The sequence below is a fragment of the Enhydra lutris genome, unplaced genomic scaffold, assembly GCF_002288905.1.
Source record: "Enhydra lutris kenyoni isolate GAN:26980312 unplaced genomic scaffold, ASM228890v2 scaffoldscaffold37, whole genome shotgun sequence".
Lineage (NCBI taxonomy): Eukaryota > Metazoa > Chordata > Mammalia > Carnivora > Mustelidae > Enhydra > Enhydra lutris.
Genome location: NW_019154121.1, coordinates 12341627 through 12413715, shown reverse-complemented (window position 1 = coordinate 12413715; position 72089 = coordinate 12341627). Strand labels below are relative to the sequence as shown.

General features: G+C 41.3%; 1 protein-coding gene across 3 annotated transcripts; it reads right to left on the bottom strand.

Moving 5' to 3' along the window:
* Positions 1 to 16329: 16329 nt before the first annotated feature.
* LOC111154405 (cathepsin C) lies at positions 16330 to 52107 on the bottom strand. Of its 3 annotated transcripts, XM_022513965.1 has the most exons (8): positions 51867 to 52107; positions 49861 to 50006; positions 32562 to 32728; positions 28868 to 28870; positions 27814 to 27969; positions 22758 to 22873; positions 18321 to 18452; positions 16330 to 16988 (listed from the first exon to the last, which is right to left on the bottom strand). In XM_022513965.1, the coding sequence occupies exons 1-8, from the start codon at positions 52036 to 52038 to the stop codon at positions 16486 to 16488; spliced, it is 1395 nt and encodes a 464-aa protein (XP_022369673.1). In that variant the 5' UTR covers positions 52039 to 52107; the 3' UTR covers positions 16330 to 16485. The 3 variants fall into 3 exon arrangements, with proteins under 3 accessions (XP_022369673.1, XP_022369672.1, XP_022369675.1); XM_022513964.1 differs by lacking the exon at positions 28868 to 28870; XM_022513967.1 differs by lacking the exons at positions 16330 to 16988; positions 18321 to 18452; positions 22758 to 22873; ... (1 more) ...; positions 28868 to 28870; positions 32562 to 32728 and adding exons at positions 40451 to 42806; positions 44480 to 44564.
* Positions 52108 to 72089: the final 19982 nt, after the last annotated feature.

Sequence of the window (72089 nt, the reverse complement as noted above, 5' to 3'; positions counted from 1 at the left end):
CACTCAAGACCCAGAAATAAAGTCTGATGAAGTAAGACATGTTATGTGTGTGCACGAGGTAAAGATCTGTCTGGAAAAGGCAGAGAGGGTTATAAACCCGCAGCGTATCTCTGGTGATCATAAAGGCCTGCCTTGCAGGTTTCTTCCTTCTTTGCCCTGATTTGCTAGTATCTAGCACAACGGAAATAACATTTTTCCTCTTCATTGATGTACCTACGTACATGATATGCTACAGTGATTTTTTTTAGAGTTTATGTTATTGCTTCTCTCCAAAACAATCTCTGAATGTAAACACAGATTAAATTGAATGGTAATTTAAAGGTGTATGAATAGTAGATGGGACTATTCATATCATGAAACTAACAAACATGTTTTTGAGCAGCAGTTAGGGGTCAGCAATTGTGCGAAGTATGGAGCATGTATCATCTGAGATCTACATTTCCTTAGGACATAGAAAGTTGAGGATGATGCTGTTTCCACTCTAATAATGAGAACAAGCTGGATACTATACAAAACCATCGAAGATTTTAAATGTATTAGAGAACAGAGGCCATGAGGTAGCCTGGGGAATTGAAGTACACAAGGTGACGAGCCTTTCTCGGATGAGAGAGCAGATCCGCCTTCTGCAGAGTGCTAAGAGGAAGAGGGGGCTGCCATATATGTGCGTGAAAAGAAACTAGATGGAATTTAATTAATTTTTAAATGCTGAGGCATGGAGATCTCTGCATCCCCTCACTGACTCTTTCCTTGGGCCTTCACTGAGTGCTCACAAGAAAGACTGGGGACAGAGAAGAAGAAATTAAAGAGATACTCTCTGTGGTGCAAGGTATGTGGCCATCTAAGTGAGGGTGAAGAGAGGGAGCTGAGAGGAGTCTGCTTGTGGAAGGAGGGATTCATGGCTGCAGGAGGAAGGGTGGGACAGAGTGCTGTAAGAGATCACTCCTCCTGAGAGGCAGGCAGGGGGTCACCTAGTGTGTAGGAGGACTTCAAGGCCCCTGCCAGTACTTTTGGCCTCTCACCAATTAGGACAAAGCTTCACTGTCATGGGGAATTTGAGGACAGCCATGCACGGAAGATAACTAAACTGGGGGGTACAGAGCAAATGGGACAAACAGATGGTAAACACCAAGATGGCAGACTCAAATCCAGCTGTTTCAGTAACTACACTAAATATAAATGGATTCAACACTGTAGCAAAATTCAAGGATTGCCAGACAGGATTTAAAAAAAAAAAAAAAAAGACCCACCTATATACTGTTTACAAGTAACACATAAAAACACAAACAAGTTGAATAACAAAGAAATAAAATAATATACCTTTGAACCTTAAATGTAAGGAAGATGGTGTAACTTGTTATTCAAGGAGTTGCCCATATAATAACACCCTGCTCTTGGAATCAATCAACCTTTCTCTTTTGACTCATGTATACTCTTAAGGACAACATACCTTCATTTCTCTGTTCATGCCATACTTTTTCATGCTTTGTCTTTTTCACTGCAAAGCACCCATGTATTTTTTATTGTTTATCATTAACCTAATGCTATAAGCAAGCAAAATTAAGTGCATCAAATTCATCAAAGTTTACAATCACATCAGGGAAGCATGAAACAGAAACAGATACTGAGTGTTCAACGATTTGGTAGGAGGTACTGTTAAAGATTTCTGGAAAGGGGCGCCTGGGTGGCTCAGTGGGTTAAAGCCTCTGCCTTCGGCTCAGGTCATGATCTTGGGGTCCTGGGATCGAGCCCCAAGTTGGGCTCTCTGCTCAGCGGGGGGCCTGCTTCCCTTCCTCTCTCTCTGTCTGCCTCTCTGCCTACTTGTGACCTCTGTCTCTGTCAAATAGATAAATAAAATCTTAAAAAAATATATTTCTGGAAAAAGGAGTCTGACAAGGGGGAAGGTGAGACAGACAATGCTTTGAAGAAACCAACAGCCTCCTAATCGATTTCATGGTTTCCAGTCAACCCTTCCTTTCAACTTTTCCTTAACAACAAATAAAAATGTTCCCAAAATAACAATTGGATTATATTACTTCCTGCACAAATTGTTCTCCCCACTGATCCTATCTTCACCAGTAGGGGTGTCTGTTTACTATGGTTAAAATCCAAAGTATGTGGGCTGAAATCCCAGCCCAAAGCTGGAGTCTTCCTTTTTCCCCAGAACCTTGAACATTCACTCTCCAGGACTGTGTTAACCCCCCAGAGCCCTAGCCCAATTTCTTGGGTCCAGATACCATGCTTAGCCATTATGTTGCTGGGTACTGATGATATGCCTACCTACTGCATCTAGGCACTAGCTAGGAATCATTTGCCAAAACTGAGAACCATGTCATGGCCTCCATTTGTGCCCATACCCATCTTTCATCAACTGAAATTTCCCCGTAGATGTATCAATGCTGCCTGGATCCCATCACCTTGTTTCCTTGAAGTCCATATATTGGACTGATGCTTCTCTTTATCTCTCGCCAACCCACCTCTGAGGTCCTAGATTGCTTCCTAAGCTCAGGTCTATATAACATGGTTCCATTTGCCTCTCCCCTTGCTGACTTGTAATCTCCGTTCTCTAAGGAAAAGAGCCTGGATGATGGGAAGCAAATGCACACAGGACTGAACTCAGCCAGAATTATCATCAGATTGAAAGACAGTGAGTTAATGCTATCGCCTTTAACACAGAGGACAAGCTATGCCCTCATCTAGATGGAGAGAACCCATTTAGAGGTCTCAAACCACTAAATGCTATGAGGTCATGGGTTAGAGGATAGTGACGTTTCAGAGACAGGAGATCCTGGTTGAAATAAATTTTCTAAGAAAAAGGAATGTGGGCATCAACACATAAGTAAGACATCAAGACATATTTACTTGTGAGCACATTTGTAGACACTCGAGCCCACACCTGTTTTATAATAACAGATCAGCCATGAGTAGGATAATTACCTTCAGAAATACTATAAAAGTACTAATGCTAAGGAAGGTATAAATAATTCTCCAAGTCATTATTGCTAAGGATAGTGTAGAATTTTCTGTGAGGCACAGTTAAGGGAAGAATTACTAACACACTGTCTACTGCATTGCATTTCAGATAAAAAAACGTTGAAAATAATGTAGCAAAGTGGAAAGAAAAGAGGCTCAAGTCTAGAGTTGTAGGTTCGAGGACTGATTCTTCTAAATACCCTGAGGCAGGCTTTTGGTCTCACTGGATCTCAGTTTTTATATCTATAAAATGGGCTATTAAAACCTGTTCTATCCCATAGGTTGTTTGGAAGAATAATACAAATATTATATTACCATGCAAAAGGTAATTAATGTGTTTATTATTATGGCCATTTAGACAGGCACAGTGTCTCATAATCAGGTTAATATAATGGCTTATTTTTGACATGCAAATGACCACTAAATGTTTTAAATCCTTCTTTAACACAGGAGATTTGAAGATCAGCTTTTGAAGCCAGGGTTTTGGGCAGAAACCAAGATAATTCAGCTGCCAGCTACAAAGTACTACAGCAAGTGCCAGAAACACGACTCATTTTTGAATTGGGAAAATATCTTTGCCAAACCATGTCTTAAGGGTTTTTATAGTTCTTTCCCACATGTCACCATGAAAATGTTATTTTTCATATCTCATTTTCGAATGGGGCCGTCAGGATAACAAGTATCGACTCTTGTCCAGCTCCAGGAAATTGATCCAGTTAAACTGAATCTAAGGAGGAGGAGTATTTTAGGGAATCCAGTGACTGATGTCTTGAAGGCATGGGCAGCACCGACCAAAATAAGCACGGGGGTCTGGTCTCCAGTTGCTGGCTGGTATTCCCAAGTCTGCTTCTGCACAGACAAGCTCCCAGATGAATATTCCAAAATCGGTATCAACACCTGGGAGGACATGGCAGTTGAGGAAATATTTGAAATATGTGACAACTAATCATGTTATAACTAAAGAGAAAATGCCCCTTCCACTCTCAACCGTCCCTATCTTGTGGTCACATTAGAAAAAGGAGATCTGTCCAGAGCAGATCACAACATCTACATTCCCGGCAGCTAGAACCTTCATGAAAATGGTTTGGGGAGGGATGAGGGCTCCGCTGATGTGTGTAGGCATCCAGGACGTGCTCGGGAATGTCCTCTCCCTCTTACACTGCCACCCTGTGCATCAGGAGGGATCCGGAGAGGCTGAAGTGATAGCATAAATAGGTCTGAGTTTCTTAGGATGGGTGTGAAACTTCAATAAATGAAGCCATTTATTATTAATAAATTATTAATTATTATAAATGATTAATTAATTCCTTTCATAAACAAAACTTTAATAACTGAAACACTTTCAAGGGACTCAGCCCTCCAAGAAGATCATTTTTTTAAAAGGTTTTATTTATTTATTTGAGAGAGAGAGAGAGCATGAGAGGGGAGAAGGTCAGAGGGAGAAGCAGACTCCCCATGGAGCTGGGAGCCCGATGTGGGACTCGATCCCGGGACTCCAGGATCATGAACTGAGCTGAAGGCAGTCACTTAACCAACTGAGCCACCCAGGTGCCCAAGAAGATCATTTTTTAAAGAACACCTAATAGAAGTTACTGCAAATAAACAACTCTTACAAGTTTACATCCCACATAGTTGCAATACCACAATAAACCACTTACATCCTACTAAGAAGTTTTGATATTAGTCAGATACAAAGCTATTCCCCTCACAATATTTGTTGTTCAACTTGGTGTATCTCTACTGGCCAAGAAGATTTTGCTGACTTTGAACTCCTGTAGCCTGGCCTTCTGAAAACCACAAGTTTCCTGAAGGTGCATTTTCAGACTCCTTACCTTTTCCACCTTTAAGTATTCCTGAGCTACGGGGAGCCAGCTAGAGACCAAGCAGGGGTGTGACACCGTACCCATGGCCTCGGTGAGGACGGGAAGAGGGTGAGGCTGGGAGTAGGAGGGGGAGACAGGAGGCTGGGGCGGTAACACATGTTACAACTCCTGAGAGCTTCAGACCAACCCATGGGCACAGACAGACAGGATACGTCTTCAGAAGTGAGCACGAGTAGGAGGTCATGACTAATTGAACACTGGGGGAGGGGAAGAAGAGGGAATCAATGACAACGCCTTTCGTTTCTGATTTGGGGAATGTGGTGAATGGCAGCGCCCTTAAATGGTGAAGACGAGCTTACTTTGGGGATGGGTAAAGGATGATGTACGCAGATCTGTGCATTTTACTATTGGTAATGGGATTCATACATCGATGTACGAGTGGGAAGTGAGAGATCTGGTTTCGAGTCACAGCAGGCATTTTTCCGCTGGCCCCAGAGAGCCCCACCTCCTGGCATTCCGGCTCGCTGTACACTTCTCACCTTGATGAACTGGCTTCCGACCAGCAAAATGTGGGAACACTGAGGAGACATCTCTCAAGATTAGGTTACGAAGACTGTGACTCCCATCTCGCTAGGGTGCCCTCTCCATTGCCTTCACAGCTGGCACACTTAGATGAAGCCAGCTGCTATGCTGGAGAGGTCCACGTGGCAAGGTTCTCGGGGTGCTCTCTGGCCAACTGCCAGCAGGCAACTGAAGCCTTTAATCCAAAAATATGCAAGGAACTGAATACTGCCTCCAGTGGCTGCGTGAGCCTTCACGGGCTGAGTCTTCAGATCACAATGTAGACCATCTGATGACACCCTGAGTCCCTTCTTTGTGAGAAGCCAGGAAGCAGAAAACCCAGTGAAACTTAACCCAGATTCCTGACCCACAGCAATTGTAAGACGATAAATGTGTGTCGGTTTAGGCCATTAAGCTTCTAGGTAATGGGTCTTGCCCCTACAGATAACCAATACATGAAGCGCTGGCGGTGGGACCTAGATTGGAGACTCACCAGCAAATGGATGGTTTATGCTAACATTTATGCTAAATGGATGGTTTATGCTGAAAAACTCAACAAAAGATAATGTGTAGTGATGGGGGAAAGGAGATTGGTATAGAAGCTGGAGGAATAGTAAACTTTTTTTTTTCTTAAAGATTTTATTTATTTATTTATTTGACAGAGATCACAAGGAGGCAGAGAGGCAGGCAGAGAGAGAGGAGGAAGCAGGCTCCCCGCTGAGCAGAGAGCCTGATGCGGGGCTCGATCCCAGGACCCTGAGATCATGACCCGAGCTGGAAGGCAGAGGCTTGAACCCACTGAGCCACCCAGGTCTCCCAGGAATAGTAAACTTTTTAAAAAAAGATTTTATTTATCTATTTGAGAGCTCGAGCTCAAGCTCCTGAGTGAGAAAGCACAAGCAGGGGGAACGGCAGAGGGAGCGACAGAGGAAGAGGGAGAAGCAGACTCCCTGCTGACAGGGACCCTGATCTGGGACTCGGTTCCAGGACCCTGGGATCACGACCTGAGCCAAAGGCAGCCGCTTAAGCGACTGAGCCACCCAGGTACCCCTGGAGGAAGAGCAAAATTAAGGGAGCGAGGGGGGACCACAAGCCTGAGGAGAACTATAAAGAAGGAGAGATCTGAAAGGTGCGAATTGGAAGGTTAAGGAAAGCGTGACCCAGTATCAAATGCTGAGATCAAGACTGAAAACTGCTTTTAGCAACATGGTGTTTTCTGCTTACTTTGATGTGAACAGTTTCAAAGAAGTGACCTGGCAGAAGGCAGATTTCAACAGACTGAGGAGAAAACACAAAGTGAGAAGGGAAAAGAAACTTCTTTGAAGAAGCAAAGCTGTTGAGAGAAGGAAAGAATAATGTGCTATTTGCAGTAAGATGAAAAGCCAGTAGCTTTTTTATGAGGGGAGAGAGACTTGAGCGTGTAAGGCCTTCTTGGTCATGCAAATTTTGATTACATTTTCTGGTATTTATAACTAAGCTGTTATAACAAAAACAATAAAGAAATAATGTTCATTCACAATCTTCCTGCCCTTTCGAAGGTGCTTATGTGTCCATTTGCATTTTACAGAACAACAAAGCATCACCTTTGTATATATTGTAAACATTTGCTAATGTTGTATATCAGCAGCAGAGTTGTTTTTAATATTGCATAATATTGTCAAGCTTGCATACTATAAATGATCTGTTTCCTATTTATTGGATCTCTAGGTTGTTTCCAACTTTTCATAAATGTAAATAACGCTGTGATTAATTGTGCAATGTTGCTCCCAAACAAAAACAGAGCAGCTCATCCTAAAAGATGTTTTCTGGATGCTTGCCAAAAGGAGCACTCTTCCAGCTACCCAGGGCTCTGAGCCGAATTCAATAAAAATTCATGCAAAAACTGCAAGGGCTCTTTCTTTTTGCTTTTTTCATTATCCCAGACTTCAAAAGCCCAACAGGTGGGTAGTTGAAATATACAGAAAGAGATCCCTGAGTGCTCAGATTGATGTTAAACTTTGAGTGAGCCCAAATGCTTTCCGTGAACCCACCCTAGGTTGATGTCTTTCTATCAACATCTAGAGGCATAAGAAATAGAGCAGAGGGTCTCAATCACCTTTCTTTTTTTACTTATCTAGTTTTCATATTTTTTTTTAAAGATTTTTTTCTTTCCTTCTTTGAGAGAGAGAGAAAGCATGAGCAGGGGGAGGAGCAGAGGGACAGGGAAAAGCAGACTCCCCACCCAGCAGGGAGCCAGATACCTGGCTGTATCCCAGAACCCTGGGAGCATGACCTGGATGGAGAAGACAGACTCTTAACCTACTGAGCCACCCAGGTGCCCCCTATTTTTCATATTTGAAGAAACGTGGCTGTCCTTAATAACTTACTTGCCATTGCACTCCAAGTAAAATAATCTACTCTCCCTTGGAGCACCAAGGGTGCCACCGGAAGATATCTTCCGTTTGAGCCTGTAGCAATTGTTGCAAATCTGCTAAACATTAGGTTTGCCAAATCCTTAAAAAGAATCGCTATCACATTTCTGGTGAGATGCTTTTTGAAAGGAAAAGCTTTTATTGCTTTTGCAGTGGTCAGCTGCAAGTTCACCACGTTTAAAATAGAAAATGTCATGCCTTTTTCCTTTTTCAGCTCCTGATTAACCTCTCTGTCTCTGAGATCACCCTTCTTTTGTTCATCCTGGTTTAAGATGATGAAGGAGTCTTATTTCTCAGGGCTAGCGCAAGTATGATAGTTACCTACAAAAGGACAAGGAGGTAAGTAAGCCCCTTACATACAATGTCTCATTCAATTCCTTGTAAAGATTGTTTTACAGATAAGGAATCAGAGTGGTTAAGTAGTTTGCCTTAAATCACAGAGCTCACCCATTGACTTGGGATTAGAAGCCAGGTCTCCGCGTTTTCGAAGTACAGCTTTGTTCTTCCTCCCTCAAAATGTTCTTTCTCTACCTTCCCCAGTTCTGTTGGGGAACTGCCCCATTGTTCCATTGATCAAAATTTTTGGATCAATAAGTGATAGTGTTGACTTGACTTTTTCAGGAAATGGTCCCTATTACTCTCCCTTGTCTTTTTGTTAAAGGGCTTACCACACCATCTGGCACAAAGTAAGACTTTGATAAATGGTAGCTATCATCGTCAATAAAAACAACTAACTGGGTGCAAAAATCTAGGACATCTGGCAGAGTTAAGTTGGAAGAGATAATGGCGAGGAGGTGACCACGGGGTGACCCCCAAGCCGGACCTGAGCAATTAGAATTTCCTTACCTCCTCGCCTTGCTTGGAATGTGTGATCTGCCCTTTCCCACAGTGGGAGTTCTTCTAATGCCATTGCCTTGAGGAAGGTGTCCTCGAGGCCATCCAGATGGTACACATGCCTGAAACCAGGTAAGGCCTCTTATGATGCTGGCAGGCATGTGCAGAGATCTACCCATCTTGTGGCTGCTTCAGATGAGCCTTGTAAGTTCTCTTGCTTATTAAACCTGCCACAGATCAGTCCGGAGTGACCTCCCTCTTAGTCTCTCCTTGCCCTCTGTGTATGGCAGTGGGGGGGCGGGGCAGTCTGTGAACCACCAAGGAATGTCCTAGCTGAAGCTACCACAGTGGGCAGGGGGCAGCCGTGGGTTCAGGGGAAGAGGCCGTCGTGATGCTGCTGGTGTGGATGGCAGAGATGAAGTTCTAGAATATAGGTGACGTTTGGTGGGGTGAGGTCCGGAGCCGATGACCAAGAAAGAATTCTTGAGACATCTTTGGTGCAAATGGTGCTTTATTAAAGTGCAGGGACAGGACCCGTGGGCAGGAAGAGCTGCTGCCCCCGGGTTGTGAGGGGTGGCAGGTTATGTACCATGGAGTTGAGGAGAGGTAAGGAAAAGGGAGGTTTCAGTAGAACTTTCATATGCTAAAGAGGACCTACAAGATACCGGATACCAGAGGCTTTGCCATTTCCAAGGTTGTTTTGCCCTCTTGCAAGGTATTAACATTAAGATGGGTGGGAATTCCTAAAGAAAAACAATCTGAGGGTTTTGAGGGGACGGGGAGGTTGGGGGAACCAGGTGGTGGGTATTAAGGAGGGCACGTATTGCATGGAGCACTGGGTGCGGTGCAAAAACAATGAATTCTGTTATGTTGAAAAGAAAAAAAAAATGGGAAAAAAAAAAAAAAGAATGTCACAGATGTCCCACCCAGGAGTGGGGGTGGGGGAAGGTTGGAGGGTGTCAGCTTTTGCTTTGATCTCAGCCAGCCTTCTGTTCCTTTATCAGTGGCAGCACAGTCGTGGGGCTCCAGTACTGCACAAAATGAAGAATTCTTGAAAGCAAGCAACAGAAGAGGCTCTCCACTAGTGGAAGCACTATTCTTGCCAGGTGGGGTTTTGCAGTCAGAGCCCTGCTCTGAAGACACCAACAGGGGGAGTAAGACTAGGTCTCGACCCCAGAGAGACCAAGACAAGGGGCTGGAACCAAAAGAGCCACTAGGGCTCAGAGAACAAATGGGGAGCTCAGTGTCCAAACAGGGTCTGACCGAGGGTGGGATTATAACAGCAAACTGAGTTACCCACTGGACACAGGCTCCTGAGCCCCACCTGCCGAGCCCTTTAAAATTGTTCCTCCCAGTCTATAGCTGAAAGAAAATGGGTAATATCTCCACCGTGAAATGACTACTCACTGGGAGAAAAAGTGACTGTAGGCACAGAAGTATGCTTCACTATGCTGGGGCTTGTACATCTCCAAGGGGTTACTGAAATTTTATGCAGAATTTAGGATTAGTGTGTGCTGTTTTGATGGGGAACAAATCCATCATTTTCTCAGTCTCAGAGCTTTTATCTGTCTCAGCATCGATGGTCCATGACCTCGCAAGGACAAAGGAACAATGTTTTAAAGAAATGTTCTTTTTAAGCACAAATACTACAGTCTAGTTTTTTCCTCAGTCAAAAGTCTGGTGAGTTGAGATGGGGTGTTCACCTTCTATGGGAGATTTTTCTCATACACCTGGGCCTCCAATTACCATTCTATCTTCCCATTTGCTCCTCTCTATTTTCAAAATACAGATTCAACAATTTCTGGTCCACTAATGAGCTCCATTCTTACTACATGGCTAAGCGTTTAATAAGTATAACATCTTTTTCAGATCATATTGTGGGTTCTTATGGGGTGAAGGCTACCATAAAATGGGCCCAGTCTGTTGTCCTGACACAGAGAAGAAGTGCCCTGTCTTCTCTCATTTCTTCCATCTTCCCCAACCGCTCGGGCCTTGCACATCTTTTACTCCCCGTCTTCATTCTTCAAAGCCCAGCTCAAATTTCATGTACTCTTTGGAAGCTTCTGGGATAACGTTAGCCCCCTGGAATTCTCTGCCTTCTCTGAAGTCTATACTACACTTAGGTGCTGGGAAAAATGCGTCAGGCAGTGAGCGTGTTGTAGGCAGGCTTTCTCCACCATGGCTCCACTCACAATAATTCTTCATTGTGGACTGCCTCTCCTCGCCCGGCGTGACAACACAATGTCTGCTAACATTGGCAAACAGCCCCCCCTGAGACAAATCACCTCTGGTTCAGAACCACTGTTGAAGCGTGATCTTTATGTATCAGGCGATGTGATGTGTCAGACTCTGTACAGACCTTATTCAGGGTCATAGCCCACTCTCCTACCTTTATCTTCCTTTACTGCCGTTCACCCCTGGCTTCTGAGCTCACCTTGGACTGTGCTTTACCTTTACAAAGCACTTCAAACTCTTTACAGGGCAGGTAATATATAAACACTTACTGCTTCTTTTACCCTTTGCCACACATAGCCCAGAGAGGTAAATGTTACCACTGCCTTCTAACAGACAGACACCGAAGGCTAAAAATCTATGTTCAATAACTGAACTCTAAATAACGAACACGAGAGCAGCGAAGACTCAAAGTCAGGATTGTCTGCTTCCAAAGTTCACGGTATTTTCAGAGCACAACGCTGCTTTGGTTACTTTCTCTCCAGAGACTCCTTGTTACTGCTCAACTGTATTTCAGCCTGCAGACCGGGGATCATGTCTATTGCCTCTTGGGAATACTGAGCATTTCTTAAGATGCCACAGGAATAGTTAATTCAAGGGAAAATTAATTTATTTAATTTTTTTTTTTTTAAGCTCTCCAGAACCCCACAAAAGAGAATGCTGGTATTAAGACCATTCATTTTCTACCACTTAAAACTACACTGCAACTGTTCAATACTTTTGAAGGGTCAGAAAATACATTCCAGGAAAAAAAAATAAGTCATCTCCATGATTTCTTTAAAGCACAACCCTAGCTTCATGGCATTTCCCTCATTTCCACAGGGTAAGCCTACTTGTCCAGTTTAATTCTTTTCCATTGATTGCTAGGATTTCAATCTCTTTAGGCCTTCTGCATTAGAGGCAGGAACAAGTCTGTTTTTCATTTTTCCCAACTTGAAAGGCTTGGAGTTTATCATATTCTTTCCCCTTTTAATGACCTGTAGAACTGAATTTCAAAAAACAAATATGCCTTTTAGGACAGAAAGCTCCAACTCAATGTTTGGATCTATATCACGTCCTCAAATTTGGAAAAGTAGAGGTTAAATTTTTCACTTCTGCTAACTCTTAGAAAGCATTTAAGGAAAAGTAGTCTTGATAAGCAGACTTCTGAAAGGAAAAAGGAGGAAACTAGCAAAGGCGTTGTGTTTTCTGTACAAAGGCTAGTTTCTCTCCTGAGATTGTGGTCAGCTGTCATCACGAGGACATTCTGTAGCACAAGCAGATCTGCTGAGGTTTCAATTATTTTACCGTCCAGGCGATTTCACACTTCCAATCACAACTACGGTTCAATGAGGCCAATGTTTTACAGCTGATGAAACGAAGACCCAGTGGCTAACTGACCCACTACCAATATTCAATTTCAAGTTCACCCAATTCCTGTCAGAGCAGAAGACTTTGATACATTTAAAGCTTTCCAGTTATGGTCAGGAAGTTTCCACTTAACCTTCGTCCAAAAATAAATCTTTATTACAGTTAAGAAATAGAAATATTAATATCGCTGTATTTAGAGGACAACTGTTAAATTAAGCCTTCCAAACCACCGCATGTAGGCTGAAGCTTAAGAGTACTACTAGCTCCTGAGAGATAATAGGATTTCTGAAAGTTGGAAAATAACTTAGAAATGATTTCACAGAACAAGGTGAGTTTATGTGTCTCACAACATACAGATTTCCTCCTTTTATAATTGGGAGGCAGAATTGGGAGGAATAGTAAAAGTTGTGGATACAGTGGAATCTAGATTTAGCTTTATGAACTAGTAGTTATCTATAGCTTTACTAACTAGTAGCATGCTACTAGTTAGTAAAGGTATGCTACTTCACCTCTGTAAGCCCATTTTTATTTTAATGGGAGGTGAACCAGATGACCTTCCAGCACTAATGTTTTGTGACCCCATTATGCTTACCTTATCCTTACAGGAAAATCCCAAATAGGAAGATAAACATATTATGACTTTAGATTAGCGTTTTTTGTTTCAAAGTTGCCGTGACTTTTCTCTCAGCCGTAGCCTTCCACACTTGATGGCCTCTCACTGTTTTTCTCTCTAGAGGTAGCCACAGAAGCAATCACGTTGTGAAGGATGTAAAAACCTCTGTACCAAGGGGCACCTGGGTGGCTCAGTCAGTGAAGCGTCCACCTCTTGGTCTTCGCTCAGGTCATGATCTCAGATTGAGCACTCACTGAGCATGGAGTCGGCTTGGGACTCTCTCCCTCTCCCTCTGCTCCTCCTGCTTGTGCTCTTTTTCAAATAAATAAAAACAGACAACCACATCTGTACCAAAAAATCAAAATGATCTCCCTCAAGTTTTTGAAAGTTTTTGTTTCTTTGAGTTAGTGTTCCTCTGTAGATTCTTTTCTTCCTGAAAAGAAAAAAATCTCCCAAGCCCCTCCTCTACTCTCATAGAGCTTGTTTATTAATAGAATATGTCTCAACTGCCTCCTCATAGCAAACAGTTATCTTACGATTTGAATTTAGAAAAGGAAGACTTGAGTAATAACTAATATTTACATACTCCTTTCTATGTTCCAAGCACTGTTTACATGCTCTACGTAATAGGAAGGCCTTTACGCCTCAGAGAACTCAATGAAGTAGCTACGTATATCCCTTACTATTCAAGTCTATCCAGTCCCTGGCTTTCATGCTTGGAGGTCAAACAGAGGTCAGTGAGCAAGTCTGCTTGGCTGGGAAACTGAGTTATCTGAATCTACTTCAGTATCCCCACTTGGGACGGTGAAAGACTTGAGCTTAAGGAAAGCAAACAATGGTGCCCCAAAGTGCAAATCTATTTGGTTCCTCGGTTGCAACAGCAGGGTTTAGAGGGAGAGGTCACACAGGGAGGGTTGTCTATCCAGTTATCTCTGGTTCACAGCTCAGGTACCTGAAGAACAGGTGGGTTAAGGAAAACTGCCTCAGGCCTTATGCTAATATGAGGCAGAGCCAGAAAGGTGATCCAGGCACTTAGGCACCCAAGTCACCTAAGTCAACGCCATGCTGGTGGCTTGATCGCCCAGCTAAAACTTCACTTTCCTTTGTGAATGGTGGTGTCTCCATATGTACAACGCCGTTCTCCTGGATAGGTCCTTGGGGAGCTTAGCCAGAGTTCCCATTCCATTTTTTTTTTTTTTTTTTTTTTTTTAGATTTTATTTATTTATTTGACAGACAGAGATCACAAGTAGGCAGAGAAGCCGGCAGAGAGAGAGGAGGAAGCAGGCTCCCTGCTGAGCAGAGAGCCCGATGCGGGGCTCGATCCCAGGACCCTGGGATCATGACCTGAGCTGAAGGCAGAGGCTTTAACCCACTGAGCCACCCAGGTGCCCCCCCATTCCATTTTTTTGCAGAGCTCAATCCGTCAACAGTGATTAAATGTTCTATTAGCACCACTATAAACAAGTTTGAGATTATGAAATTTGTTTTTTCTACAGTTTAAGAGTTGAATCACAGGTCTTTAGGAACAGTGATGTTCCATTTAGTCGCCATCTTTAATGAATTCTGACACAGGGGATGAAGCAGTGATCTCTGTCATCTAGAAACAGGAAAAGCAGACTCCCATAGCAGATAAATGCAGGTTGAAGTGCAGTGGATTCTCGGTCTGGGTAATCCCTCTCATAATGTCAGCAAAGTTAGGGTCCCCGAGAACCACGGCTTGTCAACTAATCACACTTGGGAGAATTGCTCCCCATCACCAGTTGAGTTCCCACCTCTATGTAGTTTTTCAATATTTGCTGAAGTATTTTATGAATGATACCAGCAATGATTTCCTTAAGAGTTCACTCCAGGTTCTCATGAAATTATGCAAAACATGGGTTCCCTGTATCTTCATGACTTACTCTCTTTGGGGTCAGCAGATAGCTGTGCAGGTAGAAATCCAGAGGATAGCTCCTGTTTTCCTGTTAAATAATACCTTATCGGTTAACCTGACAGGTAATATCTCTAGAAGTTCTAGTGAAAAATAAATCCATGCTTGGTTTCAAAGTCAATTTACACTTTCACAATAGCAACAAGGAAGGCGAGGAATAAAGCAAGACTAAGAGAGTATTCATAGCTCCTTGGAGGCCTTCCACATGACAAGCGTCCTGGCTCTGCCCAGCATTCAGTGTCTGCTTTTGAGTCACCATGAGGGAGAGAGTCAAAGGTATGGGGCCGGGGCCAGGACACCCCAGAAGCCACACCTTACACACGGGGCATACTCCTGCAAGGAGAGAAAAGACGTCATTGTAGTGAATTGCAATACAAAAAGCCCATGAGGTTCCAAAACTCTGATGCTTAACAACATAAAAGTGAAATTTCCAAGTGTACACCTAGTATCTCTAGTCATTTTAGATTTTCTGGTGGAAAGCGCTGAGACTCGGTGTGTAGAGCACTCAGGGAGAACTGGCCTTAGATCTTGGTTCTAACCAGACCCAGTCATTACCACTTAGTGACTTGACTGAATCACTTGCCTTTTTCTAAGCTAGTCATTCTTTCCATGCAGAGAGAGGAGCAGATCTCATGAGCTCTATGGCCCCTACTGGATCCAAGAGGCTTGTGGGTTTTGCTTATGTTTTTGAACTCTGACCACCCAATCTGCCTGATTGTCACATCATTTCTAATAGATACCATCTGTTTAACTCAGCGAAGAGGTTTCATATCACTGTAAAATATCCCTTGGAGATCTCAAAGTTCTGTCCCAATCTAAACTGTTAACTTTCACTAATGAGGCTGTAAATCTCACCCAGTGAGGGCTGACCAATACTTCCAGAGGCAAGATACGCCAAAAGAAAGTTTAACCAACCCAGTTTCATCAAAACTCATTTCTCTCTTTGGCCTCTGGCTTATCAAATATCCAGGGGATAATTTTAGGTTAACTAGTCATTATTTGAGTATACTCCTTAGCATAAAGGTCCATAGTTGTTGTTGTTATAAAGGTCCATAGTTGTTGCTGTTGTTACTGTTTCAGTTGAAATACACTCACATTCTTTGTGTTTTTAAAGTACTTACATACGTAATAACCATGAATCTAACTGGTCAGTGGTGAAAACTGTGAAGCATGTATATAAATTCTGTAATCTGTATCACCTGAACACTTACCAAAAAAAACTTTTTAAAAATGTAATAATCATTGCCATATTTTCTTGCGATTTTTATTTTAAAGATTTTATTCGAGAGAGAGCGCGCATGTACTCCTGAGCAGGAAGGTGGGTGTGGGTCATGGGGGCTGGGGAGGAAAGCAGAGGGGAAGCAGACTCCTTGCTGAGTGTGGAGCCCAACCTGGGACTCAATTCCAGGACCCTGAGATCATGACCTGAACCGAAGGCAGACGCTCAACCGAGGGACCCAGGTGCCCTGCTCTTGTGATTTTTACAATTTAAAAGTAAGTCTGTGTTCTCACAAAGGCTTGGAAAAAATGTAACACGTTTGACTTACAAATGATTAACAAAATCCTGCGTTTTGTTACTGCAGAGCTGTCAAGTAGGCCAGAGGTCAGTTCAAATCAAAGGCAGTTTTAATTTTAAAGGCAACAATCTTCATAGGCATCTACCTGGAATCCCTGAGAGTGCTGCTCTAAGGGGCTCCCGTCCGGGAACGAACCCCTCCCCCCACCGCCAGTGGTGAGCAGGGAGGGCCGGGAGCGCCCCCCTACAGCTGAGGAACCGGTGTGGCGGCCATGGCGATGCTCTCAATGGCGCACTCATCCGTTCCTCTGCGGATCCGGAAGTACCCGTTTTCCCCCCAGCTGGCGCCCCAGCTGTTCTTTACAATCCAGTAATCCATGCCAGAGGCTGCGTCGGTGCCGTAGCCCACCAGCAAAACGGCATGATTCGTCAGCTCGAAGGGGTTGAAAGGGTCCCGCAGGCCCGTGTGGTAATAGATCCCCGAGCGGTAGTGGAAGAAGTCATTGTAGACTTGAAAAGCGACGGCCATGGGCCCGTGATGGACCAGCTCGAGCTTCATCAGGGCCTCATTGCAGGCCCCGTAGAAACCGCCCACGTAGTGGTACTCGGAGGAGTAGTAGCGGGGGCAGTCCTTCTTGGGATTGCACGGCGAATCCGCGGCTGTGTAGGGGAAGCAGGCCTCTTCCACCAGCCCGAAGTCTTGGGCGTATTTTCCTGCGATGAGGTACGGGAAGCCACCTTCACAGCCTGAGGAGGAATACCACACACACTTATCACCCCTCCGTGGAGAGCGGCACGGAAGAAATGGTCCCCTCCCCCACCCCTTTCTTTTTCTACTCCATTAATTCTCTGCTACACTGAGGAGCTGTTCTTAGCTTAAATGCTACTTGGTCCACTGGCCCACAGCCCTCTGAGTACCTGTCCTCTCATCTCCATCGCATGAACACACAGTTATCTGGCACCTGGGGTGGAAGTAACTATAGCCTAGTGCTTAGGTGGGGAGGCTCTGAAGCCTGACCATGCAGGTTCAAATCCTAAACTGTGGGAAGAATTTCACTTCTCTGTCCCTCTGTTGACTTGTCTGTAAAATACAGATAGGAAGAGAACTTTCCTTGTGGGAGTAAATTAGTTACTTCATGTAAAATCAGGACAAGTTGGCCACTCTTGTCATTATTAAATAGCCAGACACCACAACATGGCTCTTCCTGAAGGAAGTCTGCTCTGACCACCTCCTGCAAAGAAGGTCTAAATCAGGTTCCCATCACCCTCCTCCAGTCCTGGCCATATTATGCACATCCACAAGCCTGTATTTTTTCTTCAACGTTCCCTTGATTCTTTAATTTCTACTTTCCTCATTTCAGTCTAAGCTTCATGAGGGTAAGGACTGTCTTTGATACTCAGTCCCCAAGGCCTAGAAGTCACCTTGGTGGTGTTTTATAAATATTTCAGAAAGACTAAAAGGTCCAATGACAAAGAATCATTCCTAAGCAGTTTCACTTTCTAGTGGCCAAATCTGGGGATGACAGCAGAAAACTTTACGATGAGAATGTTTTGCTCTAAATCAATGGAAGCTGGGCTTTCTACATCGTCACCCAAGGCCTGTTCTGGAAGCCAAGTACACATCTGTCACTCTCCCCTAGAGAGAAACCAGTGTTAGCGTGGCTGTAGTATGAATTCGGATTCAGAGTGAAAGTTTAGTTGGAACTGAAACTTTAATATTTAGAATCTATGTGGCCTTCAAAATGTTATAGAACAACTGCACATCTGTCCTGGCTCTGTAAATAGGGCTATAAATAGGGCTGTCTACCTCTCAGGGTTTTGAGCGTTGTTGGATAACGTACATAAACAGCCCCGAAGAGCTGGTGCTCACTCAGTACAGAGTAAATACTGCCATTTTGCTGAATGGTGCAGTGAATTCCATGAGAAGCACTTGTTAGTAAGTGAGAAGGCTTGAACTCCAGAACTTGCACCCAGGCGCTCTGACTGTAGACACTGTGCTTTGTGCCACACCATCTTTTTACCTTTGTCGACCATGGCCAGCTACACCCAGGTAAACAGCGCCTGAAATACGACACTCACCTTGAGCATACTGGCTGCAAGAGACCACCTCCTGAGGGCTCAAGATCGGGGTCTGCGTGTTGTTGGTTAGTATACGGATTCGTGCTTCCAGCATTCCCATCGAAGCAAATGCGTAGCAGCTTCCACACGATGCTGGTGATCAAAAGCAAAGACATGTAACCTAAGGGAACTCTGAAACACAAAGCAACATGGACACATCTACAAATCCGAGGGAAGAGATGCAGTTAATATATTTATACCGAGTGCTGCTGCTGTTGTTCATAAGGATCAGTCCAATACAGACGATTCAATCGACAAATCCTATTAACCGCATAGGCAAACATAAAGATCTCAGCTTTTTCACCAAAAGGCAAATGTTATGACATGGGGCTTTCCTTGAGACTATTTTAGGAGGCAAAACAAAACAAAATGAAACCCAAAACATTCCCCTTGTCTCTGCAAAGCATTTGACAGTATTCTTGACAATGAAGAAATGATATAGGTCTATAGCACATGGAGCCTCTCAGTTGAGAGATCCCTTTGGAGGGATATATGTGAGCTGAGCTTTTCAGTATCTCAAGAGCAGCATTTTCTTTTTCTTTTTTAAAGATTTATTTGTTTATTTGAGAGAAAGCACGACCAGCACGCACACAGGGCAGAGAGGGCCAGAGGTGGAGGGAAAAGCAGACTCTCTGCTGAGCACAGAGCCCGATGCAGGGCTCGATCCCAGGAGCCTGGGATCATGACCTGAGCCAAAGGCAGACAATCAATGAGCCACCCAGGTGCCCCTAGTGATGCCTTTTTAGATACAATACAATCTCCTAATGCAGCCTTTGTTCTTTTCAGTTTATAGGTCTGCATCTACTTTAAAGAATCTTCACATTTTCTTCCCCATCATCTTGTCACTAAATAGGCCAAAGTTAACTGGCACATTTTGTTTTTAGAACCATCCAAGTAACACTATCCTTGGGACCCTGCTTTCAAATATAGAGTGTCAAAGAACTAGATTAGCGAGAATAAACTGACAAAGCCAGTGTTCCTTTCATGAGTCTTCTAATAAATAACATCCCAGGAATCTGGAAATGGCCCCATTTTGATCATCCGGCATTCCTGGGCCATAGCGGCCACAGAAATAATCACTCTTGCTACTAAACACAGAACTCTTCTCATCTGACCATCCAGCACTGTGAGAGGGCTAGGCCATGTGTCCATCCAAGAACTGAGTATGCTGTTAACAGAAGACACCATGGGAATGAGGTAAGGAGATGACTTTCCTCAAGCCAGTGACGTTCCCAGAAGAATGTGTCAGCTGCCAAGAAAATTAATGCCTCTCTTCAGTCAAGGCTAGAATGCAGATTTTAAAAGGTCTATTATCCCTTAAGAATACTACAGCTTAAAAAAGAATAAGGGGGATCTGGGGCACCTGGGTGGCTCAGTGGATTAAAGCCTCTGCCTTCTGCTCAGGTCATGATCCCAGGGTCCTGGGATCAAGCCCCACATCGGGCCCTCTGATCCGTGGGGATTCCTCCTCTCTCTCTCTCTCTCTCTCTGCCTGCCTCTCTGCCTACTTGTGATCTCTGTCTGTAAAAATAAATAAATAAAATCTTAAAAAGAAAAAAAAAAAGAGTAAGGGGATCTGACCCATTCAGAGGTCTGTAGTGAATACATTTCCACCACCTCAAATAGGTAATGTTATTTTTACATGGTTTAAGTGTATTCAGCTATAGCTTCCCACAGCAGAGAACACACTGAGCTAAGAAGAGGGATTTGGGAGTCTTCTCCATCCTCAGCCTGTCACTCAGCCGTGTGGCCCTGGGCAAGTCACTGGACCTTCCTGGCATTTCTTTTTATCTTGTGTGTAAAATGAACAGCGTGGAACAGACAGGGTTAAGGTCTCTGCATTCCAGTGCTAATGGTACAGATGGTATTTATTTATTTATTTATTTAAAGATTTTATTTATTTACTTGTCGGAGAGAGAGCGAGAGAAAGCACAAGTAGGCCGAGTGGGAGGCAGAGAGAGAGAGGAGGAAGCAGGCTTCCCGCTGAGCAGAGAGCCCGATGTGGGGCTCCATCCCAGGACCCTGGGATCATGACCCGGGCCGAAGGCAGCGGCTTAACCCACTGAGCCACCCAGGTGCCCCTACAGATGGTATTTAGAACAAGGCTTAAATGAACTAGAGTTTGGACAGTAGGAAAACACTGCATTTCCTAACTAACGTGATCTGAGAGACATTCCCCCTCTCTCTTGAAGATACAATAGTAAATAAAGACAGCATAGCGCAGAGAAGAACCCAGAAAGTCCAAGCCTTCCAATTTCCTAGCTTCTCCTCCCTCTCAAACTTGGAAGAAATCCAGCTACATGGCTAATGCTTAAAGCTGCTTTCAAGTGTAAAGGTGAGACCTCATTTGTCCTGCCAATATTTCTTCTTTTCATTAATCTTAATTTACTCTCTGAATACAGAAAAGCTGTGAATTCCCTTAACTTGGGTAATTCTGAATTCTGAGTGTTCTAGAATGCTGGTGTTCCTGAAGTCAGTGGAAATTTCCAAGTAGCCCTGTTTTTAAGAAGAGAAAATAACTAATATTTTCCCCAACCTTAAGTAAAGAAAACCAAAAGGAAGTCAAAAGGGGAACCTTAAAAATTGCCCATGTCTATACAAACTATATTTACAGCACTCAAACAATATGGGACATCAGAGATAATAGCTTTTGCCAAGCTACAAGAAAACCAGTGTCAAAGAATTTGGCTTTAAAGAGTCTAATTTCTGCCCCCTTGCAACACCCCCCCACAAGATTATTGTCTTGTCACCAGTCAGCTGCATCTTTTAGGAAGTAAGTGGAACTAAACTTCTATTTTGGCCATCTCCCAACCCCCCGATGAATTTTAAAAACTCTCTGTGAAGTAGTTACCCTTTGGTATTTTAGTATTTTGCTTGCAGATCTTGCTAAACGGCAAGTCCCTAGGCCAAGAGCCATGCCACAGTAGTCTTTATATCCCCAGCCATTAAAAAAAACATCTTAACAGATGTTAGATGCTCTATAAATACTCTGTAATACAGCAAAAGCAACCATGCATCAGGCCGTCAACACTTGACATACATTATATACTTAATCCTGTCAGAGAGGTATAGGGAATGCTTGATGACAGTAAATTTTAATCCTTCCTTAATATCCCTTTAATTTCACTTTCCATTCATTCCTCAATTTACCTTCAAAGTTCTCTCATTTCCTAACCCCCTTTTCCAAAAAAGCCCTCCCCAGGAAAGGAAAGGTAGGGGAGAATTTTCAGGATCCATATGTTCTCTAGAGCGGAAGAGTCCCAGAAGAATGTGTAGAAGCAAAAGCAAAGAGAGGAGATCTCTGATGTCATCTGTAGGACAGGATCGTGGCTGGCTGGTGGCTCTAAGATCTGCTCGAAGCTCTGCCCGCTCAGAACACTTGGCAAGAACTCACTGAGCATGGAACTGAAGGGCTGGTGGTGACTGCTGAGAAGTGAGAGGGGCTGATTATCTCTGAGTTTCTAGGGAAGGGGAAGGACAATTTATCTTTGGGTGTTATTAATTTATAATCCTCTCAGGAGACGCTAATCAGAATGTTTCTAGACAACAAATACTACATCTATTTTACAGTAACAAATCAGTCATGCATACTATAATTATCTTCAAAATGAACTGAGAAGCAATAAACCTGAGTATGGCATAAATGATCTTCCATGTCATTGTTGGCTAAAATTTAGGATAATAGGATAATTTGCTACCGAGTACTATTAGAGGAAGAGTTATTAACTATTCGTATTGGATCAAATTTCCAGAAATAATGGGTAAAATGCAATAAGAGTGATACTTTTCGTAAATCTGGGCTGTGCAAAGCCTCCATTCAGGAAGCGGGGTTAATACTTACCATCATGTGTCATGTTCTGACAGAAAGTGAATTAAAAATGTCCTTACACAGTTCAAAAAATCTACTTTACCAGAAAAAAAAATTTAAAGGATGCATTTTTCTGGGCTCTTACAATAATTAAAACTAAATGATGGGGGGCAAGGAGAGGTGGAGAGTGGGTGGACAAGTAGCAAAGAAGGATTCCACCAAACCACTTGTAGGAGGAAGACCAATTTTAACTCCAGGTGATCCTTTGTTTCTACAGGAGTCTCTCCTGCGAGAGAGGGCAGGAGTTTGTCTTACCTATTACTGATTAATTTCATTAGCTAGCTAGAACGTATTTTGAAAAGTATGCCCAAGAATGCTGGGCTCTGCTGGAGAGCTTATCTATTATCCAGGTCTGTCATGGATACAAAAGGAAGAGGTGGCCATTGGCCATGTATGTTCCATTTCTTTACTATAAAGTGGATCATGACTGTTGCATCTCTGTATGCCCTGAATCTACCCAAGAGCGTGGCACATAGTAAATGTTCAATAAACATTTCCAAATGAATAAATGAAAAATCAGGCTTTTTTACCTTGGTTTCGAACAAGACTAACAAAATTGGTACCATGAACATTTCTCCAATCCCATGATGCTGGCAAACGTAACATCTTCTCATTTATGTCAGCAGTCAGTGGTGCAGGTTTGGGCCTAGGATGGAAATACACATGAGACTTCAATATAGAGTCTTTCCTTTGCGGATGACTTCCTAACCTTTAATTCCATGACTTTAGCTACCTGGCTGCCTAGAATCTAGATTCTGGCCTAAAGAGCACTTGTCCCATCAGAGTTTCCATTATACGACATGTCCATTATGCAATGTATCAATTACACCACTAAGTTGTGTCAATGGCTTTTATTATCTGTGTCTTTTCCAGGATCTATTTCTTCTATGAAATGACACTGGTTCTATACATCACGGAGATGCTACTGCTAGTATGCTTAAATAACTGCATTTTCTTAAACAGATTTTGACCAAGAAAGTAGACACATGGGAAGTTAAAGATGGCCTTTGAAGGATACAGAGAAAAGAGAGGAACTACCAAGGTTTGACTCAGGAGATGGTTGGCAGTGAATAGTGAGGCAGGTGGAAAAGAAGGGAAGGAGGCGCAGAAATTAGAGGTCTGAGGATAAAGTAGACTGACCAGCTCCATCAACAACAGACAAAAATGCTTCATCAGTATCGAACTGCAGCCTATACAACGTAGTTGGAAAGTAAGACATGAAAAGCAGAGTTGCCTGGAACAATAGATAGACACATTGTTTGGAAATGAGAAAATCATCCTACAAGCTTCTCCATATTAGCAATTTAAGACAAACAGCATTCCGGCTCTCCAAGTCTGCTAAATGACTTCAGTGTTCCATGTCTTTGTGCTGCTACTCCTTTTATCTAAAATGCCTGTTGCCCACTACTTAGAAGAAATCCCTTTAGGGGTTTTTCCCTGATTTCTAATTTAAGAACTGCTCCCAGAGCAGCCCCTGGTCACCAGACCCCAAGTAAAACTCATTGCTCTTCTCTTTCAACTCTTTGGTTAGGACACTACTATTATACCCTGATAATATGCATCTTTTCTGATACTGTAACTACTTGAATTTCTCATTCAACTTGGCATTGCCAGACTGCACTATTCCAACTTTTCAGTGGTTATCCTGTACTTTAGACCAGATTCCAATTTAGTCACTGGTAAAGATTATTTCTGGACTTCTTTGTGTCCTCTGTAAGTACTCCCAAGGAGCTCCCTTCTGCACATGCTCCTTTTAGAGAGGATGTTGAGTCAAGGCTAGGACACAATGGAAGGGAGATGAAATAAAGGGAGAGAAAAAAAAATCGCATGTTAATAGCCATCATAACCTTGAGAATTATTAAAAATAGACAGCACATTCCATACAGAAATGTCAACTTTTCACTAAAATATTAACTAAGCTGGGACACTGCTGGAAGCTGTATGTGACACAGAGATGAACACGAGATGGTCTTTGACTGTATGAAGGTCAGCATTAAGAGACATGAAACAGAGCAATTACCATCACAAATACAAAGAAGTTATAATGTCATAAAATATACAACTTAGATAGTACCCATGGAATAACCAAGGTACATAAAAAAAGCTATGCACCATGAAAACTGTTTATATAGGGCAGGGGAAAAATCAAACCAAGAAACAAATCTTGGATACTTCCTTTAAGATTTGTAAGTAAAAATTTGTAACTAAAAATTAGGGTATGAACAACTTTTGGATGGAAATAAATAGTTTCTGTGATTTCACACTGAGAGGCCAAAAGATTTGATCAATCAACAGATATTAACTAATTGTCTTGTATATACTTAGGAATACACTATGTAATTTGAAAGATAAAGAAGGAATAGAAGTTTGGCAGCAAAATGTAATTTCAGAGCAGGTATCTTAGGGTTATACTGACCTCCTACAAGTGATTTCACCACTTACTAGCTGTGTGACATTTGTCAAAGAGTTTAACATCACAAAACTCCAACTGACTCCTACTAAAATGGGTATAATCACCTGTACCTCAAAAGATTATTATAAAAGCTCAACGTAGTAATGATTAACAAGTGCTTAGAACACTTCCTGTCTCTGCAAATCCTTAATAGAGTAAGCTCTTATGATGGTAACTACCACCATCATCATCCACGTCAGTAACAGGACTAAACATGATGCAGATACATTTATTTAAGCAACCATCTGGCCCAAAGCAGGCATTCAAATGTTAACTTGCTTCTTCCTGGCATTCTATAAGGCTGGGTGTTTGCCTATCAAGGTACAGACAGACAAAACCAACAATGTGACAATCGATCTCAATGATGTGAAAATGAAGAGTGAAAGAGGAACTGGTGAGACAGGAAGACTGCCAACATTACTGGTGCACTACCCATTACAGGCTCTTCCTTTGGCTCTAGATTCCGTAAGAATCTGGTGAAAGCTTGGAACTCAGGGAGATGACCATACCCAATACATTATTCTACACTTCTGGCAGTCTCAATGACTCTGTAAACCTCAAGTTAAGAATCTCTGAAAGATTCTATTATGTCACAGGATTCTTCTAAAAGAACTAATTCATGTTCAAAAATGCTACCGAAAACCAAGTAGCCAGACCACAATGTCTGCTTTGGTATTTTCCATTTCACTCAGTTCTACCTCCTACCTTTAAACTTCTGAATGGAGCCTTAGCCTTAAAAGCAGCCCTGCAGAAAGCTAGCCTTTCTCTAAAACAAAGATGGTCGGGTGGAGGGACAGAATCATCAAACATAAAAGCAGCATGGCCCATGAGGCATGGCCACGCAATCGTGTCTGAGGCTCAGATCTTTCACATGGGAGCTCTGAGACCTGTAGGCTCAAACGCTGACACCTCATCCTCTCACGCTCCTTTGGATTTTCACTGAACAGTTCTCGACTTCCTGTCTCACACGTACAGTAGAACTCTGTCACTTTAGCAAACCTGAGAAGGGACACAGCGTGCTCCCTTCCCTAATTCCCATTAACCAGAGTGTCTCATGGACTAGAAATTCCTCAGAACACACTTTAATACTGTATGAGATTCTTTTGAGAAAGGGGCAGAATAATGAGAGAATGCTATCAGTTGCGATAGGAAAATTCTCCATATAGCCTCGTAGTTGAAAAACGTCAGAGTGTTAGGATTATTAGTCTGCGAATGAAAAAGTTAGAAATGCATTTCAGTTAATTAACCAATTAGTGGCCTGTTCAAGTAAAATCTGAACCAAAAACTCTATAGATGTTAAGGAAATAATCATTGTATTCTCTGAAAACTGGAGAATGTTTCAACATACTAAGAGAGAAAATAACCTACCTACACAATTTACTGAGTCCCACTGACTCCCTATTGGTTTCCAGTTCTCTGCCCCACAGTTATACCAATTTCTCCTGGAACAAAGTATGGCATCACAGGAATATCCTTGGCCATTTAACCCATGTTAAAGGACCATATATTCTGGTATATATAGTTTGGAGGAAATTTTTAAAAAGTCTGCCAAATTCCTGACTCTATAAATTCAAAGTCTATCTCCTCTCCCTCTTTATCCATTCGTCTGTTGATGGACATCTAGGTTCTTTCCATAGTTTGGCTATTGTAGACATTGCTGCTATAAACATTCGGGTGCACGTGCACCTTCGGATCACTACGTTTGTATCTTTAGGGTAAATACCCAGCAGTGCAATTGCTGGGTCATAGGGTAGTTCTATTTTCAACATTTTGAGGAATCTCCATGCTGTTTTCCAGAGTGGTTGCACCAGCTTGCATTCCCACCAACAGTGTAGGAGGGTTCCCCTTTCTCCACATCCTCGCCAGCATCTGTCATTTCCTGACTTGTTCATTTTAGCCATTCTGACTGGTGTGAGGTGATATCTCATTGTGGTTTTGATTTGTATTTCCCTGATGCCGAGTGATATGGAGCACTTTTTCATGTGTCTGTTGGCCATCTGGATGTCTTCTTTGCAGAAATGTCTGTTCGTATCTTCTGCCCATTTCTTGATTGGAGATGCAACATCGGGGGTTAAGGGGGCAGGAGAAGAGTAAATGAAACAAGATGGGATTGGGAGGGAGACAAACCATAAGTGACTCTCAATCTCACAAAATAAACTGAGGGTTGATGGGGGGAGGGCGGTTGGGGGGGGTGGGGTTATGGACATTGGGGAGGGTATGTGCTATGGTGAGTGCTGTGAAGTGTGTAAACCTGGTGATTCACAGACCTGTACCCCTGGGGATAAAAATATATTATATGTTTATAAAATATAAAATTAAAAAAAAATAAAAACAAAGCAAACAAACAAAAAACCAAAATTCGAAGTCTATTTGACCCAATCTCCTTAAGTAAGAAGTAAGCTATGGGGTGTGTAAGCTAAAGATGGGAAGTGTCGCTTCTGGCTGAGGGTAGTTAGTAGAGATAAATTGATATAGAGGAAGCAATTTTTTTGCTGGACCTTCTAACAAAGAGGTTTTGAGATTTTTATAGGTGACAAATCTGGGTTATCGTAGGCTAGGTGAGGGATAATTGAAGCAAAGGGAGCAACATGAATGGAGGTACCTTGAAAGCAAAGATTTCGGTAATTGTGTGTCATATTGTTTGAAAACGGGCCATGGTACTAAATACAGGCATGGTCACATTTAGATGGCTTTGGTTACCAGTAAATGTATTAAGAGATAACAGGGAGTGACACAACCATAGCTGGATACAGGAAGATGAAACTGGCATTTCAGAGAATGGCAGAGTGGGGCCCGGGAGGGAAAGAGACCCAAGAGATAGCACTAGAGAGACAGGAGGTGGGAGGCTGATCATAATGCGGCAGAGAAATGATCAAACCCTACACCAGCATCTAGACAACGGCCAGGGAATGATGGAAGTGGCAGATGTTGTGAAAGCAAGACCCATCAGTAGGACTCGGAGAGCACCAGAAGACCAATGGAAAGGAGAGGGAGACAGAACAAAGATAACCTAAAAAGTTTAGGCTCCCATGGCCAATAGAATGGTGGGCAAACCAGGGAGAGCAGGCTCAAAGGGAGGGTGGTCTTCAACACAAATACCTTCACTAGTGATACAGGGATATATGCTTTATTACCTGGGCATTCTCCAGCCACTCCGGCCACCGCCTCTCCTCATCATGTCTCTCAGGGTCAGTGTCTCATATTCCATGTATCTGGTTGCAGTCCAAGACTTCTGCATGGTATTGATCGCTTTCACAAACTCATCGTTATACTTGTAGAGCCTATGAGAGCTGCCAACAAAAATAAGGTAGCCTCAGTTATCCTCTTTATTGATGTAATTAGCCTCCATTAAAAGAGGTACCCTTATGCTCTGGACCTAAGTGGAAAGTGTAATCATCTTTCAGGAAGGCATTTTTTTTTTTTAAATGTACCTGAACCACTTTATTCAAATCTATAAAATAATCTTTATTTTATGTTTTTAGTATAAAAATCCATAAGCTAAGTGCACCTCACTGCAGAGAGAGACATATGATACTGAATTTCCATAGCAATGGTATAGTCAAACATCACATGTTCAGAACACAAAATTTAGATAAACTGAAATGATCAGATAAAATAATCAAACTTCAGAAAACAAAAACTGAACTATTAAGGATCCCTGAAATATTCTTTAAAAAACATATTTTATTTATTTATTTGACAGAGAGAGACAGTGAGAGAGGGAACACAAACAAGGGCAGAGGGGCAGGGAGAATCATGGGGAGCCTGAATTGGGGCTCAATCCCAGGACCCCAGGATCATGACCTGAGCTAAAGGCAGACACTTAACAACTGAGACACCCAGGTGCCCCGGATCCCTGAAATACTCCTAACCCTCAAGAAACTTCACTGGTCTCAAGTCATTTTGTAGTGAGGCATTCAGAGTATGACCCCATTAACCCAGCTCAAGAATCCTTGGGAGCCATGAAACTGCATCAGACTCTCTAGCAATAAATTTTACCAATTTTTTAAATCTGAAAAATCCCCTTAATCTGGCTCTAAAGTTATCAGGCTTCTGAAATGCATCCCGCTCCTCATATTTTAAACAAACTGTTGTTTATAGTAGTTTCTGTTGATATCTTTTGTTCAAACAAAAATCGGTTTTTCTGGTACCAAAGCAAACTTGGGTTTGGTTCATACATGAAGAGACAACCTATGAGGAGGGTCCAAAAAGCACCCTTTACTTTTGCCTGAGGAGGTGCACATGTATACCAACAGCCTGGGATTGGAATGTCTCCTATAAAAATAAAAATTCAAGATGTATGTATAAGGATGGTCAATGAAACACTTTAATAATAGCAATACATTATAAATAACCTAGGGGTGCCTGAGTGGCTTAGTGGGTTAAGTGTCACACTTCAGGTCAGGTCATGATCCCAGGATCCTGGGATCGAGCCCAGCATTGGTCTCCCTGCTCAGCAGGGAATCTGCTTCTCCCTCTGCCTCTGCCCCTGCTCACTACTCGTTCCTTTTCTCTCTTTCTCTCTCTCTAAAATAAATAAATAAAATCTTTTTAAAAAATTATAATAACCTAATAAGCATTTGAAGATAAGGAATGATTAAAGAAATAATGGTACTTCATATACTACATAGTTTATTCAGTGAAACTGTATAGAAATCATTTAGTGTGTGAATATTAAGGGAAACCACACTAAAACGGGAGTAGGGAGGTTGGCAGGGAGCTTTCATGCCCTACTATGGGTCACCAACTGCGAATCTAACAGGAAGATAGGGACCTTGCATGTGAACACCATCTACTACCAGTAAGAGGAAGAGCCCAGCCAACAGAGATTGCCACATCGCAGCCAATGAGAAGCCACGATACTTCCACTTCCTAGTTTACTCCAGTGGACTTTTTGTTCATAGAGCCTTCCCAACCCTTCCTTTCTCCTATAAAAGAGCCTGCTTCTCCTTTGTTCTGCCGCCTTGCCTACAGTTTTTGCTGTAGCTTGCCTGTCCCAGTTGAGGTTCCCTGCTATTCCCGAATAAAACCATCTTTTGCTGGTAAAATAATTGGTAGTTTTAATGTTAACAACTGATATGGAAGAGTGTTCAAACTATATTAAATAATAAGGCAAGCTATCAAAGAAGTTTAGATAGAATTAATCCCTTTTTGTGAAAATACATTTATATACTAAATACATTTTTGCAAATGCCAAAAATGGTACGTCTGAGTGACAATGTAGGATCACCACCTTTCCTCACCTTCTGTAATTTCTACAATTTACCTTTCTAACATTGTAATAATAATAATAAAAGGAGATAATGGCAGAAACTGTGTATCATGTACATATAACATGGCAAACATTATTACCATATGGTGCAAAAAAATATATTATTACATGGGACCTGGGCTTATAACCTTGTTACTCAAACTTGGTTCTTGAGTTCCATATTAGCAGCTGTACCTGGAAGCCCTCTAAGTATCCAGTCCAAACCACCTAAGTCAGAATCTACGTTGTAACAAGATTCCCAGCTGATTCACAGTACCATTAAAATTTGAGAAGCACTGGTTATCAAATGCCTGGATACAGATATAAATAAATCTAGCACAAAAAGCATATTTACAAAGCAAAAAGATTGGGGGAGTTGATTAGTCACACAATTCAAACCCGCATCAAACCTATGTGCCAGGTGCCAGGAATGACAGAATATACCACATTATTTCTACTAAAGAAGGGTCTGTTACTTAAGAATAACTCATTATCCAAGACTTCCCAATTATCCATAGCAAGACACACCTAATCTGAGTAAATCTAGCCATACTGTGAACTTTTCTTTCTCTTTTTATTTAGATGTTCACCAAGGAAGTATTCTGATACAGTCAAAAAACCTGGGAGCACTGAAGACAGTAAGAAAGATGTGGAACTACATGCAGAATGTTTGTGTGTTTTTTTTTTTTTAAAGATTTTATTTATTTATTTGACAGACAGAGATCACAAGTAGGCAGAGAGGCAGGCAGAGAGAGAGAGGAGGAGGCAGGTTCCCTGCTGAGCAGAGAGCCCGATGTGGGGCTCGATCCCAGGACACTGGGACCATGACCTGAGCTGAAGGCAGAGGCTTCAACCCACTGAGCCACCCAGGCGCCCCTGTTTGTGTGTTTTTATCAAAGTTCTTCCTTTCTTGGTGCAAAGTGTGGAACCAGAGAGGCACCTTCACTGAAGAGATTTTAAAACTGCTCTAATCATATTTCTGACAACACTCCTACAACAACAAAAACAAGTTATAGTTGTTTGTCTCTTTAGAAGTGGGGGTAAAATTTTAAATTGTAAATGTGTATTTTTAAGTATTTTCTACTGATGAGTCACTACTGATTTTGACGTATTCAAGAAGCAGAACTCAGCCCTACTTCCCTTGCTGTATCACTGATGGCTGGCAACCATCAAACACAGACATGTGCATTGTAATAATGACAAGCTAGGTCCCAAACACTGATTTTCAATGTTTAAGATCCAAGGATACTGAAAATAATGTACTTTATTATGGGATGACAGATCATTGAGAGCTGAAAGGGACCTTGAAGGTAATTTAGTCCCCAGTGTTCATTTTATAGATGAATTAACAACACAGGTTCTGAGCACTCCAGCTGGTAGTTTCTTCATTAAATGAGGCAACGTTTGAAATAATCAAGAAGAGCACCTTAGTACATAAAGTCTCCTAAATGGTGGGGTGAAAAGTGAACAGTTTAATAAGAAATGCATTGTTCAAGGATCAAGCCAAGCCAAGCAATTAAAAAGATAAACTCAAAATGGAGGGGATGTATTAGTTTAGATCTCAGTGAGTACTTTTCCAGACAAGTACGATATGTCGTCTTTAAACTCATGCCCCCAACCTCTCTACAACAGAATCATTCATTACCAATATGACCTGGCTTGGGGGCATTTATTCATGTGTACTCTCAGTGGATTTCATAAACTAAATGAAACAGAAAAAGTTGCTACCATTAATATCCATTTGTCTTCTCCTTCCAAGTGATAAAATCTGAAATCTCTTGTTTGTATGGTTCAGTTAATTAAACTGGACCTTACTTAACAAGAATATTAGCTACATGTTTTAAGTTGAATTGTGTCCTTCCAGAATTCACAGCTTTAAGTCCTAACCTCCAGTATCTCTGAAAGTGACTGTATGTGGAGATACGACCTTTACTAGGGAAATTATGGTAAAATGAGGTTGTATGGGCAGTCCCAACCCTGATTAAGATTGGGTGTGCTTAAGAGAAAAAGAGAGGACAGAGAGAGGAGGGTGGCAGTGTAAGGACACTGGAAGAAAGTGGCAGTGTCAAGCTAGGGACAGCAGCTTCCCAAGAAACCAAACCTGCTGACACTGATCTTGGAATTGTAGCCTCCAGAACTGTGAGAAAATAAATTTCTGTTGCTTAAGCCACTCAGTCTGGGGTCCTTAGTTAAGGTAGCCCTAGCAAACTACTACACTCCATGAATACTAAGAATTTTTATTTCACTTATTCACTGTCTTGTGTAAAATTTATTTCAATTAGTATCATTTACATTTGTTGCAACATAAACATATGTATCTATGAGAGTTCTACAACATGTTATCACATGGCAATAATAAAATGATTTTTCTTTATTAGTCACTGCAATTCTATGGTCTCTCATACAAATTTCCTTTAAAGCCACCAGTAGTCCATCACTTTGGGAGTGCTGTGGAGAAAAACACTTTCTCCTCTCAGTTCCATTACTCAACACCAGGAAGGTTTTACAGAATATAGCTTCTGTTTCTAAGTCAAATATACTTTATGTAATCAAAATAAAATTTTCCAAGAACTAACCTAGACACATACTCTACAGCAAAATTAAATGTATCTCCCATTGGTGACAACTCACTTTTCCTGGAGCCTCCCCAAATCGGCTGTGTTCACCTTCACCTTCTCAGGGGTACTTCCCACCTTGGTCCCAGTGAAACAAGCCCAGTTCCGGCCCAGCACGTCATGCACCCATCCGGGCAGGGTCTCGTTGCAGTAACTGGTTACAGTGTGACCCTCTTCTTTATACTGCAATTAAATCAGGGGAGGAAACGTCAAGTGAATCAATGATCATCTCGCAGGTCCATTTCCCTGGCTCCCGTTCAGTCAAGATGCTCCTTTTTCCATCTTGGGAGCCAGACTCTGCCAACCAAAATAAAAACTTCACCCTGAGAGGTTACATTCTGCGAATTAGCCTAGAAAAGGATGAGAAATAAACTTTTCTATGATTATCATCGCTGAGTGCCAAATAAAATTTACATAAGAAAACATTTCTGGGAATCAAAAGCAGGGGAAGAAACATTTTTAGAGCATCTGCCACATTCCAGGCATTTTACAAAAGTTCCCTCCTTCAATCTTCACAGGAAGCCTATGAGGAAGGAGGCTTTGATAACCCCATTTTACCAGCCAGCAAGTAGAAGCCCAGCTCAGAGAGGCTACGGAGCTCCTAAGGAAACAGAGCCGTGAAGAGGCAGAAACAAAATTCTGCTCAGGCCCTCAGACTATGATCTCTTCTACTCACAAAATGTGGACTCCAGCAAACTACAAAACAAAGAGCGAAACATTTCCACACATAAAATCTTTTCTTCTGTCAACCTCACAATTGAATAGGACATTCTGATTATGGGGGAGCTAATAGAAACCTGATTATTAAATATTCTCTCCATTTAATGTCACGAATATGACCCTTTGTCTCATCACAAAGTTCATACTGAAAAACACCTACAAAGGAGAGATCTGGGATTTTGAACTCATAGTTAGGCTCCAGAGCTTACAACCCCTCAAATGATAATATCTCCTCAAGGAAGAGGGACATATATGCAGAATGAGAGAACAGAGTGTGGGAGGAAGGAAACAAATCAGGCTCCACTTCAATGAGGAGGAACTTGGGCCCATGGCAGGCATTGACTTAATCTAAAAGAACAAAAGCCCAAAAGCAGTCAGACAACACAAACAAACTGGCATGGCAGTCAGCTGTGTTTAATACTTTCCAAAAGTACACAGTAGGTTATTTTTGGTTCACGGGATATCATTTGCGAACTCCTAATAAATATGACGGATATTACTTTACCTGTGTGCTTGGGTTGGCAAGCTTCTTTTTTAAAAGCCAGAAAATCAATATTTTAAGGCTTGCAAACTATAAGGCCTCTGTCAAAAACCACTCTACTCTGCCACTGCCATATAAAAGATGTATAGGGAATACAGACGTGCATGAAGTAGGATGCGTAGCAATACAATTCTATTCACAAAAACAGGCCTGTGAGGGGCGTCTAAGTGGCTCAGTTGGTTAAGCGTCTGCTTTCAGCTCAGGATCGTGATCTCAGGATCCTGGAATCGAGCCCCGCATCGGGCTCTCCACTCATTGGGGAGTGTGCTTCTCCCTCTCTCCCTCTGCCTGTCTCCCCTGCTTATGCTCTCTCTCTCTGAAATAAATAGAAATCTTAAAAAAAAATAGGCCTGTGGTTTGCAAACCCTGAGTTTAGAGGAATGCATGGGTTAAACTCTACATAAAGTAAAATTACCGTATTACATCTGACTCTCTCTAAATTTAAAGCATATATTTAGGAACGGAGTTAAAAACATCTGGCTTTACAATCCCAAGGAGCTAGATTTGAATCTCGGCCTTCACTGTCCACTAAGCTCCCTAACACTGGATATGTTATCATGGATTATTCATACTTAGCATTGTACATCTGTGTTGGTGGTTCATGATATTGTGAGAGCTGTCGGTCTGCCCCTGGCTAAGAATATCTTGACTTGCAGGACTTCAGCTTTCCATTCCTTCTGTTGCTGCCAAAGTCCCAGCCAGGACGAGGAATACTGAGTAGAGGCCTAGGGTATGACTGAGCTGCGGCATTACAGGGTGTGTTGTATAAGAAGGTTACTAAAACTTATATGTATTATGTCAAAACTACACACAACTGCTATTTTTATAGACGAAAACCACAGAAATATGGGTAACCTCATATGATGTAACCTAAACCCCTTAGCGTTGTATTCTGTTTCTCTTTGGCACAGGCTCTCGATCACGTTCCCTCCTCTGCTATGTACTGGTTGGAGAGGCCCAGTGGGGCTAGGCCAAAGCCCCCGCACCCCTGCAGTTTTAGAAAGTGGTATGACCAGACTTTGAAGAGTTCTTGAAATATACCTTATAGAAACTGTCAGATACACATAAGTGAAAAAAAAATGCCGAACACAGGAAGGCACTCATCATAAGAGAACCGGAAACTTAAAAACAAAACCAAGAACAAGAGAGTGTCCTAAATGTTCATCTATAAAAATAATTTAGTAAATTAATAACTCAAATCGTATTATACAGCATTCTACATGATAAATGGGAGTTCTGTAGGACAGAGGTAAATAAAGTAGGGCGAGAGAAGGCTGCCTCCTTCTATGAACACAGTTTTACAGAGCACAACCAGGCCCACTCATGTCTGCACAGTCTATGGCTGTTTTCACGCTACAGCAGAAGGGCTGGGTAGCTTCCTCGGAGAACACAGGCCCAGAAAGCCTGCAACATTTACTATCTGGCCTTATAAGAGAAAGTGCATCAATCCCTCTACAGAATCATAAAAAACAAACAAACAAACAAAAAAACAAAATAAAACAAAACCTATGTTAAGAAGGGAAAAAAATTATAAGACAGTGCTTAAGTTGAATACAAATACATAAAATTTTTCTGAAATAAGGTTTTTAAAAAATGGAAACAAAAGGTGAAACGGGTCTCTGGGTGGAATTTTCTTGTTTATAAAATGAAGCTTTATAAAAAGAAAAAAAATTTGTTTATAAAATAAATTTTGTGAAATTAATCACTTAAAAAAAGACTCTTATTTCCTTAAGAATGAGACTCACAAAGTCCTAGAAGAGGACGCCCCGGAGGGATGGTCCACGCATTGTTAGAGGCTACTAATGCTCTTCTGTTTAGAATTAGGAAAGCACTTTCTGAAAAAAAGAAGATTGTTATTTATACAACTGATTTTGTATTTTGCTAGGGTCTTTCACTTATTTATCAAGTACTTATCGGTCACATTTTTCTCAGACACCGTGCATGTGCCAGGCACACATGCACACGTGTACCGAAGGCGCCCCAGCCCAGCCCTTAGGAGGCTCACAATTCAATGAAGAAAACAGATGTAAATGATTCAGATGTAAAAACAGATGTAAGTAATAATGACATCATGTGGTTCAGCAAGTTAACCATGCTGGAGAAACCTGGGAAACTTCCCCATCTAGGCAGAAATTTAGATCACAGATAAAATAACTTTCCCTCGAAACCAAAAGAGTTAGGGGCATTCAAGTTGGAAGAACTGGGCCCCATGTTTTTCATGAGTGTAGTTTTGCACACCTGCTTGACAACTCTGAGTCATAGTCCCAAGCATCACATCTAAGACCAGATGAACTTTCCCTGGGACAGGAAGACCATCTTGTTATTCTGAAAGGGGGAAAAAACTTCAGCAGAGCATGACTGCTTTCATGGCAGCCTCTCACCACATCTGTCAGAGGACTCGAGATTCCTCACTGACATTACGGCGTGATGGCACCTCCACATTTACCCGTCACCTCACACTTTATAAATACAGGTCACTCAATAATCTTAGAAGTTCAGGGGAACAGAGCGATAATAGAGTCTCAGGGGACAAAGAGCCCTAAAGAAGGTCAAATGAGAATTTATAACCAAGGGCTCCTAGACCCAAGGGTTCTTCCCCATACTGTGGACCACTTCTTCATACCCTTTATCTTCGCACAAAGAGCTAAAGAAGTAAATGTACTGGTCAGTGGCCAAACACGGAGAGGGGATACCTAGAAGCCACGCAACAAAGGTTTAAATCCCAACTGTGAGGGGCTTCTGTCTATATCATTTGAGGCTCACAGGATTCCTTGGGATAAGAGGCATTACTCTTCCCATGGGGGGAAAAATTTTGCTTTGCAAGGTAAATGGAGAACAGAGAATTCAAGTATGGGCTCACAGGTGATAGGATCATTGCTTCATCCATTGTTTCCTTAAAAAAAAAAAAAAATTGGAGAAGATTGACCAGAAGTCAGGTCCAACTTGCTGTCCAGGCCCTTTAAGGGCAACCTACATTCTCTAGCAGCCCTAACAGGTTAACGGTCCTTCCCCACAAGTCAGGTGTCTATGCTGCCTTGGCCTGTTCAGTCTTTTTACCACTTTTTGTCAAGGGTTTTTGATGGGGGGTGGGTAGAGATCAAGGACATGGCCTTCAGGCTGGACTGCTGCTACCGTATCCACCTCTCCACCGTACTGGCCATGTGATCCTAAAGCAGGTTTTTTATCCTTTCTGTGACCTCATCCATAAAATCAGGATGACAAAAGACACCACCTCATAGATTCTGTTTTATACATACTAACCCATTTAATTTTCACAGCAGCTTCTGAGGTTATTCTGGCCTTGAAAACAAGCGCCATGAGCACAGGAATTTTTGTTTATTTGGGAAGTAGGGAACTGGTATTAGGAAGCAATTACTTATGGAATGAGTAAATAAACAAATGAAGAACAGAAGAGAAAGAACAAGTGCCAAGTCCCATTTAGCAATAACACAAGGAACTCAGAAAAGATACGAAGTTTGTAACAGAAGTATGTGCTAAGATATTAGAGAGACCCTGAAATTACCTTATAAAAGGTAAGACATGGTTGTCAATATCACTGTGCAGGACTCAGTAGGAAGGAGGAATTCACCACTTCAGAAGCCAAGTGCTCAGGACCTTCCAACCTGCAAGGACCACACGCTGTGCTCTGTTATTTTCTTGACTGGAACGTTCTCATGGTATCTGTCATTTTTTTTGCTGCTATTACGAAATACTTCCTCTGTGATTTCTGACATTATTACCAATTAAGAAGTTGAAATTTTGGCCACACTACCCAGCTTGAAATGTATCCAAAAATTTTTCTGAAAGATTTATGTAAACATCAGTGTCTGAATACAGTCTTGTGCAGATGGTATAATTTATGCCAACTTCAACAAATAGATAATTTCAGAAAATGTAAAGAAATTCCACACGCCGGCCCTTAGCTTTAGGAAACTACTAGGATTCCATAGCTATCCATTTGCCTCTTCAAAATTACTGCTGGACTGCCAAACACTCCAACCTCTCATGAAGTTCCCACTTATTTTATCAACTCTCTAATTAACATTTACCTAGTAATATTCACCACATGAAAAAGAACTGACTGGGATATTTTAGAACTTAATGTTATTTACCCTGGATCTCTCCCAACTGCTTTTTTTGACACGGAGGGCTTTCAAATCAATTTGTCCCACTGTTTCCCTGACTAATAATATACCTGGCAAATATTTGAATACTTTATGTAATGCACTAGGAGGAAAAAGCAGTTTAGTAAAAGGACTTTGCTCTTTAAATCCCGTTCCTCCACTTAAAATTTACGTACACTTAAGCCACAACTGAAGAGCCCCAATTTCTTTACCTGATTCGGGGAAGGAAACCTACACTTCACTGGATTCCTATGAAGGATAAAGAGAACACTGAAGTGTGAAGAGTTTAAAAAGTTACGAAACACTCAAAAAGCAACAATATAAACACTACTAGCTGTTACCATAGGGGATACAAAGTTGTCTTAAGACTTTATCTGTGTCAGGGAAGAACTTAAACACTAAACCCAATCTGTCAACTCAACATATTCTGTCAACCAGTGGCTTTCAAAATGAGACGAAAAGATGATCCCCCGGAATATGGGGGAAACACGGAATTTCTGTTTACATTTGTAATTATATAAATAACACTAAAAACCCACTTCCATTGTTATCTAATATCCAAAACGATAGAGACAGGACCACTCAGTTTCAAGGTCTGGCGTTCACCTGCCCTGCAGCTTGCTTACCTGTGCGATGGTTGGGACACTGTGTCTTCCCTTTCACTCGTGCCTGCCTAAACTGATTTATGTACATCTCTGCTTTAATTCAGCTAATTCTCACAAAATGACAAAAGGCTTAAAATACTTGCAGAGAAACCAGAACTTGCAAATTAATATAAGCAGATGTGAGAAAAAGGCAAAGCTTACATCTGCCCTATTCCTAGTAGGAATTGTCAGCCATATAAAAATGTGAGTTTTTGAAATCAGATGTTTTGAAAGGGTTCCATTGCTGCAGTCTTCAGCTTCTCATCTTATTTATCAACAAAACAAACATTTCAGTTAAAATTTGTCCAGCTACACCTGTGAGCATAGCGGAATGCACAGAGCTGTAGAATCACTATACTGTACCTCTGACCCTAATCTAACATTGTGTGTCGACTATACTTCCATTTCAAAAATTTTCCACTAAACTGTCATTAACCCTAATACCAAAAAGCAATTCTTCCAAACTTGACTGAACTTTGACACTCCTACTTTTAACAAAATGGATTAAAACTAGTGAAATCTTTGAAAGATTTTCAGTGGAAAAACTGCTTCCAAATGTTTAAAATTTTCAGTATGAAAATTATAGGTAACAGATTCTTATGATAATGAAGCATAGTTTTCTATTATTTTCAAAGGATATCATCATGAAATATGTTTGGGCAGGACCTGTATTTGATAGCAAGTGAATCAAATATTTAATCATTTAATATTATGCCATGTGTCTGACAGCGAACATCAGTACAGTACTGCAGGTATATAATTTATTAAATGTACTTTTATACACCATAGAATACATAATAAAAGTTTTGGAGTACCAAGTCTTATCCATCAAGGTCATTCATCACTTCCAAAAAGAACACCCAGCATGAAGTTGAATGACTTAATGGCAAACCATATACATAGAGATATTACATTCCGGCAATACTGAATAACAAAAAATGTTTACTGGCATTTTGCCCTTTGTTTCTTGTATTTATCTATATAAATGTAGATTAACTGCTTTCAATTGCCGTCAGGTCTAGAATGTGGGTAAAAGCCAAACAAAAGAGAGTAAGGCACACCCTCTAAATGGATACTTGGCCAAACTTCCCCCAAGAGTACCACATTTTTCCTCAGAAAGAAAGCTACTTCCCTCTGTCAGTTTCAAGGATTAGCTCTAATTTTCTGACTTAACTATTTGTTTAAAAAGTTGAATTTCGAAGAATTTTGAACTGCTAGGAAATCATTATAGTGATTGCAACCAAAATACCTTCTAGCATTTTACTGAAGGAACTGGCAGCTAGATAGGCATGTGAAAAGGGAGGGTCATACATTTGTTTGCCTCGACTGCTTAAAAGACTTTCAGCTTAAATGAAAATATGTATCCCAGAACTAGTTAAAACCACAGCTTGTCACCCAACAAAGTAGTCAGAATCCCTTGGCTTACTCCTCACTTCCTTGCTTATAAAACTGTTAAACTGGGAGACTAGGAGATATCTGAGAGTTCACCTTCATCTAACTTTTGGCTGGTGCCTCTCACTATTGTAAAGACAGAGGAAGGCAGGGCATAACCTAGAACATTCCAGACTAGTTCCTGGTTGTTGTCTCTCCAGGCTTTGGGGAACCACTGCCATCATAAAGCTCACTATTTACCCCGACAGCTAACTTAGTTTTGAGTAATTCTGAAAGTTAGAACTTTGAGCCCTATCTTGGCCTCTACAATCGCACACAAAAATTAAAATCTAAGCAAACCAAATAAAGTCTAACCGTCTCCATTGTTTTCTACCATGTCATTCAACAAATACGGCCTGAGGGTCCACCACAACAGACTTTCAGTACATAAAGGTAACAGAACTCCCAGGAACACATCAATGAAACAACAGGACAACACAACAAATATTACTCAATTTTCTTCTACAGACATTTATTAAAGGTCGATTTATCACAGATCATGCTATACATAGAGAACAAAATGATTAGTTAATACAGAGTACATTCGTGCCCTCAGAATTTAAAGCCTAGAGAAGACAAACAGCAATTATGAGAGAGAATGCTAAGCAGTATATAATACGGGGCCTCCTAATACAAGTATCTGTAATTCTGTACCCATCAAGTTGTCTTCTCCATCATCAAAACATTTATGTGCAAAGTTGCTCAGAGAAAAAGAAAAAAAAAAGACTTCAGCAGAGGTGATTTAAAATTCCATATGAAATACATTCTTATATACATTAGCTGCTTTGTCACTATTCACATCCTGGAAGTTAGGTTGAAAATACACAACTCTTTTAGAACTCTGGAGACAGTAACCTGGTATGTTTTTTAGAACACAAGAATGAAAAATATTAACATAGCATTGTTCCTGATTTGTGCTTCTAGAATCCTATAGGATTAATTCTTTGTAAGCTGATAATACTTGTGAAAAGCCTTTGAAGAGACAAGGGAAGTGTGGTCAGTTTTCCAAACACTTAAAAATCCTGGGTAATTGGGTTCTGAAGACACACAGGGAGAGTGACAGATTTTCAATCTGGAAGAAGGTGAGAACGTGCTATCAAAAATCACTCTACGTTTACAGCACTTAGAATAGTGCTACCTGAGCAGAGGTGATTGCAAAGAACAACATGAACCAAATAATGCCATTTCTCCCACTAACGGAAAGAGCTGGGGAAGGTTTCACAGAGGCAGCATCAAGGTCCTGAGTGATGAATTACCAGGTCCAGAGGTAGGATGGAACAAACCATCTAGGTTTAAGTATTTGGGTATAGGGTGACTTTACCTTTATAAGGCATGACCTGCCCAGAATAACAGACCAGTGCCTCTCAGAGGTCATAAAAGTTATCTGAACCAATAAAATAATGAAAATCTGGTATCTAGAGCTCCCTCCATTGAAGCGAAGATACAGGAGAAAAGCCCTCCCGGAATATAGGGACTAGGTGTAACCCCACATTTTCAATTTACCATGGGTGGTATTAATTCTGAACTGAGCAGGAAACCAGTACATTGTTTAGTAGGAAAGAGCTGAAAGATAGCCATCAGTGTGAACAATAGTGTAATGAAAGAAGTCAACTTGGCAAGGGTACTTAATTTGTAATTAATTTGAAACTTACAAAACTCTCCTTCCAATCTAGAGGACTACAAAAGGAAAGAAGGTAAGTTATCCTCTTGAAAAGAACCCTGGTTTAGGAAAGAAAGGGAATAGCCAAGTTTGGTAAGGAAATAGAAGCTTTAGGCCAGTTCTCCTAAAATTTCAAAAGGAGCCATGCAATGCAATTCATTCCATTAAACCAGCATTTGTGATGCTTACGAACTGGGGTTCACCAGAAAATCTACTGAAATATTACTCCAAGTACCATTGTTTCTTTGTGAAATGGGTTTTCTTTTACTCTTTAGCCCCAAGGAGGGCCTTAGGCTTAAGAGACTAGCTCTTGTCGTTTTACAATTAGATGCAGTGTGAGCTTAAACACCGTTGAGACTAATCTTCCACATCTATAAAATAAAGTTAGTTTTTAGAACTTAGAACAAAGCTGGCATCTAATCAAAAAACAGATGAAAAAAACTACTAATCACCCCACCTTTCTGGCCAGGGTAATGCAGGACTATCATCTGCAAAATTACCTTTTAGCAGTTTGACTTATCTCAGCAAGCCCGGTCCCCCAGACCAGTCCTCCCCAGAATCATCTTTCCACCAACAACATATCTGTACGTCTCAAGATATCCTGAAGCATTTTCTCCTTACAACAGGTGCTGGGGTTTCTCAAGGTAATTAGAGAAAGAAGGTGCACAAGAAGATAATAAACTGGAAATAAAATCTGCACGATGAACAAAATTAAACACAAAATTCAAATCCTCATCAGTCTGGAAACAATCATCTCAATAGAGTAGTATTCGAAAGGGAAAAATGTGAGTTGCGTATCGTTCTTTTCATTCAAAGGCTGAATGGTGGAGCCACCTAAGACTTCCAGACTTTTCTTTCCTTTTTCCTGTGTAGTCTCTGGTTGTTCACATTTCAAAATGGCGGTTGCTGCTTTCCAAGGAAATGTTCAGGAGGGCAGCTGCCTTGGAGGTAGGTCACCAGGACTCCTCAGCATTTTACAGGCAAAGACAAGACTCCAGAAGGGAATGCAGCTGCCCCAGGCCTCTGCTAGCTGTCAGAGGAAGGCAGGTCCATGGCTGCATGTGGCTCTGCCTCTTAGCCCCAAAGTCTCTGTGTGGCTGCTGTTTTAAAAGAGGCCCTCAATAGATGCTCTATTTAACAACTAAAAGACAACAAAAACTAGAGTTACAAGCCAACAAGGATCACACTGTCTCTTAAGAATGTTTGATCATATTAATTTATGTAAACACACACACACACACACACACACACACACACACACACAGTACTAGTATTTGAAATGCTTGTAAATTTTTAGTGCTATTTAAGACATTCACGAAAAGCTGCCATTCTAAAAAGCTGAATGCTTAAGCAACATGTATCAGGCACACAGCCAACATGCTCAAGAAGCACATGCAGATGCATTTGAAATTAACTACCACTGTAGAAATCTAATTTTGAAATGTACTTAGAAGAAACAGGCTAATCTTACAATCCAGATGCATTAACACGTGTATCGTTCAAATTCTACATGGAGGCTTAAGGATGCTTTGATCTGTACTTCCATGTACCAGGCTATTTACCCATTTACAGAGCAAATACCTACTCGGGGCGGGGTGGGGGGGGCGAGGGGAGGTATCTTCTAATGGAGGTGTCCCTCTAATTAGAAGGAACACTGAGAGTTTTAAGACAGAATTTTGTAAACTGCACAAAAAATGAGAAGACCTCATTTTTTTGCGAGGAAAAAGTGATGAACTTATTTGGGGAAAGTTTCCTATTTTATCTTCCTATGCACCTGCTATCTAATATATTAAAGATCCTAATAAGTTCTGAAATAAAGGAAATGATTCAACACCATCTATACTTATTCAAGTACTAGGAATTCAGAAAAAAAAAAGCTTATTAATTTCGGCTCTAATTTCCACTTTCATCCATTCACAGCAGCTGCCTGGAACCACCTTCAAAGGTTCACAGGATGGAGTGAACAGAACTGATGAGCACTTCCTACTTAGCAGATGTGTGGGCCGCTGCTGGGCCATCAACAGTCTGGAAAACGCTGATACAGGATAAAGCTGTGGAGCTTCTAACACTTGCCCCCAGTTCCCTTTTTCATACCCCCCTTCTGTACTTAGGAGATTGTAAAAGAGGTAAGGAAAGGGGAAATAATATTGTGTTAAAATGCAAGGAATAGTTAAGTCCCTATCAACATTACTCTCTAACCACCCTTTGCCCATAAAAATGTTAAGACCTCTAAATTTATGGATCCAGTGAGAGTAATGATTTAAACAACTTTTCTAAGTATGAGGAGAATGTAAAGAGTGAAAAAGGTCCTCTTCCTCCTAGTCAGTAGTCTGTGCTCTGACCAGGAGCCAGTGTGAAAAAAATGGGGGAATCTCCCAGGGATGAGCGGCAGGTATGTGGATTTCTCTGGAAGAGCCGCCCTCTCTACCAGAAGACAGACCTAAAATGTCAGAGCCTCCCATGGTTCCCTCTTGAGCCCTTTTAGGAAAAAAATGAGCAACCCGAGGAGCACAGCTACTTCAGGGAAGTGAAACAACCTTGGGCTGACCTTTTCTTAACCGAGTCTTGATCTTTTTGGGTTCGGGTCTGCTTAGGTTAGCAGTATCAGACTCGGGAGAACCAATCTGATGTGTGCAAAGAGAATAAAGTGAAAGCTCACTCATATACAATAGTGCAGACGGGTAAGAAATGGCAAGTAAGCAGGCTCAAGCAAGGAATCTGTGCAAAATCCCTAATCTTTCCAGTCTCTCTCACCCAGAGGAGTCAACAAACACTGCTCGCTTTTAAGAAGTTAAAAATTTCAACAGAGCTCACCCAGTTTGTTCCTCAGATGTCTCAAATCATGTACCCTCACAGTTCCCAGCTGCATGAACAACTGACTGATAAAATCAGTGACATCCTATGAAGAGTTCACAACGGGAAACTCAGTCATCATGTTAAGATTAAGCATCACCATCAAAGAAAATGAAATTAAGCACGGACTGTTAAACTTCCCACCCATTCCCTAAGCGGAAACACTCTTAAGAGTAAACCACAAGTTGTTAAAATTTAAAAAAAAAAAAAAAAAAAAAAAAAGGCACCCAAATCTGGATCTCAGTATGCTGAATCTACCTTAAAATAAATTACCCCAAAAAACAAGTATTCTGAAAGCCGAACCATTAGATTTAAAAAATGAACCCAGAAAGCAGAATGAAAAAAATGAAAAAAATGTGACAAGATTCCCAAATCTTTAATTGTAGAAACCTGACTGACACTTCTGGTTGTTGAGATAAACTGGAAATTGACAAGTCAGTAGCTCACAAAAAGGGCTATAATCCTCTGGTATGGCTTTCTCAACATACAGCTCGTTTCCAGTAGCAACCTGCTTTTGGAACACCCATAGAAGTGTTTTTTAGCTTAGAGTTTTACTAAGACTAGTGGGCCCTAAACAAAATCTGTGAAGTTTGCTTGGTGGTCATAAAATAAAATTTTCAGCTATGAGTCTAGTTTCCCTTCTACACATCTTCAGCCCCTGAGTGACTTAATCTTCAAAACAAAATCAGTTCCTGCGCTACTGCTTCATTCTATAGTCTCAGAGAAAGTGAAATGAGAAGCAGGAAAAGGCTAGAAAGTCTATTCAACCTGAGTGTGTTCTTTGGGACTTAGTATCTTTCATATGACTTTCTTCCTCTGTACAATTACATAGACAGTAGAAAGTGAACAAAATACATAAAAGCATTAAAAAGTCATTTTTCGGGGCGCCTGGGTGGCTCAGTGGGTTAAAGCCTCTGCCTTCGGCTCAGATCATGGTCCCAGGGTCCTGGGATCGAGCCCCGCATTGGGCTCTCTGCTCGGCAGGGAGCCTGCTTCTCCCTCTCTCTCTCTGCCTGCCTGTCTGCCTACTTGTGATCTCTGTCTTTCAAATAAATAAATAAAATCTTAAAAAAAAAAAAAAAGAAAAGAAAAAAATAAAAAATAAATAAAAAGTCATTTATCCACCCAACAGCAAGTTGCCATAATTAAACATCCTGTCTCATTACATTTGGTTTTCATTTAAGGGGTCTGCTGCTTGGGCGCCTGGGTGGCTCAGGCAGTTAAGTGTCTGCCTTTGGCTCAGGTCATGATCCCAGAGTCCTGGGATCAAGTCCCACTTCGGGCTCATTACTCAGTGGGAAGTATGCTTCCGTGCCCCTCCCTTAGCTCCTGCACTTGCTTTCTCTCTCTCTCTCCCTCTTGCTCACTCTCTCTCAAGTAAATAAAATCTTAAAAAAAGAAAAAAAAAAGAGGTCAACTGTTTTTAATCTGCAGATATTCTCAAGCGGTACCTGGGTTTGAGAATTACAACCAAATGGTAAAGTGATTAAATCTGAGGACTCTTAGAAAACAACCTGCAGTCAGTACTGTCATTTATTTTGGCCAGTACATTATTTTAAAAGGAAACTGAATATGAATACCTCTAAGAAAGTTTCCATTTTGTCATTGGTTCTAACTGCTCCTTACTGTTTTACGTTAGGGTCACTTCAAATGCTTAGGTACCTGCCTGGGTGGGCCCTAAATGCATTTGAGTTTGTAACCCCCTACAAAGCGTTCAGATAATTGAATGTATGTGGGAAGTTGAGTAGAAAAACTTACCTCCTAAGAATATATACCCAGTACTTCCTGCAAAACTGAAACTATCCAAAAATTTTCAGTGTCGAGATGTATCTCCTTCCAAGCTTTTATCTAGCTTGAAATCACATGCGATAAAAAAAGATGATCTCGACTTCACTCCCAGTGTCTCAAGCAGGTAAAACTACAGGGCGGGGGGGTGGTGTGTGGCAGTGAGAGAGGTGGGGGGTGGGTGATGGGGAAAGGGCTTACAAACCTTGAGTCATTAAAAATGCCCGTCTTCCAAGTGAGGCCTGAGAATTTTAATGAGGCAAATTCCTACCAATAGCAGTGGTATCACAACCATTTCAAAGTTGGCATGCAGGGAGAATGACATGGAAGCTGTATGCTCCGTTGAGATGTAGGGTAGTCTGGGGAGCAAGTGGCCCAGGAACCTAACAGAATACCTTGCCCAGATCACCTGCTAGGCAAACTCTAGTAGCAACAGTAACAGACAATCAAATGCAAATGTGTCATGTAATGAAAGCATATCTGAAGAGGACAAAAGGAAACAAGCAGTAGGGTCTGGTATGAGTCAAAGGAGGAATCTAGAAATCCTCTTGATGTGTAGACTAACAATGGACAAAATCAAGAGGACAGATGGACATGGCAAAAATGTCAGATGTTTCTTTAGAGGCAGACTAAATGGAGGATGTTGTAGTTTACAGGACACATTTTAAATACAAAATTTAAATACAAAATTCTGCTTATACCTCAGTAATTCTTCATTTCTAAAAATAAATTAATGTTGATTCTCAAAGCTATTTTCTAAGTCTGTAAAAGAAGCCACGTGTGCTTTGTGCATTTCAATAGCACTCTTTCGCAAAATAAATTATAATTTTTTTAAAGATTATTTATTTATTTGACAGAGAGAGATCACAAGTAGGCAGAGAGGCAGGCAGCGAGAGAGGGAGAGGGAAGCAGGCTCCCTGCTGAGCAGAGAGCCAGACTCGGGACTTGTTCCCAGGACCCCGAGACCATGACCTGAGCCGAAGGCAGCAGCCCAACCCACTGAGCCACCCAGGTGCCCCCGCAAAATAAAATATTAAAAAAATAAACTCAATTCCACTCTATCATTTTTCTCAGATTTTTAAAAAATTCAGTTCCTCATTACCCTGTCAGCTGGATTTGCTAAAAGGACATAGATTTTATCACGCTGCAAAACATGTTGACCTAGAACTACTTGATTAGGTTAAGAGAAATTTTAAAGCCAACTATCTTATATATATTCTGCTCTGTTTATTGAAATTACGATCTTATCAAAAAGCCTAACTACTGTCTAGTCAGAATGATGGATTTCTCAGCACGAAAATAGCTCTGAAAACGATTCTGGTCAAACAGGCACTTCAAGAAATATACTGTAATCAGTTAATGGAAGAACATTCTTCCCATTTTTATTCCTAACCAGAGAACACCATTCAGGAGCCTGTGATTAGGTCGGGTTCTGGCCTAAAACAGTGTGACTGAGTACACTTATAACCTCATTTGGCATTATCAAGTGGCTCTCTACTGACCTAGGACTTATGTTCTAAGGCTATGGAAAAATACCAAATGGGCTTACACTGTGATTTAAAGAGAAACACAAAGAGGTATTCCGATTCCTCATCCAGCCACCAGCTGTTGCCTCTGTCGCTACCAGCTCTGGATTCTTCTTTAAGCTGAGAGCAGACTTAAAGTACTAATGCAGGGAAACTGTCCGTATCTATTTCCAGTTATGGCTCAGAAATTAAGTGGTGACTTTAGAAGTCTGCCCAACAGTTTCTCCCATTCTACAGAAAGGAAGAATGAAAACTTTCCTAAGCCAAATGGGTAAAACTATTTTATTGACTCATCTATACTTAAATACAACTCCCATCTAACCCTTAAATAATTTTTTATTCAATCTCTTTCTCAACTGAATTCTACTTCACAGATTCATTTTCATTTTTTGAACAAAGTTTCGACCAAGTGCCTAGTATGTGTCAGGCAAAAAAGGACAGGGTGGGGGTGGGGGGAAGCCTTGAATACCTCCTTGTACCTCAGTTCCACAGGCAAGTGGTTCTCAACATGAAGGCAAAGAACTTTCAAAGGGTTGCACAGAGTACCTACAAGTCTGTGGAGCCCTAGGCTCATCAATGTGTAGACCAAGAATTATATTCGCAATGAATTATACTCACTACCAAAGTATTACAACTTTAAAGACTCATACAGGTACTGTCATGTATTTTTTTTTTTTAAATACACAGTATCCATGAGTGATAATAAAATGTTTCATAAATGGTCAAGCATGAGCTCCAACCACTAAAATGAACAGCCGGCCCTCAACAGCCTAAAGGACAGATCAGCTCCCACCCACTGATTATCAGAGCAGCCAACCCAGGCATGAGGGGATGATTTTTCCTCTTGTTCCCGCTTTCATTTTTTCATGCTAAAGGGAGATTCTCATGGGGGGGGGGGGGGGAAGATGGGGAAGGAACTATTTTTCTTATTCTTTTTTTTTTTTTAAAGATTTTATTTATTTTTTTGACAGACAGAGATCACAAGTAGTCAGAGAGACAAGCAGAGAGAGAGAGAGAGTAGGAAGCAGGCTCCCTGCCGAGCAGAGAGCCCGACCTGGGCTCGATCCCAGGACCTGGGATCATGACCTGAGCCGAAGGCAGAGGCTTTAACCCACTGAGCCACCCAGGCGCCCTATTTTTCTTATTCTAAGAAAAATAGTTGGCTTGGATGTAACACCATATTGTAGTGATTAAATCGCAAGAAATCCCAATACATTTAGAGGTTACGTTTTTGTTGGTGCTTTGTTTTTCATCATCTTTAACAGATTCTTTCCCCACTTTCCCACGAATCACTACAATTGGCTAACTCTTAGCAGATGTTCCAAAGGTTGTAAACCCTACTTCCTGAGAAAGTCTGTGTTTGTTTATACTCTATTTATAGTAAGAGAGGCAAGTCTCAGGTTTGTGCCCTCAACTCACTTAAACCAGTTAGCACTCTGCTAACATTACCCTAGAACGTGTCTGCAATTGGAAGCACTGTGTTAGAACAGAAGAATGGACAAGACTTCTTCCCCAGTGAAAGAAGAAAACAGGCTGCACTGGCAGGGCTACCTTTTACTTTAGCCCAAGGAGTAACTCAAGTTCTCTGTTTGTCTCAGCTTAGTAAAGTGAGTTATTCACATTAATATATCTAGCACATTCTAACAGTCCCCAAATTTACAATGGTCCAACTTACCATCTTGGGCTTTACGAGGGTGTGAAAGCTATACACATTCAGTAAGAATCAGAATTTGACTATTGGTATTTTCCTGGGCTAGCACTATGCAGTAGGACACTCTCTTGTGGCTCTGGGCCAATCAGGAGCGAATCAGTCAGCCCCGTGATCCCAAGTGCAGGGCTTGAACTCAGGACCCTGAGATCAAGACTGAAGTGGAGATCAAGAGTTGGACACTTAACCGACTTGAGCCACCCAGATGCCCAGTGCTGTCACTTCTAGTTATCTTAAACTAAAAATCAAAATCCTGAGGGTCTGATTAGAAGCTTCCGATACCAAATCACTGAAAATACAAATGCATTTCCAACAAAACTAACCTTAAAAAAGGCAAACCACTTGTAGTCGTTCAATACAATCTCAAAGCCTTGATTGTAAATGATGGTGAAATGGCCGGTATTGCCGAGATCATCATGTACTGTGTCCAACTTCTCAAGATGAACCACTACTTTTTTTTCTGGTTGTCCTAAAAAAAAAAAAATTCACAACACAGGAAAATTATTTGGACTTCAATAAATGGGAGGGAAAATCTCCTCTATAATTTCCATTATTTTTAAGCAGCTTTCCTTTCATGCTACTGGATTTGGACCAGTCTAGCTTGTGAAGATATCAGTCTCCATCCTGTTGCTTCCCTCTGCACACTCCCACAGGGGTCTGAGGCAAGCCTGTGAAATGAGGGCTCAACAGAGCTGTCAAGTAGCCGACCAGGCAGAGACCCCAGAAAGTACAGCCCTTACCTTCCCAGAACATCCAAACACTGAAGAAATTTGTCCACTAAGGAAAAGGAGAAATAAGGGATGTTTAAAATGATAACACAGAAATGTGTTGAATACAGAATGCCTATCAAAAAAAAAAAAAGAAATATAAAAGGATCTGCTATCAGATTATAAATACAAAGGAAATTATCTCTTCAGAGAAGAAAAGGGGTCTCTTTCAACTCAATGGCTCTCTAGTTCAGAACCTCAGAATCTGAATCCTTCTACAGTATTCAGTAAACGCAAGGTTTCTTTCCTATAAAGATATTTTGCGCTGACAGGAACTAAGCTTTCAACTTTCAGAAGATGGGGGTGTAGATCTGTGTGCGTCTTTACTAGATTAAAGTCAAAGGTCTGACTTACAGACACAGGCAGGCTGAAAGGGTTCTGCTCTGTCCATCTGGAGGTTTCACACTTTGGACAGTTTTTCCAAGTTTCAGATTAATGCTCTGAAATAGGAGATTGCATGTGACTGAATAGCGCCAATCCTGATCTCCCTCTCCTTTGGACCTCCACATTACACATTTAAAACAGAAGGTTTGGAATGCCCAGGATTAGGAAATGCCACACAGTCATCTGGAGTTGGACAGTTGAACAGGTCTGTTTTAGTAACAAATGACCTGGCAATCATCCTTCTGCTGACAAGGAAATCACAGAAGACAGATTCACTTACTCTGCACATACCACAGGGTGGTAAGGGTTTGCGTAGAACAAGAGTGCCTCTTCTGAACGGGAGATAGCTTTTTTCCTTCTCCCTTCACTAAATTCTTCGTCCTCTGTGTAGCTACGTTATCTGAGGGCATGTGGAGTATCCCAGTGGTGTTCTAACCCTAGGTATTTATTGACAGCTTTCCACGGGCTAGACATTGTGCTTGTCTCTGGGCATTCCCAAACATAATTACAGACTAAAGAGTTATTTCCAAAAAAAGAACGGAAACAAAGAAACAGGGAGTGTTGGGGGGCAACTTTTATATATCTCCCTACAATACATGAAACAATGTAGCACCATACCAAAAGTTTTCTTGGACTAGCAGCATCAACACACGTGTAAATCAAAAACACTGGGCATAAGGGCTCTTTCCCACAAGCTAAGAAAAGGAAAAAAAAAAAACACAACAAAACCTTTTCTTGCTATGCTTTCCAGTGTTTGAGCTCATTTTCCATGGGCAAAATTTTTAAAAATTCAGATTGGACAGGGAGATCATTAGACTACACTGTCTCAACTCTCTCCCAAACTAAAAAGACGAAAAAAAAAAAACCCCAAAAAACCAAAACAAACAACCAAAAAAAACCCAAGGGGAATGGAAAGTTCCTGACGAAAGTGTTTAGGTCCGGTAACAACCAAAGAAACGTGAAATGGGAAGTTCTTAGCTGCTGAATTTAGCCTTCTTGGTCCTGGAGCGGGAAAGGGCACCCCAAGGGGCTTTAGGTCCACCCGGCTTCCCACTGGCACCGGCCCCGGGTGAGGGCGCTCCTTGTGAGCGCTGCGGAAAGAAGAGCTCGGGGACGGAAAGGAAGGAGTCCCGGGCTAAAGCGGGTAGGGTGGGAGTCGGGGGGCGCCGGCGGCTTACCCATAAGCAAGCAGTTGACGTTGCGCTGGGAACCAACGGGGCCCACCTGGAAGACCCACGTGCCCAGCAGCTCAGGGTAGGTGCAGTTGGCAGGTGTATCGCCGTGTGCGGTACCGACGCCGCAGAGGACCAGGAGGAGGGCGGCCAGCAGTGAGCGGGGACAGGGACCCATGCTGGCGGGGCTCTGGAGGGGAAAAGACGAGACAGACAGCGGACCGCCGAGAGCGAGGCGATCCGGACAGCGCGTGCCTTAAAATAACCAGAGCTGCCGGAAACCCGCGGCCGGCGGGGGCGGGGTCTGGGGCGCCGGGGGCGGGGGGGAGGGGCGCTCGGGAGCAGTCCCGCCGGCAGGTGAGGCTTCCGGAGTACGTGCTCCTCGGTACCTGGCTGCCGCTGGACCGTGAGCCCGGGGAGAAGCGAAGCACACGTTCTATAACCATGGGACGTCTCAAAATAGGACTTGAGAGCCACAGTGACTTTGCTTCTTGAAAAGTAACCGGGCGGCGGGAGGGGTACGTGGAGAAAAAGAGAGAATGTGTGCGGGAGGGAGGCGACCAAAATCAGAAAGAGGTCCTCGGAGGGAGACTGAAGAAGGTAAGGCTAGGGATGCAGGAGGGAACAGACGGAAGGTGGGAAACATTCCCAGATAGGGAGAGATCTAATAAGTGGGGTTTTCTTTTACTTGCTTTTCTTCTCCACTTAGTCCTCAACCAACTCAGTTTTTTTCCCTTCCTCGGAAAAATTTTACTCGCTACCCCCAGTCACCCTAGCTGTTTGAGAACTGCTCTTCCTTCCGTTTTCCAACAAAACGCTCACAACCTTTTTTTTTTTTTTTTGCTTGGTTTTGTCTAGTTTCCTGTTAATGTTATTTATTACCCACAAGAGAATTCATTTGTCGTGCAAAGTTGCAGTTTTTGAGTATTCGGTTTTTTCCCGCCTGCAAACTTTATAGGATTTGGTTAACACATACAGGCACACACATGCACAAAAGATGTCAGATCATGTGACTCAACCCCTTCTTCTCTAACGATGAAAAGCAGGAGGCGCAGAGAGAGGAAGTAACTTGCCCAGAGTGAGGAAGGAAGCTGGTGGGAGAAAGCTGCTCTTACCAGCAGGTTCCAGTGTGCCAGTCTGACTGCCAATAATTATTAGGTAGCACTGTTTCCAAGTGCCTCTTTGCTTAGTTTAAATATCACCCTTTTCTGTGAGACCTTCTCTGACTTTCCTGGCTGTTGGTGGAAGTTAGGGCTTCTTTTGCGCACAAAACCCATTGTGCGTTTTAGGCCTTGTGTCAGCATCAAGGGCAAGTGATGAACAAAACAAACTTTTCTGTGTCCCTGCCCTGTAGGGCACATGCATTTTGCCCTCATCACACTGGTTACAAGTAAATAGGCACATTTTCCACACGATTCGCCTTTGTCTCCCTAGATCCTAATGCAAAAACACTCAAATTTTCTTGGAGTGTTAAAATAAATACATAAGTGAAGGGGCTCAGAGCAAGTCTTCTCAAAATGTGCCCCTTGTGCATGTGGACTGTTTTGAGCTGAAGGTAATTAAGACTACAAGGTCAAGAGAAACATGTTTGTCTCAACTACCTAGAAGAATCTAAATGGGGATCTTTCTCAGAATGGGAGTTATTACCAGCGATAACATTTTTTTTTTTTTGACTCATCTGTATTGTAGGGCAAACATCTAATTATCAAATACCTGCTCTTCTTATTGCTGTGTGAATCCTACACCTCTCCTTTGAGGTGCCAGGCCCCTATCATGTCTTTAGCTCAGGTTGGCGTATATACCTCATTTCACCTCTCTGGCTTTGAAGTGCTCATGTATGTGGGGTTCCTGTACAGAAAAAAATCACATTTTATTTCCTCCTGTTAATCTGATCCATGTCAATTTAATTCTTAGCTCCGCCGGAAGAACTTTTGAAGGTAGAGGAAAATTTTCTTCTCCCTGATATTTACCTTGGTTTCTAAGCCTGAAAGCTGATTTCAATTTGGCAAGAGGAGTCACACTTGGAAGCTCGGAAGTGGACATATTCTGTAATGCAGGCACCAACTGCGAAGGCAGGGGTGGGGCCTTTTAGATTTTATAGTCCTATACTTAAGATTCAAAGTTGACATCATGTAATTACGCTAACACACTTAGAGATGTAGCACCGCCTTTCCAAGTCCCTGGGAAAGCAAGCTATTTGTTGTTAAAACATTAAAACTTTTACTAGGTTGTCAATATCAGAGTTCAACAGTCCCGTTGTAATTTTCTTTGATAGCTGTAATCAAAGTAGCATACCTAATTGTGAAGAAAGTTTAAATAGTCTTTTTTTTTTTTTTTTTTTTTTTTTAATTTGAGAGAGAGAGCATACAAGCAGGGGGAAGGGCAGAGAGAGAAGGGGAAGCAGACTCCCCAGTGAGCAGGGAGCCAGACGTGGCACTTAATCACAGGGCCCAGGGATCATGACCTGAGCTGAAGGCAGGCACTCAACCAGCTAAGCCACGCAGGTGCCCCTAAATAGTCTTTTTTCAATGAATGATAACTGAAAAAGGATTTTGGAGACCTTTTAGTCTAATGGGTTCATTTTAATATTGGAAAACGGAGATCCAGGGATCATAACTTGTTCAATGTCACATTGCCAGTTACTGAGATTCAAAAATAAGCCTCAGATAACTTGATTTTAAATTTAGTTTATCTCTGGGGTGCCTGGGTGGCTCAGTGGGTTAAGCCTCTGCCTTCAGCTTAGGTCATGATCTCAGAGTCCTGGGATCAAGCCCTGCATCAGGCTTTCTGCTTCCCTCTCTCTCTCTGCCTACTTGTGATTTCTCTCTCTGTCAAATAAATAAATAAAATCTTTTTAAAAAATTAGTTTATCTCCAATTATCTACTAATTCCCAAACTGTTCCCCCTCAAAATAAAATATTGCCCTGTCTCCATTAGCAGGGAGGAAAATCGGTGATTCTCAAACTGATGCGGCCCTAAGTTTTAATTTTTAACAAATATTTTATAGAGATCTTTATTACTCTGAAATGTACATATAAGCCAGTTATATACTTAATAAAAAAGAAAAATATGCCAAATTTTTAATTCAATTTCTAATTCAAAGACATATTTCAGCATCTAAAATGCCCATGGATCAATATACTGGAAAACAGAATAAGATATTCAGATACTTTTTTTTGCCTCTATGTAAAATTATAGAATCAGGATAAAAATGACAGGTACATTTTCTCTGAAAACAGAAATCATTTCAGCGAGTTAGAACACATATATCAGGGTGTCTGGGTGGCTCAGTCGGTTAAGTATCAGACTCTTGATTTTGGCTCAGGTCATGATCTCAGGGTTGTGAGATTGAGCCCCATATCAGGCTCTGCACTGGGTGTGGAGCCTGCTTAAGTAAGATTCTTTCTGTCTCTCCCTCTGCGCCCCGCCAAAAAACAAAAACAAAAACAAAACCAACAACAACAAAAACCCACAAATATCTCATCAGATGGTTATTCACCTACCATATGTAGGTGTTGATGCTAGATAACTCTTGTTCAAGTCTCAATGCTAGATAGCTCTTGGTCAGGTGTCAATGCTGGATAACTCTTGGTCAGGTGTCAGTGCTAGATAGCTCTGGTCTGGTGTCAGTGCTAGATAACTTGGTCAAGTCCCAGTAGAACAAAGTACAATCTTCTGTTGATTTGCCTGGAAGTTTCATTCCTGAAAATCTGGCATGTATTGAAATGATATGATACAAAACTGATTTTTTAAAAGACTTTATTTGAAGGAGAGAAAGGGAGAGAGAGAGCACAAGTAGGGGAATGGACAGAGGGAGAAGGAGAAGTGAGATTCCCCGCCGAGCAAGGAGCTGTCACAGGACTCAATCCCAAGACCCTGGGATCATGACCAAGCCAAAGGCAGATGCTTAACTGAGTTACCCGGGTGCCCCGTAACCCAACTGATTTTCTATGCAAACTAGAATTTGGTTCTCAGATCATTATAACAAGTAAGTTTACAGAGAGGCAGCCTTGCTTAGAAGTATTTCCCAAAGTGTGGTCCCAGAACCAATAGGACCAGCAGCAGCCACATCTTCTTGGAATTTGTAAAAAAGCAAATTCCTACCCTACCTCATAACCTACTGAATCAGGAAAATTCTGGGTAGGTCCCAGCAATCTGTGCTTTAACAATCCCCTTTCCAGGGTTCCTGATACAGCTATTTTTGCGAATCACTGGTTTAAACATTGGCAAGGACTCAAGTCACACTGCTTGAGAGGGAAGCCTGGCCTCTGCCTTTCACCAGATGTTTGATCTTGGAAGTTATTTTTACTTCTTTTTGTGCCTTGGTTTTCTCATCTATAAAATGTACATAATTGTGTTCCCTATCTGCCTCATCTGGTTTTGAGAAGACAAAATGAATAAATACAGATCTCTATGAAGATCTGACTGCATTTATTAGTGTGTTTACTTCTATTAGAAAACTTATCCCTCTTAATTAAAAATAGGCTCCAAATCTTGTTCTCTATTGTAATCCTAGCACCCTGAATAATTTCTGGCACACAATAAGTTCTCAAATATATGTTGAATGACTAATACTATGATGGACATGAATGTACCTATATCTCATGGTAAAGAGCAAAAAGCGTCATGATTTCCAAGTTCCCTGCCTTGAGTGTAAGTTTGAAAGCCACTGTTCTGGAATGCATATTAAGATAATGAAAGATCTTAGAAATAGAGAAGAAAAAACTTGACATATCGTTGTAGCATGTTATTTGGTTGCATGTACACCTCTGTCACTGGGAGTCATAATAATCATCTTAGTCTTTTTATTTATGTAGGACTTTACATTGTACCAAGATAATTCGCATATATTAGGTCATTTAATTATCACACAATTGTATGAGGAGGATGTTATCTGAGACTCAGAGAATTTATTAGGGACCAACGCCCATAAAAGTGGAAGTAGAGAGGGAAGAGGAATAGGAGGGCAAAGCCTTGGATTTCACTCCCGTGAAAGGAAGGAAGGAAAGAGGGTTGTGGAGAAAGAGACTCAGGAATACAATTCTGAGATCCCCAGCTAGCACAGCAGAGATGAGCTTGACGTGGGCAGACATGGCCAGACCCTAGTACCTGGGCTGCATTTAGTTGTCTGCCTTGACTGGAAAGCTGAGGTGGTTCCTGAAGTCATTACAGGGGGAGGCTGTCGGCCAGCTGTCCTCTATCCAGGCTCTCTCTTAAAGAGACATGGAGCAGTGCTGAGCCATGGCACCTACAGTGGGGACCTTTGTTTGGAAGTAGGGTTGATCCACAAGCTTAAAGGTCTTGTCATGTCCTGTCATGTTCTGGGTATAGTTTCTGTCCTTCTGATCTCCTAGGCAGATGGCAGAATGCCCTCTTGTGTCACCCCATGTTCCTGTGTTTATGATTCATTTCAATTATCTGTCTGCTTTTTCCACTAGATTCCACGTTCCTTGATAGCAAGACTCCATTATTTTTGTATGTCAAAGTTTTTGACAGAGCCTGGCCCATATTCACTCATTTATCCTCTCCATAAAATTTATGAAGGAAAAGGGTGGATCCTATGCAGGAAGGAAGATATAAGAAGTAAGTAATTAGCTTTCTGTACATGAAAACAAGCTAATTAGAGCTTACCCTTGCTGAAATAAGAGGGTTGCTAGGAATGCTGCACAGGTTGGCTGATTGCACTATAATGTTTCTCCCACTTTTTGTTCTTAGGACCCCTTTGCATTCTTAAAGATTATGAAGACTCCAAAGAACTTTTGTGTGTATGGGTTATATCAGCAATATTTACCCTAGCAGAAACTGGAAGTAAAAAGTACTGACTTATTGAATAATAACAATAAAGTAAAAGTAACACAATTCTAAAAATATATAGCTATATTATCAAAAACATGAAAAAAACAGGAGAGTAACATTGTTTTGCCATTTCGCAAATTCAAACGCCTGGGTTAATGGAAAAGTGCTGGATTATCTGCTTCCACATTGAGTATGTTGGGATAAGTCGTTCTGGTTGGAGAATATGAAGAACGCCCAGCATCATACAGGTGTGTAGTTGAAAAAAAGAACCTTACAGACTCCTAAAGAAGTCCCATGGGTTCCCACGAGTTCTTGGAGCATGTGCTGAGAACTTCTTTACTAGAATAATTGCAAACTCTGAGATTCTCTCAAATCTGCATGTCCTTGGTCGTGAGGTGAATAGAGATGGGCAGGACGTGTGGTTTTCCAACCACAAACAACTGCAAGAACGGAGAAACTGCTTAAGCCATGTTTCCTACTGATTGGGGGTTACTAGTGTCATTTTTTGTATAAGAGGGGTGGTAATATTCTAAGTTTACTCAGTTAAGATGTAAAAATTGGAGGAGGACATCCTTGCATTTGATGGAATATGAGCTGATGAAGTTAGAAAGAGAATTATTGTACTCTCTTTGTTATTTGAATAAAACACTCTATCTGTTTCTATTTGAATAGTTTATCATAACTTGCATAGTACAGTCACATGTTATGTAAATCTGATAGCAATCTTACAGATCTCATTACTCTCACTCTACAGATAAGGAAAATGGGGTTTAAGAAACAGAAGTCACTTTTCCGTAGTCACGCTGCTCGTGGGTATAGATAGGTCTTATAACCAACCGAAGACTTTCCTGCTTTCTGTTAGATTGCTGGAGTGCGATTTCAGAAGAGAAGTATGGTCTACTTATTGATGCCATCAGATATAAAATTAAGAGAAAGAAAGGTTCTACAAGTGAACTGGACAGAAGATGTATATGTTGAGGCAGCTATAGAACTGTAAGTTATGGAGAAAGTCTCTACCATTTGACCCTATTCTCACTTCACTATTCCTTCTGTGAAATAACATAAGTTTTGGAAATGAAATTTTTAAGAAGCATTATTTTTACTGATAGACCAGACTAATCCTGTAGGTCACACAGAGTAAGAGCCAATTATGAATGTGTCCACTTTGTTCCCTTTCCACCAACATCACTCTGGTCCCATATGCCATCCTTTCTTGCTGAGCAACCATGGTTAGCTTCTAATTTCATCCACTTTTTTCTTGAATGTAGTGTACAAGCCAGGAACCTAAGTGACATCTTTGACGCTTCCTTTCTGTACACCTTCCTTCTGATCAGCCAGTGTATCACACGGAGCCTACCCTCAGCACTGTGGTTTTTTAATAAATGTAAATCATATCAAGTTACTCCAAATATTGGAAAGCTGAATACTTCCTATAGGTTACCTTTCTATCATCTTTGAATAAAATTCTATAGGAAAGATCTGCATGAACTGTCCCCTATCTCTTTGTTCTTCTAGTTGCTCACTGTACTGGGAACTGTCACCCTCTGTTTGATCCTCAGACGCTCTAGCTTTCTTTTCTCTTCTTTACCTTTGTACTCTGCTATCCTCTCTGCCTGAAATAACTTACCTACTCACATGGCTGCTCATTCTCACCGTTGATGACATTGTCACTGATAAGTATTTCGCCTTCTCAGGAAGGCCTCCTCTACCCATGCTACCTGAAGCTGCCTTCTCCAGCTCTTCAGTTTTATTACTACATTTATTTCTAGGTAACACCTAAAATTGCTAAAAACTGCCTGTAATTATTGAATATTCTTGTTTATTATGTTTCTCCCCTACTCAAACGTAAGCTTCCATGAGGCGTGGGACTTCATCTTGTTCGCCATGGTATTTCCAACACGTGGTAGGTGCTTTGAACTTAAAAAAAAATAGAACTGCCAGTGTTTTACCAGCAAAGACAGGCTTATTCGGGAATAGCAGAGAACTACAATCCAGGAAAGCAAGCTATGGCAGAAGCATAGGCAGGTCAGCAGTGCAAAGGAGATAAATGCTCTTTTATAGAGGAAAGGGGGAAGTTAGAGAGGTTGTTGGAAACACAAAGTCCACTGCAGTAAACTGGGAGTTGGAAGTATAGTGACTTCTATTTAAGTTAATATACTTGTGTGGGTTAGTTTGGAAGTTGACCCTGCACGGCTCCACAACTGTTTGGTTTGCTCTCCTGAAGTGAAGTTACAAACACATGCTGGGCAATAGGAATGCTAACCCATGTCTTAGCATTTTATTTCAAAGTTTCATATTTTGATTTGAGTTCCCTTTTTTGTATATTTTATCATTGACAAGGAAACATGAAATCAACCAAGGTGAATCCTAAAATAGCAAAACTGTATAGCTTTTGCATGAAGAGCATTATTCAGGTTTCAAGGTCAAGACTGTCCAGGATGACGGGTTTCAAGGTGAAGACTGTCCATTACTCCAAATAGAGAAAGAAATCCCTTTTCTAAGAATCAGATAACTTACCCAAATGATGATATGAGAACATTTAAAGTATTTCATTTTAGTAAGTTGAAAATAAATTGACATTATTTATCATGACTTTTTATTATTTAAGTTGACATAATCAAGCTGATTTATGCATTCCTCTTTTTAAACATTTAGTACCCTTAGAATTTAAATATATATATAAAATATATATATATAAAATTAAATATATAAATAACTTTAGTGTGGGTACAATTTAGGTAACAACTCTGAGGAAAAATGACCTCAAATTTATCATCATTTTATTTGTTCTGTAGGGGCAGAAAACTTCTCTGTTCTTCCTTTCTAGGTTCTTTGGATAGTTTAATAATTAAATTGATATAACACAGATTGACAGGAGAAAGAGAAACAGAAGTTTCCTAACATGTATGCCTACTGTATACATAGGAGAGACGCCATGAGACTGGACACCTCATTCCTGGGCCTGCTATGAATGCATAAGCAGAATTATAGTTCTATTAGTTGCATTATTAACTTAGCTCCACATTTGTTTGGTTCCCTACTTAATTATACTTTACACACCTCTTATCATTAAATTTGCTTTATCCACTCCTACCCCGTGTTTACCCACTGATTGTAGAAACGTAATAGGAACCTGACAGTAACATTTCTTTTGAAATTAATGGACATACCTGATGTACCAGTTCCCAAAAGGCACCTCACTGTCTGAAAGAATGCATACCTCCAGATTGTTTCAAGCCTCCCATTCTCCTAAAGTTTTCAAGAAGCCCTTCACCCTCTTCTCCTGTATTCACTTCCTTTGCAAATTTATAAGCTGTCCCTAGGCTCAACAGGACAAGACAGCTTTGGGAATGAGCCCCTGCCTTCTCGTTGGGCTGTCCTTCTGATAATAAAGCTTTCTTTGCTTCGAAACAGGTGTTTCAGACATTAGCTTACTGCCCATTGGATGCATAGACAAGTTTGAGTCTGATAACACCGGGAAAACTGAGTACCTCTCCAAAATGGCCAAAGCCATTACCCTAAATACCATCTTCAGCTGAAGACAAAAGATATTCATGATGGGGAGTCAGTGATAGGAGGTTACTAGGAAAAGCACAGTAAACACGAGTAAGATTGTAATGGAGATTTAAGTCCCTGCCATCTCCATTGATAACAGTTTCTAGAGATGTAGAGTCATCCCCATCTTCCTGGTACAAATGGAGATTTCCCTTGTTAACTTCTCCTCTAACTTCCACTGGGTTTTCAGAACTTTACCTTTATCTGCTGTTTCTTAAAAATGGCCAGCTTAAAATAATCGATAGGCCAAAGAGGCATATTTTGGGGGAGGTATAATTTGTTCTCCTTCAGTTGCTACTGCTGATTTTTGTTCCTTATATTTAACCATATTTATCATATTATGTAATGAAATAGAAAATTCAATAAATTTTGTTTAAAATTACACCAAGTACATTTTGCTATTGTGCTACAAAGTTTTTTCCCCACTTCCACCCCTTTTCCTTCTCATCCTCACCCTGCCGTGCAAGGTAGTCTGTGTTTACTTCCTGGTGAGTCTGCTCCCAGATCTTTTACTAAACTTACCAGCCATTTACAAACATGCATAAGAAGCAGGGCCCATGATTATTAAGCCACAGATTCTAGATCCTGAATGCCATGGTTTGAATCCAGGCACCACCTCTTACTCTCTTGTGTGACTTTGGGGAAGCTACCTTCTCTGACTCGGTTTTTACCTTAATAAAACTGGATCATAGTAGTATGTACATCACAGGGTTGTAGTGAAGTTTTGAATGAGTGAAAATGTGAAATGCGTTTAATAATGCTGTCACAGAATAAGCACTATAGAAGTGCTAGGTGAGTATGGATTCTGAGGTTTATTTTTATGACATAGAAGCAGACTGGATATATTTCTCCTCGATCCGATTTCATTTTTTAATAAAAATTTTTTATTCTTGAGGCCTGAGTTGGTCTGTGGTCTGGGTATGGAGCCTGCTTAAGAGTCTCTCTCCTCCCCGTCCCCTACCTGCTTGCACGTGTGCATGCCTGCTCTCAAAAAATTTTGTTTTTCATTCTTAAAAATGAACTACAGAAATCTCTCCACATCAAGAAATTGAGTTTGTTTAAGGAAAACGGAGGCATGGTACTTAAGGCATATAACAAACCAATGTAACTGTTATTTAATGGGCAGTTGGGTTGTTTTTAGGTATTTTAGCATTATTACTTTTTTACCATTGCAAAACATGATGCAGTAAGAATTTTTGAACATAAATCCTTCCTACAGCTGCCTTTCTTTCTTCTTTCCTTCCTTCTTTTCTTTTTCTTTCTTTAGCTGCTTTTATTTCTGTACGAAAGTGACAGCAACTCATTGCTAGGTCAAATACTGCAGCACTGAATGTCCAGGAGAGCCCTAGCATATAGGACTTCTCCCAGTGTCGCCAGTTAGACCCCAAGACCTGACCTTTACTGCCCGTCTGTACCCACCGATCCTGTCACATTTTCCCTTAATCTCTTCTTTGTATCTTATTTCTTAACTCAAGCAAAAGACCTGTTAGCCATCCCCTGATGGAAACCAGCAAGACCACCCCTCAAGCAATCATGACTACTCTGAGGTAGAGCTCTGGAGGCCCCGATCACCCCGGGCAGTTTGTGCTCAACCCCCAACTCACACCTGCTCCGTAGGTCCCTGAAGTGACTCATGGAGTGCCCAGCACTTACCTTTACCTCATTATAATCCTAAAATCTCTACCCAGCAGGAACACAAACTTCATTTACATAATATACAATGCAGGTACAGGCATGTTTCCCTAAGATGCTTGCATCACTGATGTCTGACTCTGTATATGATGACCAGGCTTCCTGTTCTAAATAACCATCCTACTCCTAAATAAAAGTAACCCATTCACAGGGAATCTTGGCTTTTGAAGTTATTCCTTGTGATCTCCTTATCTGCTGCAGATAACCTTTGTTTTGTGTGACAGTCCCACCTACCATAGTTTCTGTGATTCACCAAGGAGCAAACTCATGTTCATTCAGTGACACCAGCAACATCAGAGAATCATCCCCCCTCCCGTGCCTGGCCTGCTCCTTGCAAACTTCCTCTCCTCCCTGGATTATAAATCTTTTAAGTTGTTTTAAATGTAAATATTTTAAGCTGTTTTAAATTGGTTGAAGTACTTAAAATAATTATTATTTAATTTTAACTGTGTATCTCTGAAACACACCTAAAGGTGTGTTTTTGTATATTGTGTGATATAGGAGTTCAGTTGTCTTTTCATTCAGGCAACGGTACCAACGCTTTATTAAATCTTATTACCTCTAAATTTAAACACCGAATTTTAATATAGTCAATTCCCATAAACAATAGAATGCTTTGTTTTATTTTGTCTTACCGATTGACTTTAAAACAAGTTTGATCCTTATTCTTCGTTTTCATATTTTCAGCTTTCTCAGGCATTTTCCCTCCTCCGTAATGAATTTTAAGAGCACTTTATTTGTTTTAACATTTTTTTTGCCACCTTCAAAATTCTGTTTTGCAACCCATCACCTTTGGTTTACTTGTTTGTTTGTTTTCTTAATGGAGCATTCAATGGATATTATTTTATTTTTTAAGTTTTTATTTTAATTCCAGTTAGTTAACATATAGTGTTATATTAGTTTCAGGTTCTCAATATCATGATTCAACAATTCCATACATCACCCTGTGCTCATGAGGACAAGTGTGCTTGTTAATCACCAACACCTATTTCCACTATCCAACCCCTCTTCTGGTAACCATCAGTATGTTCTCTTTAGTAGAGTCTGTTTCCTGATTTCTCTCTTTCTCTTTGAGTATTATTTTATCTCATTTTTAAATTTTTTATTTAGAGAAAGAGAGAGTGGGGCGGGGTGCAGGGGGAGAGGGAGAGAGAGAATCTTAAGCAGGCTCCATGCCCATCACAGAGCCCAACTTGGGGCTTGATTTCATGACCCCGAGATCATGACCTGAGCCTAAATCAAGAGTCAGATGCTTAACTGAGCTACCCAGGCAACCTTGAGTATTATTTTAAAAGAATTAACTTCGTATTTATTCATCTACCATAATATTCTTTGGGTTTCCTTTTTCTTTCTTTTTCAATTTGAGGATCTACTTGGCTTTATTAAATGGTATACAAATTGGGTAGCATCACATCTAGCCAGTAGAAGGAAGCTCTGAGAAGTTGTACAAAATAGGAGGTTTTTATAAAAGAGGATGGGGCAAGAAAATTATTAGCAAAAGGAAAAGATTGTTCCAGGCAAGATTTTTGTTTGCTTTGGTTAAACGTCAAAATAAACTCTTATTTTACCAGCAAAATATGGGTTTATTTGGGAATAACAGAGAACTAAGATCTAAGACCCAGCAAGCTATAGCAAAAACCATAGGCAGGGGAGCCTGGGTGGCTCAGTGGGTTAAAGCCTCTGCCTTCTGCTCAGGTCATGATCCCAGGGTCCTGGGATCGAGCCCCGCATCGGGCTCTCTGCTCAGTGGGGAGCCTGCTTCCTCCTCTCTCTCTGCCTGTCTCTCTACCTACTTGTGATCTCTATCTGTCAAATGAATAAATAAAAAAAAAATCTTTAAAAACTATAGGCAAGTCTGCAGAACAGAGAAGAGATATGCTCTTTTATAGGGAAAAGCAGGAAGTTGGGAAAGTTGTTATAAATAAAAGGTCCACTGGGATAAACTGGGAGTTGGAAGTATAGTGGCTTCTCTTTGGCTAAACTGTGGCCTTCTTTTATTGGCTGAGCTGTTGCCTGGAGAAGAAGTAAGACTTTCTTCTTCCTGCTGGGATAGTAAAGTAGTACCCATGAGCAAGGTCCCTGTCTTCCTGTTGGATTTGCCATTGATGAAGAGTGGTACGGCATAAGAGCTCCTCTGCCAAACCTCCCTACTCCATTTTGATGAGGTTTCCCTTAATTAATTTTCACATTTCCCCATTTTGATCAAGATCTTTCTTTTAAAAGTATTGCTGATTAATAGTTGGATTGTTTATATTTAGTGATTTTGCCCCTCAGTTCAAGGAAGGACCTTTTCTGGTTATCATATCCTCTGTTAGAAGGAAGTATTTAGTAATTAGAAGCCAGTTAAGGTCATATTTGAATAACCAGAAAGGTTAGGAGGGAGAAACACTGAGGTATTCTAGTCTAAAGTCTACATCTTCTCAAGGTTGTAAGTGTTGGAGATCATCTTGAAGCCTTGAGCCAACCTCACCTCAATGGGTACTTTTTTTTTTTTTTAAGTTCAACAGTAAACAAAATACAAAACTTAAAATCATTATACAAAATAGACAAAGTAACATAACAATTCCAAATTGTATGATAGTTCTCAACCAGGACTCTAGGTCTGAAAGTAGCCAGCTCATATATTTATTGGCACTTATTCCAACTTAGGGGAGAAAGGATCTCCTTATGAAGGCAAACCTGGGGTCTCTGTGTCTAGAAGTCTCTGCTTAAAGCAACCATGAAAGCAGATGAGTGGATACAGCAAGAGCACACAGAAAGAATTAACGGACTGCATTAGGGAAGGTACAGCACAGGTATAAATATGAAGCAGTAGCTGATAAACCTTGCTGCAAAACAGCAAAACTTCAAAGAATCTTTTAAAACAACTTTGCCATCTCAGAGGTGTCTGGGTGGCTCAGTCATTTAAGCATCAGACTCTTGATTTTGGTTCAGGTCATGATCTCAGGATTGTGAGATCAAGCCCTGTGTCAGGCTCTGTGAGAGTTTGCTTGAGATTCTCTTTCTCACCCTCTGCCCTTCCTGATGCTCATTATCCAAATAAATAAATAAAATCTAAAAAACAAAACAAAACAGTATTGTTATCTGAGAAGAACTGTTTGGAACCAATTGTGTTATTGATAATACAGCTTGTAAGATTGCGAATTCAGAGACCATGAATTTGGATATGCTTCCAAAGTCAGTTAATAGTTCAGATGAAAGATGACTTGGGTGAATTCTGAACCTTCTAACCCTTCAGAAAAAGCAAGTAAAAAATTAACTTGTCCTGAGTTCATGATTGAGGCTATTTGAAAACAAGAGCCCCCCACCCCCACCCCTTCACAAGGGTTTGGGAAATGCAAACAAGGGGCTTCTCTTTCGAAGAAACAGAGAAGCAGCAACAATGAGAAAAAGGTATACAGGCCTGCTCTGGACATTTTGGGAAAAGTCTTTCGTCAGATGTCATCTGCTCCAATTCCAGGAGGTCTTCACTTTCAGGTCAGGAGCTGGTGGGCGGCTCCAGTCAGGGTTTGGTGCTCTCTTTAGATTTGCCCCGTGAACCCAAGAATCTGTTTCCTGGAGTTGATAGGCAAAGCGGTTGGTTTGCAGTTCTTCATAAGGGCCTTTTCAGTGAGGTTGCAGAGAATGTTTCTGGAGGTGTCTATTCCAATAGATGAAGTCTCCACTTTGCCAGGTGTGATGTTAAGGTCATTGTCTCATGGCAGTGCACTGTGAAAAGACCTTTCTACCAAAGCACGATTATTTCTAATAGAAATGATGAGGAATTTGTGCCGTGGAAGTAGATCTCCTTTTATCAGCTGTGGTTCAAAGGAGGCAGGGGCCAAATGCATTAGATGGCCTGTGACTATCTCAAAGGCTAGGAGTCTTATGAGTTCCCAATGGGGTAGATCTGAAATTAAGAAGGACTAACAAGAGGCGCTGGGTGGCTCAGTGGGTTAAGCCTCTGCCTTCAGCTCAGGTCATGGTCTCAGGGTTCTGGGATCGAGCCCCGAATCGGGCTCTCTGCTCAGCGGGGAGCCTGCTTCCCACTCACTCTCTGCTTGCCTGCCTCTCTGCCTACTTGTGATCTCTCTCTCTGTCAAATGAATAAATAAAATCTTAAAAAAAAAAGACTAATGAGAAAATGTTGTCAGTGGAGTCTTAATACTGTCATTAGTGAGTGCACCTAACTCTGAAGATTAAGGATGTTATGTATGTTGAAATATTACAAAAATTTGCCCAACAACACAGATTTCTTGAAGAACTTGACTGGTAAAGGGGTTCCCCACTTTTGAGAGGCATTTCCTAGGTAAGAATAATCTTTTCAAACAGAATTTTAGCCATAGGAAGTGTTGATCTGTCTACAAGGGAAAGCTTTGGTCCAATAAAAAGGAAACAAAAAAATGACTAAAACATTTATATCCATGATATTGGGAAAGGTATATGAAATCCATTTACCAAACCTAAAATGATCCATTGTTTAATTTAAAATGTTGACAAGTGGTTCCCAGGATTATACCTGATTAAGTGGGACAAGCAAGATAGGCACTTTTTGTGGCCTTCTCAAATTTCTCCACCAATACTGGTTCATAAGCATGATCATTTTTCAGTAGAAAAATGGTTTAATGTATGTACAGTGGTTAAGTAGTGGGAATTTTAGGATTTCCGAGAGGTCTGGATTGTTATTTGGCCCAAACCCGAGTTCTCTTTTTATTGAGGCAACAGTTACTAGATTGCCAATATTGTTTCTCCCACCCTGGGGCCTATTTTTCAATGTCTTTTGTCAATTTTACCAAATTCTCATTTGGGAGAAGATCTCTTTGGGCCATGACAGAAGTTTGGCTATTAGTTTCCTTGACAGCAAGCATTTTTGGTGGAAATAGCAGTGAGGTGGATTAGGTCTCTAGGGACTGCCTGGAAACCTTAATAACCAGAGAAGCCAACAAGAAAATGGCTTCTAATGTATTTTGGATATAGGAGCCATTTTGAATTTTATCCTCCTTGGAGGTAAACACATCTCACAGTTTCCCTAATACTCCAATGTCAGGAGCTACCCCAAATGTATACCAACTATCAGCATAAATGTTTGCTATTTTACCCTTTGATGTATAATTCAGCATTTTGGGCTGAAGTACCAAAAGTAAAGGAGCTGTCTCAATGACTTCATAAGACTTAAAATAGCATATCCAATATAATATTTACCATGTTTGTCCTTTAAGTAAGAAGCATCAGTAAAGCATGAAAGATCTGCATTAGTGGGTGCCTGGGTAGCTCAGTTGGTTAAGTGATGGCCTTCGGCTCAGGTCATGATCCTGGAATCCCGGGGTCCAGTCCCACATAGGGCTCTCTGCTCAGCAGGGAGTCTGCTTCTCCCTCTGACCGTTCCCCCTCTCGCACTCTCTCTCAAATAAATAAATGAAATAAAAAAAAAAAAGATCTGCATTATTAGAGGAGTTCCTCTGTAATTGTCACAGAGAGTCAAAAGGTGAGCTGTCAGTATTAAGCAGCCATGAGGGGTTTTGTCTGACTCCAAATGTAGTCCCTGTTTTGAGATCAGATGCCTTAAGTATCTAATCTGAGTTTCAGCAAACTGTAATTTGTCTTTGGAGACTTTATGTCCCTTTAAGGCCAAAAGGTACATGCTGTCTTCCTTGAAGAAGTTTGAAAAAGGGGGTAAGGGAAACAAATCGTCTATGTATTAAAGCAAGGTAGAGCCTACAGAAAACTTTGTATCATCCAAATCAGCTTTTAAGGTTTGCGAAAAGTAAGAAGGACTCTCTTTGTAACTCTAGGGCATTACTTATTGTCCAGCTATATTTCTGTTCTTCCCAAGTGAAAGCAAAAAGATATCGGCTATCCTTCTCTATAGAATACTAAAAATGCACCACCTAGATCAATTACAGAGACAAATTTGCTTTCACGGGAACGGATGTTAGTAGCATGTGGGGGTTAGGAATGATAGGGTCCCTAGGGATAACAGTATTATGTATTTCTCAGAGGTCCTGCACAAACCTCCATCCTCAGTCACACATTTCTCCTGTGTAAAATTGGGGTATTAGAGGGGCTAGTGCAGGGGATATTGAGGCCCTGGGTCTTGTAATCTTCTATTATGGGCTTAATGCCCTGAAGGAATTCTTTATTTATAAGGTATTGATTAATTACAGAAAGGGATTTTGGGGGATCTGTTTGAATATTGATGGGAGGTGCACTGTGGATTCTGCCAACATCAACTGAAGATTCTGCCCTTAAAGAGGATGGTGGCTGATTCAAAAGGAACAAATGATTATTGCCCCAGACTCAACTATAGTGTCATTAGAGACAGAGCATAGAAAGATGTCAAATTCCCCTGGTAGGCTATTTTGATTACTACTTTTAGCCTACTGAGCCACCCAGGAGCCCCTGATCACTACTTTTAAATTATAGAATCATTTTCTTCTTTCGGGAGAAATTCTGACATGATACTTTTTTTTTTTTTTAAAGATTTTATTTATTTATTTGACAGATAGAGATCACAGGTAGGCAGAGAGGCAGGCAGAGAGAGAGAGGAGGAAGCAGGCTCCCCGCCGAGCAAAGAGCCCAATGCGGGGCTCGATCCCAGGACCCCGAGATCATGACCTGAGCCGAAGGCAGAGGCTTTAACCCACTGAGCCACCCAGGCGCCCCTGACATGATACTTTTTAAGAAATCTCAGACCAATAAATTTATAGAGGTGGAGGAACTAAGGAGAAAAAGGGTGAGTATCTCTTGAAAGACCTAGACAGAGGGATTAGGTTCAGAGACAGGGAACTGTTGCAGTTGATTCGACTCCCACTATTTGAGCTATTTTACTGCTCCAATGCAGGTGCTGCTTTATACCAGTGGGGTTAAGCACTATGAGTGTATCTCCATTGTCAATACAGACAGAGATTCATTCCCAATCCGAGGAGTGGTTTCTCCAAGCTGATTAAGAGAGAGAACTGGGAAAAGATCCTCAGTTCCTAGTGGAGTTCCTGAGAGACATTCCTCAAAGCTCCACCACTGGGAATTAGGAGGACACTAGAAAGGTTGGTTAGAAGGTTCCTGAATCACTTATAACAATCCTTTTTCCAAAGTCCTGTCTCTTTGGAATAATAGCAGAAACTAGAAGGTTTGGGAGTTTATTGGGGGCTCCATTTGCCAAAGTTGAAAAAGGGATGTTAGTGGTCTTTCTTCTTTTAGGTGGCTCATCTAGGATGCAAGTAAGCTGGTTTGCCATATTAACTATATCTGGAGTGGACAATTTCCCATTCCATCCTGGTCCTTTTGACTAAGAGAAAAGATTCTAGTTCAGCTCATTAATAAATAGAATTATATGCTAGCAGGTAGAGAAAACATCCAAATGAAGACCAGAATATTCTTTTTTTTTTTTTTAAGATTTTTTTTTTTTTATTTATTTGACAGACAGATCACAAGTAGGCAGAGAGGCAAGCAGAGAGAGACAGGAGGAGGAGGCAGGCTCCCTGCTGAGCAGAGAGCCCAATGCGGGACTCGATCCCAGGACCCTGAGATCATGACCTGAGCCGAAGGCAGAGGCTTTAACCACTGAGCCGCCCAGGCGCCCAAGACCAGAATATTCTTAAAAGACAATTTGGAGTTGATTATAGTAGTCATGAAAAGACAGGTTCACAAGGCTTCTGTGTGTAAGCCTGAATTTTGTTCCTATCAACAGGCTTAGGAAAAGCTATTATAACAGCTCAGCAGAGATTCCCAGTGAGTTTTCTAGCTTTTTACCCAAAAGTTAGGAGTCTGTTTCTCTAATTCCCCTTCAGGATGTTCCCTTCTGGGTAGTTTCATAGAATGTTTGGCCTGATCCTCACCAACTGGTATGCAGACTAATTGATATAAAACTGAGAAATAAGGCAGATAAATTTCAATAACTATGCTAAATTCTTCAGCAAACTTATGGGGGTTCTCAGTTACTTGAAGAAACTCCTTAACTATGAGTTACAATATAGCCTTAGTCCAGGGAACATAAAATATATAAGGTTTATTTAGATCTTTAAAGTTAAGAACTTTAACTTTAAAAAGGCAAGTTTCAGTAGGTTCAGAAGAGGAGTGAGTGGGAGAAATGCAGAAGAAAAGAAGAGTTCAGCAGAGACAATAGAGGAAAATAGTGCTGGACGTGGAGCCTGAGCACAAGATGGCCACCATGTGTCTACAGACAGAGAAGATGGTGGGGGACAAAAGAGGCCCCAGAAATCGTTTTGACTTATTACAGTGGTTTGCCTCAGTTAATACAGAAATGGTATTTTGCAAAGACACAAACAGAATCCTGAAAACATCTGTAAGTTTCAAGATACCACTTAAAAATAGGCATCCCTTGGGACGCCTGGGTGGCTCAGTTGGTTAAGCAGCTGCCTTCGGCTCAGGTCATGATCCCAGCGTCCTGGGATCGAGTCCCACATCGGGCTCCTTGCTCGGCAGGGAGCCTGCTTCTCCCTCTGCCTCTGCCTGCCATTCTGTCTGCCGGTGCTTGCTCTCTCTCTCTCTCTCTCTCTCTGACAAATAAATAAATAAAATCTTTAAAAAAAAAAATAAAATAAAATAAAAATAAAAATAGGCATCCCATTCAGTTGCTCCCCCCACCCTTCCCCCAACCACAACTTTCTAATTTAATTTTGAGTAGAATAAGTTTGGGGAAATCTAAAGTTCCTCATAATGGCCACTGAAGTTCTAAATTGTTTTCGGCTAAGTTTTGGTCCACTTAGTGAGAAATTCACATGAGGAGGGACCATAGTTTTTGTTTTTGTTTTTGTGCAAAAAGATGTTTTTTGGGGGGGGATTTTGTTTTGTTTTGTTTTGTTTTTTATTAATATATAATGTATTATTAGCCCCAGGGGTACAGGTCTGTAAATCGCCAGATTTACACTTCACAGCACTCACCATAGCATATACCTTCCCTAATGGGACCATAGTTTTTTAAACATAAAACCAGCCCAAGTCTGAGCTGCCGGGGAGGCACCCTCAAAGCACTTGGTGACCGAGATCCCATTTTTTTAGAGTTTTTTCTGGAGAAAAGACAAAAATTTCCAAAAACCAGTTTCAACAGAAACAGCCTGGTTCCAGAAGAAATCAGACTCAGTGCTGGAACAGGGCCAGTAGGAATAGCCCAGTTCTGAAGAAAGTGGACCAAAGGCTGGCATAGGTCCATCAGGAACAGTCCCATTCTGAAAAGAAGTTGGGCCAAAC

Coding starts and splice junctions, on each gene's coding strand:
- LOC111154405 (XM_022513965.1), bottom strand. CDS start 52,038: ATGGGTCCCTGTCCCCGCTCACTGCTGGCCGCCCTCCTCCTGGTCCTC. Junction 50,007..51,866: donor CGTCAACTGCTTGCTTATGG/GTAAGCCGCCGG, acceptor TTTTTTTTTTAG/GACAACCAGAAAAAAAAGTA. Junction 22,874..27,813: donor AGTGGCTGGAGAATGCCCAG/GTAATAAAGCAT, acceptor TTTCCATCCTAG/GCCCAAACCTGCACCACTGA.